Source organism: Dendrobates tinctorius, unplaced genomic scaffold (genome assembly GCF_039654945.1).
Source record: "Dendrobates tinctorius isolate UK_male_01 unplaced genomic scaffold, ASM3965494v1 ptg000028l, whole genome shotgun sequence".
Lineage (NCBI taxonomy): Eukaryota > Metazoa > Chordata > Amphibia > Anura > Dendrobatidae > Dendrobates > Dendrobates tinctorius.
The window spans coordinates 51,653,820-51,725,908 of record NW_027361696.1 but is presented as its reverse complement, the minus strand read 5'-3'; the positions used below and the strand labels follow the sequence as shown (position 1 = coordinate 51,725,908).

Sequence of the window (72,089 nt, the reverse complement as noted above, 5' to 3'; positions counted from 1 at the left end):
TGTACAGTGAGGCCTCTTTATACCCCTGTATAAGGATCTAGTGATGCAGTGTAGACTGTTATTCAGCATTGCTGTTTCCTCAGATTGTCAGCTCTTGTGATCAGGCCTCTGCTCCTCGTTCCGGTCTCTCCTGTACAGTGAGGCCTCATTATACCCCTGTATAAGGATCTAGTGACGCAGTGTAGACTGTTAATTCAGCATTGCTGTTTCCTCAGATTGTCAGCTCTTGTGATAAGGCTTCTGCTCCTCGCTCCGGTCTCTCCTGTACAGTGAGGCCTCATTATACCCCTGTATAAGGATCTAGTGACGCAGTGTAGACTTTTATTCAGCATTGCTGTTTTCTCAGATTGTCAGCTCTTGTGATCAGGCCCCGGCTCCTCAGTTGTAGCCTTACCATGTATTGTGGCATTTTTTGTTCATGTGCTTTGTGAATTAGTAAGTGCTGTGATATGTGTTGGTGCACATGATGCATCCTGATCCTGATGCAAACGCAGGTCCGTGCGTCCCTATGAGTATAGTGATGAAATCTGGATCAGGATGCATCAGGATTGCTACGCATCACAACGCACCGTACCACAACGCTAGTGTGAACGCAGCCCCACTCGTGCAGCCCCTAACCAGGTGCCCCCATGTTATATACATGCTACCAATACATTTTATTATCATTACCACACTATAACACAGGGCATAAGCCCTTCTAGTGAGGCAGGAAAGATCACTGTATGACAGAGCAGCATGCGGACATAGTCTATATTATGTCTGCATACTGGTCCCATACAGCACATCCCTCGCTTCCGAGCATGCTCAGTGCCGCAAAACGGATTCCTGCACACGGAAGCACATGGATTCATGTAGTCCTGGATCTGTGCTCCATAGAACTGCATTTTAATTCCAGATGTGTAGCCGCGGATCCGTGCGTCTCCCTGCGCCTGTGTGTTTTTCAGATGACACAAAACTGGAACAAGTTGCGTTTTTGTGCATCTGATAAAATATGCAGACATGCGGATCTGTGGGAAAACGGTGACAATTGGATGCACATGCAAGTCCCATCCGTCACCACTGAAAGTCAATGGAGATGAAAACGGATCCGTGTGCATCCAAAATATGCAAGTGTGAAACCAGCTTTACCCTATATAATGATTGGAGCTGGACCTGATCTCTCCACAGGTTTTGCCTAAAATCACTTTGTATTACTTACGCTTCCCTTAGGGCTCATACTCACTTGCGAGAGAGTCGCGTGATTCTCGTGTGAGTCTCTCGCATGGAAACCTGGCACTGCCGCCGGCACTCGGACCGGAGGGGGTGACTGCATAGAAGTACATGTAGCCGCATGCCTCAGTCCCAGTGCTGACGGCAGGGCCAGGTTTCCATGCGAGAGACTCAGACGAGAAACACGCGACTCTCGCTCGTGAGTATGAGCCCTTAGCAGCAACAACTGACGTCGTCTATCCTCCTCCCTGTAGTGTTGTCCTGAATCCTCCTGGCCCTGCGTTCAACGGGATCCGCTACATAGCAGCACTAACGCTATGTAGCAGATGCGTTAACGCACCCTTTGGCCGCAATGATACTAACGCATCCAAAATCGGCATGATGCGTTACTTCATGACGTACCCTTGAACGCGGTCTGCAGCATTTGGGGGTACGCCATGAAGTAACACATCATGCCGATTTTGGCATCCCTTTGGATGCGTTAGTAGCATCGCGGCCAATGGGTGCATTAACGCGTCCGTTACATAGCGTTAGTGCCGCTTGCTATGTAACGGATCCCGTTGAACGCAGGGCCATTAATGCAATGTGAACCTGGCCTAACACTATGAGAAGAGAAGATATACCAAACAATGTGCTGAGTCTCTCCTCCTACACATACCATTTACTGTATGTATACGCCATGGATGAGGGGGCAGGAAAGTAGATCTTTATTCGGGACTAAAGGTAATGCACAGGTCATTGCAGATGATGATGATGTCAATGTGCTGAGTCCCTCCATGCCATATATGCCATGGAGGAACTGACACTGTATATTTGGGACTGAAGGGTTAACTCCCCTGCATTTATTCACAGTCCTCTCCTGACTGCTCCTCCTCCAGATGAGTCACAGTCAGGCTTCACTAAGCTGGGTCTGATAAGCTGCTGAGGCCCCAGGAAAAAAAAAAAAAACGGCTCGTTCACTCTGCAGAGCCGGCTCATTTCGTTCACAGCAGGGAGCCGGCTCTTTGAATCGGATCGTTCATGAACGACACATTATTATTATTATTATTATTATTTATATAGCACCTTTGGTTCCATGGTGCTGTACATGAGAAGGGGTTACATACAAATTACAGATGTCACTTACAGTAAACAGACTAACAATCACAGACTGATAGAGGGGAGAGAGGACCCTGCCCTTTCGGGCTTACATTCTACAGGATGGTGGGGAAGGAGACAGTAGGTTGGTGGGTTGCAGCAGTTCCGGTGTTGGTTGAGGTGATATCACCGGTAGTGGTGAGAGAGAAGGAGGTAGCGGGGTCATTGCAGGCTGTACGCTTTCTTGAAGAGGTGGGTTTTCAGGTTCCGTCTGAAGTTTCCAAATGTGGTTGTTAGTCGGACTTGTTGGGGCAAAGAATTCCAGAGAATAGGGGCTATTCAGGAGAAGTCTTGGAGGCGGTTGGGTGAGGAGCGAATAAGTGTGGAGGAGAGAAGGACTTGAGGGAAGGTATCGGGAGATTAGTTCAGAGACATATGGGGGAGACAGGTTATAGATGGCCTTGTAGGTCAGAATTAGTCATTTGAACTGGATACGCTGAGGGAATAGGAGCCAGTGAAGAGATTTGCAGAGGGGAGAATCGGAGGAGTAGCAAGGAGACACATCACTAGTCTGAGAGGAGTCTGAGAGGAGAGAAAGGAAGCCACTCAGTGAGGAGTGGGGATCCCTGGAAGAAGGGATGGAGGAAGGAGTGCTGCAGCTGCCTCAGTGACCTGAGCCAGCTGGCACGGGAAAGGAAGGAGAGAGAGACGTAGAACTGTAACCTGCATTTCCATAAGAGAGAGAAGGAACAGCGCAGAACGAAGGAGAAGGAGAACAGAGAGGAGTTGTGGGTTGGAAGAGGAACCCTGCCTATAGGTTCTCAGCGCAAGGCCGGGGCCCGGTCCCCGAGGTTGTATGGACACTTATGGTTCTGCAGCAGACACCGGTGGAGTAGTTGGCTGTAAATGCACTACTCCATTCTAAGACTTGGGACACAACAGCAACACGGATAGAGAGCCGGGATCCAGGAGGTCCCCGATCAGGCTACAGTTGTCTGTCATACAAGTTGAGTTGTTAGGAACATCTGACAGGAGGAACTCCAGAGAACCACGGTACTGGAGCTCTTCACACTAAAAGGCGCAATAGAGGAGTCGTTCAGGAAAGGCACATGTTGGCGGAGTGTTGGAGAGGAGAACCCTGACTTGCCCTGGAGGTTGATTGAGTCTCTACCTCAGAGGACACGGCATGGAGGCAGGCACCAGTGGGTACCTCGAACTGTGAGTAAAGCTTTGAAACTGCAAGCCCTGGTGTCCTCCATTCATTCGCCGCTAACACCTTCAGCACCGCTACATCTGGGTATCAACATCCACCCCATTCTGTGCCTCTCCTCATCCATTGCACCTACACTGCCCTGGGACTACAGCTCCACCTGTGGGGAGCTACACCATCTTTGCTGCACCACACCACCAGTCCCAGTGGATCTGCAAGCAGCGTTGGCTTACCATCTTACTTGCCAAACACCACGGGTGGCGTCACAAACTATTCATATAAACGACATCACAAACATCACCGCCATTGATATTGGGCACCCAGGGCCACGGACCGGGTCACCGCTGCTGTGACACGCATATCCCCCTGACACCGGCCCGGCACCGAGTACCCCGCTGCCCAGGGTGAGCGCGGGCGACCCAATTACACCTCAATGTAACAGGCTGAAATTGGATGGTGTATGACAAGGTGGAGGGTGTATATAGTATTGGTGAGAATTTGAAATTGCATTTTTTCTAGGCTGTATTGTGCATAAATATGTGACTTCAGATTTTGTATTAGTCTAGCCTGATGAAGAGACCTGAGTAGTCTCGAAAGCTTGCAATGTGTTACCATCTTTTCAGTTAGCCATTAAAAGGTATCAACTACTGAGGACTCTCAATCCTGAATATTTTTGAATCTCACTAGAGATTTAAGGACACTGAACTGTTGTCTCAGGCCCAGTAGAGATTACACCTCAATGTAACAGGCTGAAATTGGATGGTGTATGACAAGGTGGAGGGTGTATATAGTATTGGTGAGAATTTGGATCTCCCTAGAGATTTTAGAAGGCTGACATTGATGCTCTCAGTCCAAGTATGGCAGCAGGCAGCCTAATAAGCAGGACTGCTGCACACAAAAGTGTGGAAAAATGAACGCTTGGTAACTGTGCAGAAAAGAGGAAGAAAAGTATTCTTGCTTTTAAAAAAGCAGTTTGCACAGCAGTGTGCAAACAGCAATGCAGCTGTCAGGGAGCCTTATAAAGCAGCCTAATAACCAACAGAGCTGATGCACAAAAATAGAGCCTCCCCTGTCACTGCACACAAACAGTTGTCTTGTAAGTGGAAATCGCTAACAGTAGAAGCAGTTTTTTGGTTCTTCTTCCCTGCCTAACACTCTCCCTTATCCTGAAGCAGCAGCAACCTCTCCCTAATGCTAAGATCGGCAGAAGTAAGATGGCGGTCGGCGTGCACGCCCTTTTATAGCCCCTGTGACGCACACAAAGTCATCGCGTTGCCCACAGTGTGCGTACTCCATCATTGGCTGAAAAAGGGCGCTGGAAGCATAATTTGAAACGTGACTTTGGCGTTCTGGTCGCTGACCTCATGGCCGACCTCACGCTATGGTTGGGTTTCGTTTCATGAAACCCGACTTCAGCGAAAGTCGCCAACTTTTGAATTTGACCGAACCGTTTCGCTCAACTCTACTGGCCAGATCTAGGGTAGAGAAGTATCTCACTTGGGGAAAAGAATCAGTGTGTCACCTCTCAAATTTACACATCTCACAGGCACCTTCCCATCTCGTACATTAGCCAATGTTCAGGTAATTAGGAGTCCGGGTGGTAGGTTCTCTATACCAGCTGGTTCTAGTTGTACTTCCACTCCTTCCAGAGGTGTGTAGGCCCGGATAGGGACAGAGAACATGGTCTGCCCCGGAGGTATTTCAAGACAGTTCGCAGCCGGAATGACCACTCTGCCCAGCACTTTTCCATCGCAGGAGACTTCTTGTGCCTGAGCCGTCCGAATCAACTGTTGAAATATTTTCCTTTATGGTGTTCGGGGGCTCCATTGTCTCAGAAACAGGTCTGGGGACTCTTGATAAGCAAACTTCCGTACTCCTTAGGCACGTTCATCCCCAGGTTAACAGTATATCCAGACTTAGTGTCACCCGAAGTTAGTACCACACCTCTGCGGCCCAAGTCTTTGCCGCAGACTTTAATTTGCATCCATGCCACCCCTGCGACCGGGATGGGGAGCTGATTGGCGGACGTCACCTTTATTACCTGTCCCCACTCAGGTCTCATCGCTTCAGGGAAATGGTTTCTGAAATACTTCTCGGGCATCGTGGTTACTTGGGAGCCGGTATCTACCAAACAGCGTACGGCCCGTCCATCTATTTTGGCCCAGACTAATGGACACATTGAAACTAAATTGGTGGGACTTCTGATTCTTCTTACTGGCTGTTCTGGCTCCGGGCGGCGCTAAAGAGGCCGCTCCCATTGTGGGCACATCCGGGCCATGTGCCCCAGCTCTCCACAGAGGAAGCAGGTAGGAAATTTCTCCCGTCTAGACACTCTTCCGCCCCATTGTGGTTCTGAGAAAGCTCTGCTCCCAGACGAGCTCAGCGAAGTCACCTTCTTTTTAGTTTCTGTCAAGTCTTCCCTCATCTTTTGGATTTCTCTCTGCAAATCTTCCACCCATCCGGGCACAGCCACTGCATTCACGGCCACCTCTCCGCTCCGGACCTTCACCACCGCAATTGTCATCCCCTGTACTTGCTCACACGCACGCGCCTCACTGCTCACTGGGGGAACATAGCGCCCAATTTGTATTCATGCCTAGAAAGGAGAAACGTTCCATTTCATAATCATTTCATAGTTGTTTTTTAGGTCACTTTTTTTATATTTTTCTCTCTTTACTGTTATTTTAGGTTGCTTTTGACTAGAGTTTTTGTGTTTTTTTTTTACATTCTATTTGTAGTGTTCATTTTTCTTACTAACTGGATCCACCTGTAAGGTACACACGATCTGCAATAGAAGGCAAAGGGGTTTGGTTGTCCGTGCAAATAAATCGTATTGATATAAGTAGATTTGTGGGATAAAGAAAAGAATATCTAAGCTGGGGATTTGCAAAGCCCTAATCTGATCATTCCTGAGATAAAAAAACAAACAAAAAAAGAAACAGGTATGAAAGATCTATACATATACAGTACAGTATTTGTCATTTATGCTACAAAAACTGCTGAAGTCTGTCTTTCTGAAGACAAGAAATTCTACCAGCTCAGTGAGAGATCAGATTACAGCTGGGGTGTAAAGTTCACAGTGACAGAGGTTGAGGCTCGCTGAGACGCCATTGCAAACTTCAACTGGATGTGGGTCCTCAGACATAAACATAAGATGGTGCTTTTGCTTTCTTGTAAGTGTTTTATCTCATTCCAAAGCTAGATTAAGTAGTGCTGTATCAATGTCCTCAATGCTGCTTCTGCACATCAGGTACATAGAGACAGGAGAGCAGGAATCCCGCATGTTGGTTTATGCTACATATGGGAGACATCATAGCAGGTAATCTCTAACCAGTAGTTCAGAGACAGCTCAAAATTAGATATAGAGCCTGTAGGAGTCATATCGTGTAATTCATCATGTATACACATAGGACAGCCAAACAATGTGGGACTCAATTTTTGTAAATCCCATAAAATGTTGCCATTTTACACATTGCAGAAGATTGCAACAGACAGAGAAGGGTCACGTGACCACAGGCGTAACATCACAGGCTTCTACATAATGGCTAGCATGTATGTCATCTCATGGTATAGCACAGGTAATCAAGAGGGACTATCATAGCCTGCATGAAAGCAAAATAGGAATGCAGCATCCATTTAATGGTGAACTTGGACAGTGAGAGGACGTCACAGCTCACAGCTTTGCAATGGAGTTAAGGAAAGAAAGCCATGAAATGCTGAAGAAACTGTAGAGATAGTGTGTGATGGCAAAACAGTGAAAATGCGCTTTTACCTATAGCCAGATATGTTGACGTCAATTGGATATTACTAAAGCAGTGCTTGTGGAGCGCTCACCAGGGCCATGGGGATACTCGATACTGGGCCGGTTCTTAAGGGGATGTGTCACGGCAGCAGTGTCTCGGTCCGTGGCCCTGGGCGTTCAATGAAAATGATAATAAGGGGATGATAAAGTTTACGAAAGATAGTTCGTGATGCCACCTGTGGTTTTCGGTAATTAGATGTTAGCTGATGCTGCTTGAAGAGACCGCTGAGGCTGATGATGATGCAGCAGAGTTGTTACAGCTCTCCACAGGTAGAGCTAAGCCACAGGGCTGTAATAGTGTAAAGTGATGGCGATGGTTATAGTGCAGGGCTGAGGTGCCACAGCAAATAAACAGGAAGAAACAGCGCGGTGCAGTCTTCACACTTTTACTCACTGTTTGAAGTGCAGACCAGGGCACTGAGTACAGATGGTAATGGAAATCCAGCCAGGAAGCAACTTAGGATCCCCTAAGCCAGATGGGTTGGAGGCCTCCTTACTGCGCTGTTCTCTGAGGTCCTTGCTGCCTGAAACTATGCTCAGTCCTCTGTTCCTTACTGTTCTTTAGTCATTGCCTGTATGGCAGGCAGCTTGAGCCTTTTAAAGATTTCACTACTTCGTAGTGGCTCCGACTCTGTCATGCTGCTGTGCCTTCAGGTGTGTGATGGGGCCAGGAGGCCTGCAGTCTCCTGCCCTGGAGATTTGGCTGCTGGAACTGTTGTACCCGTGCAGCCAAGGACTCCGGCGTCCGGTGTCAAGCGCTCTTCCCTGGGGTGATCTTGGTCAGAGCTCCAATCCCCAGGCTTTCCTAAACTTCCACTTTCCTCTCTTCACTCTGCTCTTGGGACGAGCTCCTCACAGCTCCTGTCCCTTGTACAGACTCTCACAGACTAACCCCGCCTCCAGGCCAGAACTAATAAGGAAGCTTTCCTGAAACCAGGTTTTGAGCTCCCATTCTGTTCTGGAGTCAGGAAAGGTGTTGTATGCTGGTGTTATCTAGCTAGGGAAACCCTCCTTCCTTCCAGGCATGACATCACCCCCTGTGAGGGAGGCAATACCACTGTGGCAATTGGACACCTGGGGTGCCACACTTGCATTACATAATTTGGGCTGGATACAGTACTAGAAGTCCTCAGAGTTTTACACTCATCTTTTTAGGGCAATGGAGATTTTGCAGCAATTTTGATTTTTGGGAAAAAAATGAATTTGAATTTAAATAGATTAACACATCTCTAATTACAATGCAATAACACTTTTTGCATCAATTGCGTAGTGCTGCTTTTTTTTCTTTAGGGCTTGTTCACACATTGTGTTTTTTATGTCTTTTTTCATGCGCACAATGAGCAAAATGAATGAAATTCATTCAAATAGATGGTTCAAATAGATGTCACCCGCAGTCTAAGCATAGGACCTGTTGAAGCGCATCGTGCGCGAAACGGCTGTTGTCCGTCTTTTATACATTGCTCCTGTGCCGATGCCTATGCCTCATTTTAAGAAATAAAGTAATTGCTATATGAGAACAGTGAGTGCAATCCGGCCTTTCTTTTTTTATTATGACATTTCATGTTTTTTCTACATGGGATTTAGCACCCGTTCTACAGGGAATTAAGGTGTTTCATTGACCACGGAGGTGAAGTCACAGGTGCTATTACCGAGGGTAATTTCTTTCACATAATGGTGCCGGATATTTTTCTTCTTTATTTATGAATTGTTTATTATCTTTTATCCTGGAGCACGTTTAGTGATTTACCCTAAAGCACAAATCCGTGTACTGAAGAGAAATCAAGAATTTTTTCAAAACTCCTCAAAATTATGGAGGCTAACACCTTCCCTTTATCAAATGGCATATTGGCAGGCCGGGAGAATGTGGACTCTTACTTTTTGGAATGTGAGAAGTCAGACAACATTTTATCTTATAGCACTAAAGCATTAGAATTCAAACTGCAGGAAGCGGCAGAACGAGAGATCAACCTTTTTTGGACAAACAATGCTTTACAATCATATATAGACTGTGACAGAGTACCCTGTGGGTTAAGGGTTTTTAAACCTATGGCTCAATTTCAGGATAATGTGAAATTTTCTGAGGAATGGAATAGAATCCTGTTAAAGTGTCCTAAACTTGGTTTTGCAACAGAATGTTCTTAATTATGAACAGGTGAAGATGGATCTGAATAAAACCAAAGAGGAATTAAAAACAAGACTCACGGAACAATGGTCAACTTTAAATAAAAAACTGGACAGCAAATTGGTGGTTTTACAAACTGAGATTAAACAAAGAAAAAGAGATAAATTTATCTGAGACAAACAGGATTTTGAAACTAATCAAATCTTTACATGGAACAAAAATAAATCTTCACAGCTTAATCCTCGTATTAAGAAAAGGAACTTTAAAAGAGATAATGTGAAATCTCGATATAACAAAAGAGATTATTTGACTACCGATTCAGATTCAAGTGCCAATGAGAAAACCACCCACTTTGCACGTCCAGGTGATATGAAGAACAACTCTGAGTCCACATCATTCCCTTTAGACATAGAATACGCAGAGGAAAGAGGAGGTCCAAGCGGCAATTTACGAACAAGGAAACAAGTATCCTGGAAAACTTAGAGGAGATCGATTCCATGCATGAGACGGTTATTAATCTAACAGATCATGTTTTAGAGGAGAGACATTTTGCAGTGTTATCCAAGGGTTTGAATTACTGTGTACCTCAGGACTTTGATATGGTCGAATTCCAAATAGATCTTTTCAAACCCCTGAGGAAAATTCATTTGCACAAATCTTTTGTATCCAATAATGTTTCTTCTGAAACCAGTATTTGTTCTGGGGAGATTCCTTGCACTATTGGCCCTTTGGGTTTTATGGCGGGTTGTGGGTCCCTGGCAGATATCAGAGATGACGCCTTAATTTTGATGGATATTAATTCAGAAAATAAATCTAGCGCAGTAACCGCAAATAATTATGGTCCTTTTTTAGGAGGGTGTAGTTCCACATACAGTGGGGAAAAAAGTATTTAGTCAGTCAGCAATAGTGCAAGTTCCACCACTTAAAAAGATGAGAGGCGCCTGTAATTTACATCATAGGTAGACCTCAACTATGGGAGACAATCTGAGAAAAAAAAATCCAGAAAATCACATTGTCTGTTTTTTTTTCATTTTATTTGCATATTATGGTGGAAAATAAGTATTTGGTCAGAAACAAAATTTCATCTCAATACTTTGTGATATATCCTTTGTTGGCAATGACAGAGGTCAAACGTTTTCTGTAAGTCTTCACAAGGTTGCCACACACTGTTGTTGGTATGTTGGCCCATTCCTCCATGCAGATCTCCTCTAGAGCAGTGATGTTTTTGGCTTTTCGCTTGGCAACACGGACTTTCAACTCCCTCCAAAGGTTTTCTATAGGGTTGAGATCTGGAGACTGGCTAGGCCACTCCAGGACCTTGAAATGCTTCTTACGAAGCCACTCCTTCGTTGCCCTGGCGGTGTGCTTTGGATCATTGTCATGTTGAAAGACCCAGCCACGTTTCATCTTCAATGCCCTTGCTGATGGAAGGAGGTTTGCACTCAAAATCTCACGATACATGGCCCCATTCATTCTTTCATGTACCCGGATCAGTCGTCCTGGCCCCTTTGCAGAGAAACAGCCCCAAAGCATGATGTTTCCACCACCATGCTTTACAGTAGGTATGGTGTTTGATGGATGCAACTCAGTATTCTTTTTCCTCCAAACACGACAAGTTGTGTTTCTACCAAACAGTTCCAGTTTGGTTTCATCAGACCATAGGACATTCTCCCAAAACTCCTCTGGATCATCCAAATGCTCTCTAGCAAACTTCAGACGGGCCCGGACATGTACAGGCTTAAGCAGTGGGACACGTCTGGCACTGCAGGATCTGAGTCCATGGTAGCGTAGTGTGTTACTTATGGTAGGCCTTGTTACATTGGTCCCAGCTCTCTGCAGTTCATACACTAGGTCCCCCCGCGTGGTTCTGGGATTTTTGCTCACCGTTCTTGTGATCATTCTGACCCACGGGGTGGGATTTTGCGTGGAGCACCAGATTGAGGGAGATTATCAGTGGTCTTGTATGTCTTCCATTTTCTAATTATTGCTCCCACAGTTGATTTCTTCACTCCAAGCTGGTTGGCTATTGCAGATTCAGTCTTCCCAGCCTGGTGCAGGGCTACAATTTTGTTTCTGGTGTCCTTTGACAGCTCTTTGGTCTTCACCATAGTGGAGTTTGGAGTCAGACTGTTTGAGGGTGTGCACAGGTGTCTTTTTATACTGATAACAAGTTTAAACAGGTGCCATTACTACAGGTAATGAGTGGAGGAAAGAGGAGACTCTTAAAGAAGAAGTTACAGGTCTGTGAGAGCCAGAAATCTTGATTGCTTGTTTCTGACCAAATACTTATTTTCCACCATAATATGCAAATAAAATGAAAAAAAAAACAGACAATGTGATTTTCTGGATTTTGTTTTCTCAGTTTGTCTCCCATAGTTGAGGTCTACCTATGATGTAAATTACAGACGCCTCTCATCTTTTTAAGTGGTGGAACTTGCACTATTGTTGACTGACTAAATACTTTTTTTCCCCACTGTACACTCACTGGCCACTTTATTAGGTACACCATGCTAGTAACGGGTTGGACCCCCTTTTGCCTTCAGAACTGCCTCAATTCTTCGTGGCAGAGATTCAACAAGGTGCTGGAAGCATTCCTCAGAGATTTTGGACCATATTGACATGATGGCATCACACAGTTGGCGCAGATTTGTCGGCTGCACATCCCTGATGCGAATCTCCCGTTCCACCACATCCCAAAGATGCTCTATTGGATTGAGATCTGGTGACTGAGGAGGCCATTTGAGTACAGTGAACTCATTGTCATGTTCAAGAAACCAATCTGAGATGATTCGAGCTTTATGACATGGCGCATTATCCTGCTGAAAGTAGCCATCAGATGTGGGGTACATTGTGGTCATAAAGGGATGGACATGGTCAGCAACAATACTCAGGTAGGCTGTGGCGTTGCAACGATGCTCAATTGGTACCAAGGGGCCCAAAGAGTGCCAAGAAAAAATTCCCCACACCATGACACCACCACCACCAGCCTGAACCGTTGATACAAGGCAGGATGGATCCATGCTTTCATGTTGTTTACGCCAAATTCTGACCCTACCATCCGAATGTCGCAGCAGAAATCGAGACTCATCAGACCAGGCAACGTTTTTCCAATCTTCTACTGTCCAATTTCGATGAGCTTGTGCAAATTGTAGCCTCAGTTTCCTGTTCTTAGCTGAGAGGAGTGGTACCCGGTGTGGTCTTCTGCTGCTGTAGCCCATCTGCCTCAAAGTTCGACGCACTGTGCGTTCAGAGATGCTCTTCTGCCTACCTTGGTTGTAACGGGTGGCAATTTGAGTCACTGTTGCCTTTCTATCAGCTCGAACCAGTCTGCCCATTCTCCTCTGACCTCTGGCATCAACAAGGCATTTCCGGCCACAGAACTGCCGCTCACTGGATTTTTTTTCTTTTTCGGACCATTCTCTGTAAACCCTAGAGATGGTTGTGCGTGAAAATCCCAGTAGATCAGCAGTTTCTGAAATACTCAGACCAGCCCTTCTGGCACCAACAATCATGCCACGTTCAAAGGCACTCAAATCACCTTTCTTCCCCATACTGATGCTCGGTTTGAACTGCAGGAGATTGTCTTGACCATGTCTACATGCCTAAATGCACTGAGTTGCCGCCATGTGATTGGCAGATTAGAAATTAAGTCTTAACACACAGTTGGACAGGTGTACCTAATAAAGTGGCCAGTGAGTGTATATGCCCCCTATCTCCCCAGGGAATGTTATAGATTTGTTTGGGACTAAGGTAGTTAAAGATTTAGAAGCATTAATATATCCAAAACAGACCGCAAATTTGACAATAGATGAAAGATGGGCTATTAAAGAAATTCAGGGTTGGTCAGATGTGATCTTACGATCAGCAGACAAAGGGGGCAATGTGGTCCTATTAAATAAGGACAGTTATGTCATAGAAGCGAATAGACAATTATCTATTTCCTCAACCTATTGTGCCCTAAAAGATGATCCCACTAGCAAACAAAGAATAATTACGGTCTTTTTTTAAAAAACAGGTGGAAAATAATGTACTTTCTAAACGAAAAGCAGAAAAATTATTCCCTGAATTCCCACGAAAAGGCCATTGGTATCATATACTGAAAATACATAAATTGAGTTCCAACCCCCCAGGTCGACCCATAGTGTCTGGGATAGGGTCACTCACTGAGTTGATGTTAGACTACGACGATTGGTTAATGGAGTTTTACATACAGAAATCTTTCGCAAACCTTCAGCTACAAATTCCCTTCTACATTATAATAGTGCGCACCCCCAGTATGTAAAAGATTCTTTACCCTTCAGCCAATTTCTCAGACTCAAAAAATTTAATAGCCATGATGAGGGTTTCCAAAGACAAGCGAATGAATTACGTGGTAGATTTAGGCAAAGAGGCTATCCTGAGGCTGTTGTGGATACTGCTGTCCAAAGGGTATATCATAAATTGGTTACTAATAAACAAAATAACAAACAACAAGAAAAACGGTGTGTTTTTAGTTTTACGTATAATTCCATGGATAGACATATCAGAACAGTAATTAGACAAAACTGGCACCCTCTGGAAGATGACAGATACCTTGCAGATGTAGTTAATAGGGGTCCTTTGTTTGCCAGTAAACGAAGCACTAATCTTCGAGATTTATTGGTTAAGACTAGATACCAGAGTAAACGAAATAATTGGTTGGAACGCAGTACCCCAAAAGGGAACTATACGTGTAATAGTTGTCCCTGGTGCCCTTTTAAATTAAGTGGGAAAATTGTGAAAATTGGATCTATACTTCACGAAGTTACTGAATTTATTTCATGTAAAACTGCCTTTGTAGTCTATTCTCTGTTTTGTCCGTGCGGCTTTTTTTACATCGGAAAAACGATTCGGCCCCTTTATGTTAGATTCAGGGAACACTTTAATTCCATCACCACAGGAAAAGGCGTCCCTAGACTCAGAACATATGAGAAAATTTCATGGGGGGAATGCAGAGGCATTGCGGTTTACTGGTATTGAACGGGTTTTTGCACCGCAGCATGTAGGGAATCATAGCAAATGTCTCCTACAAGTAGAAGCCAAATGGATCCGACTGTTGTGACTCAGGGTTAAAATCCCAATAGCGTTTCCTCTACCCCACCGCACCAATAATAAATCAAACTCGGAAACCAATTGATGGGTGAAGGTCGGTCACAGCTTTATTGAATGTTTCTCAAACAACCATTTTAAAGGCACTTAGCTTCTCTTAACACGCGCTCGCCGCCAAATGCCCTGCTCTGTATTCGCAGGCAAGTCGGCCAGCAAGCCGTAGCTTTGTGCCATTCCTTCTTTCACCACTGTGACTTGAAACTACAATAAACAGAACAGAATGAACATTAGTAAACAATCATAACAAAAATAGGAGGGGGGGTGGGACAAGCACTTCCAGAATCAGCTGCCATGAGGAAAGAGGGAGGGCGGCCTCGGATCTGGTGCTATATAACTACAGGAAGGGGCTGTGCTAACCCCTTCCTGATCCCCATTGGCCCTATAATATTAACCCCTTAGCGACAGAGCCAGTTTGCAGCTTAATGACCCGGCCAATTTTTACAATTCTGACCACTGTCCCTTTATGAGGTTATAACTCTGGAACGCTTTAATGGATCCCGCTGATTCTGAAGCTGTTTTTTCATGACATATTGTACTTCATGTTAGTGGTAAAATTTCATCGATAAGTCTTCTGTTTATTTATGAAAAAAATGGAAATATGGTGAAAATTTTGAAAATTTTGCAATTTTAAAACTTTAACTTTTTATGCCCTTAAATCAGAGAGATGTGTCACACAAATTTCTTAATAAATAACATTTCCCACATGTCTACTTTACATCAGCACAATTCCGGAAGCAAAATTTTTTTTGGTTAGGAAGTTATGAGGGTTAAAAGTTGACTAGCGATTTCTCATTTTTACAACAAAATTTACAAAACCATTTTTTTTTTAGGGACCACATCATATTTAAAGTCATTTTGAGGGGTGTACATGACAGAAAATACCCAAAAGTGGCACCATTCTAAAAAGTAGACCCCTGAAGGTGCTCAAAACCACATTCAAGAAGTTTATGAACCCTTTAAGTGCTTCACAGGAACTAAAGCAATGTGGAAGGAAAAAATTAACATTTAACTTTTTTTTGAAAAAAATTTAATTCAGAACCAATTTTTTTTTATTTTCACAAGTGTTAAAAGAGAAAATCAACCACAAAATTTGTTGTACAATTTCTCCTGAATATGCCAATACCCCATATGTGGGGGTAAACCACTTTTTCAGCACACGGCAGAGCTTGCAAGGGATGGAGCGCCGTTTGACTTTTTCAACGCAGAATTGGCTGGAATTGAGATCGGATGCCATGTTGCGTTCGGAGAGCCCTTATTGTGCCTAAACAGTGGAAAACTCCAACAAGTGACCCCATTTTGGAAACTAGACCCATTAAGGAACTTATCTAGATGTGTGGTGAGCAGTGCACTTTGAACCTTCAAGTGCTTCACAGAAGTTTATAACGTAGAGCCGTGAAAATAAAAAATGCATTTTTGTTCCACAAAAATGATCTTTTCGCCCCCAAATTTTTACTTTTACAAGGGTAACAGGAGAAATCATACCCCCACAGTTATTGTGCGATTTGTCCTGAGTACACTGATACCCCATATGTGGGGGGAACCACTGTTTGGGCGCATGGGAGAGCTTGGAAGGGAAGGAGTGCCATTTTGGAATGCAGACTTTGATTGAATGGTCTGCAGGCATCATGTTGCGTTTGCAGAGCCCCTGATGGGCCTAAACAGTGGAAACCCCCCACAAGTGACCCCATTTTGGAAATTAGACCCCCTAAGGAACTTATTTCGATGTGTGGTGAGCACTTTGAACCCCCAAGCGCTTCACAGAAGTTTTTAAACGCAGAGCCGTGAAAATAAAAAGTCTTTTTTATTTCCACAAAATTGATTTTTTTTAGACCCCAATTTTTAGACCCCCAAAGTTGGTAAATAGTGGAAACCCCTCAATTCTTGCTCCAACCCCAATCCCAACCCTAATCCTAATCCCAACCCTAATCACTAATCCTAATTCTAACCCTAATCCTAGTTCGCCCTAACCCTAATTCTAACCCTAGCCCTAACCCTAACCCTAACCCTAGCCCAAACCTAAAGCTAACCCTAACCCAACCCTAGCCCAACCCTAACCCTCGCCCAACCCTAACCCTAGCCCTAGCCCTAGCCCTAACCCTCACCCTAGCGGAAAACTGAAAAAAAAATATTTTCTTTATTTCATTATGTTTGCCTATATAAGGGGGTGATAAACGGGGGGGGGGGTTATGTACTATTTTTTTCTATTTTGATCATTATGATCGTTTATGCGCACGCCATTTTCAAGATGGCGGCGCCCATCGGAGGACGCCGGTGGGACGCGGGACCACCGGGAGGGGACGGAGGACCACAGAGAGGTACCGGGGGGGGGAATCTGGGACCCTATTTCTCTCTTCTCTGATGTGAAAAACATCAGGGGAAAGAGAAATTAAATGCATAATCGCGGCTTTTTTTTGCGGTCGCCGTTATAGGGTTAATAACGGCGATCGCAAAAGCGGGGTTCTCTGGGGTCTCGGCTACCCCTGGCAGCTGAGACCCCGGAGAAAATCCGACACTGGGGGGGAGAAATGAACTTTCTTCACAGCGCCGTGAATTAACGGCGCTGTGGTTTTAGTACCCTTAATTACCGCCGTTAAAAGGCATATCGGCGGTCGATAAGGGGTTAAATACCCGCCCCAAACAACCACGTGGGTGGGCCAGCTCTATTAACCCTAAGGGAAGGGGAGGGGAGGAAAGGCACCCCAGTCAGGGACACTTTCCTTATGCAGTACAGTGCCCACCAGACTGTTGTGACTCAGGGTTAAAACCCCAATAGGGTTTCCTCTACCCCACCGAACCAATAATAAATCAAACTCGGAAACCAATTGATGGGTGAAGGTCGGTCACAGCTTTACTGAATGTTTCTCAAACAACCATTTTAAAGGCACTTAGCTTCTCTTAACACGCGCTTGCCGCCAAATGCCCTGCTCTGTATTCGCAGGCAAGTCGGCCAGCAAGCCGTAGCTTTGTGCCATTCCTTCTTTCACGGCCATGGAGGATCCTGTTTTCTAAACAGGACTCCGACCCCCACCCATCAAAAGCAAAGCTTGCTCTACTCCATCTTGCAGACCGGATAAGAAGATATCGAGCCCGATATCGTTCAAATGCACCCCGTCAGGCCTTAGCAGAGCACTGTTATTTCCTTCCAGTTGTCTGTGTCGAACAACCACACCAAACCTCTCACGCACAAACCTAGAGATACGGGCATTGATAGACCTCCTCGTGCGTTCAACTGCCATACCATCACGAGCCCCTTGCCACACCGCTCTCGGGACAATCTCTGACCAAACTAGCACCAGTTCCTGGAAAAAACTATGAAAGCGTTCCATATCAGCCCGCATCATAGTTAGAAGCTCCGCCACCTTGTACGAGCACAGATCGTTTCCCCCCCGCATGTAACACCAAAATGCTCGGCCCCCGAGCTCCTCTTGCAATCGAAACAACCTCCGGTAAAACTTGCGGCCACTGCAGGCCTCTAATGCCTCTCCACATGAAAGCCACGTCCCGAAATCCAAGGTGCTGTCCACCTGGGCGATACTCGGCTCGTTGCGCAGCCCAGAAAATGTAGGAATGTCCCAGCAACCATACAGTCGGTCTGACGGAATCTGCAGGAAAAGAAATTCTTAATATAACAAATCCGGACGAATGTAACGAGCAAAGCATGCTGATTTCCACCTCCCTATCCTCTGAACTTCGACATCAGGAAGACCCTCCTTAGCCGCCTCCGTAGCTGCCCCAATGCGGAAAGAATGGGTGCCATACTCACCAGCTGGAACTCCTAACCCCTTCAAACATTTATTAAACACAGCCTGAAATTGATACCTTGGTAAAGGTAAATGATCTGCATGCGCAAAGAAAAAACTACCTCCTGTCCTCATAGACACACATGTCTTAAGCAAAGCGACCGGGCACAACTGGAATTTGGCAGCACGTAGCAAAACTCAGGAACCCCTACCCAAAGGATCAGTCTTCGATTTACGCATTCTCACGCAAACCACATCCGCAAACAACACCCCAAATCAATCTTCGAACGCGGAACCAACTCCCCAACCCTTAAGGCCCCAAAGAATGCCAATCCAAAAGCGGTGGACACAAGGGCTGCTTCAAACGCAGAATTGCACACTTTATCTGCAATACCTATGAGTTGAATAAGAAGGTCAAGGGACACCAGACGCCACACTCATTATTAGGCTGGACCCTCCTCCAACCCTTCATAGCCTGCCTGATAATGAAACGTTTCGTAACATCAGACCAACCCAATAACTGAAAGTGAAAAGCAACGCCGGACAAGCGCATAGACCCTTACTATGCAACTGACACAAGTACTCAACCGTAACTTGCAATGCAATCTTGAAGTCTCACACGCCTGAACAGGTCTGTGACCCACCAACTGACACCATTCCATCCATGCCTTACCATATGCTTGCCAAGTCGACTGGGACACAGAGAAACGGACAAGGGACATCAACTGTTCCCAACCACGTCCCACAGAATCCGCGGGCAACTGAAAACTTCCGGAAGGGCATTGGGACCAGGATCCGTGGAAACCTGCAAGTCAGAAAAATCAGAAAACTTAAGCAACAAACCATCGGGGCCTTGTACCAGTTGAGCCCGAAGCCAAATGTTGAATTTCAAACAGAGCAAAGCCAGTCTACGAAGAAGGCCCAAAACCGGCGGAAACCTAGACGACATATGATTGAGACAGCGAGACACCCCTGGATTAACCATCCTCCAATGAAACTCCTGATTGCACAGCAAATCACCCCACAACTCAATCAAAACAACGACTGGAAAAATCACACACAGGGTCCTGTCACGACCAAAACCCAACCTGACCCAAAACTCCGGCCAATTCTCCTGACACAAACGATTCCCAAATCCTGACGTGAAACCAATGATACCATCCTCTGACGTAAACAAATTCAAATCCTGTGCCGTCCGGCACGGTAACATAAAGCAAGTGTGACCATTGAAGGTTTGCAAAAAGGAAAGCCACACCTCCAAATCTGCCTTCATGGCCCTCGTAACTCGCACCCTGTGGTGTGGACTAGAGACCCCTTTCGTAGCCAACAGCCGTAGTGAAAACGCCCTATCCACCGGCATGACTCTACTCGCAAAGACCAACAACCCCAACAGTGATTGCATCTGCAAAAGGGTAACCTTCCGAACTGACATGAAACTCTCAATCAACGAGACCAATTTCTGAATCTTGTCGCCCGGCAATCGATACTCCATTGCTACCGTATCAATTTCGATGCCTAAAAACGACAATGTGTGAACCGGACCGATGGTCTTTTCTGGCGACAAAGGCACACCAATCGTCCGCACGATTGACGTAAATGTTGAAAGCAAATTGCTACATACCTCTGAGTCATTTGGGCCGACAAAAAGGAAATCGTCCATGTAATGAGTGACGGACCTACTTCCAGATTCCCATCTCACTACCCACTCCAAAAATGTACTAAAAAGTTCAAAATAATAGCACGAAATAGAACATCCCATGGGAAGACACATATCAAAATAAAACTCCCCTTCTACCTGACAACCCAACAAATGAAAACAATCCGGATGCACCGGCAACAAACGAAACGCCGAATCGATATCAGACTTCGCCAACCAGGCTCCTTCCCCCACGGTCCTAATCAAAGCCACAGCCCTGTCGAAGGATGCATAAGATACTGACGCATCATTCACCGAAGACTCTTTTGGGTGTGACAAATGGTGAATCAAACGAAAGGAACCCGGGTCTTTCTTCGGCACCACTCCCAGAGGCGATACTCTAAAATCCTGAAAAGGCGGGGATACAAACGGACCGGCCATTCTACCCAAAGCTACCTCCTTCTGCACTTTCGCCACCAGAACATCCGGGTGTTCGCGAGCAGACTTCAAATTTGCCGCAAAACCGGGGGACCTATGCAATTTAAACGGGATGAAAAAACCTTCCGATAAACCAAAACGCAGCATACCTGCAGCCTCCTTGTTAGGATAACGGTCTAACCATGGTTCCATCGCGACTATGTTCACCAGCGTCTTTCCTCTCAGTTTGCTGCGGCTTGACTGGCAGCTTTCCCGCAGGACGGGAACACCTAGACGCCGGGTGGGAACCTCCACATGCCGAACATTCATGACGGAATTTGCAGAGGCCATAAAAACGACAGTGTCCCTCATTAAACAACCAACAGGTACCGGGTCTCCGCACGACCACTGAACTGGAACCTGTTGATCCTTGTCCAGCAGCCGCTAATGGAAAGGGATACTGCTTCTGAGTCATCATAAGGTGCAACCAAACCTCAGTCGCCTTCACCCCCCAACCAATATCCGGGTGAAGGGCTAACCGCCTCCTGAATTCCTCATCATACCTCCACCAAGCTGACCCCCCATGAGCCTTATATGAGTTGTAGAACATATCCTGGTAGATAAACAGCTCGGAGCAGCGGTTCAGGTGCTTCTGCCAAATAATGCAACCCAGTACAGCGAAAGCTTGCAACCAATTATTCATAGTTTTAGCCACCTTTGGACGCACTCTCTCCGAAAACCTCTCAACCGGCCTCCTTTTTGTCCACAGTGTGCTGGTCCACCGAAACCAACGAACAAATATCTATATAATCGTTACTCCAAATCTTCTTTTTAGTATCATCATCAATGTGCGACCCAAGTGCACTAACCCCTACAAAACATGGTATCCTTATACACCCCCGCCAACGGGGCATCCACCTTGTGACACTCCTTTGCCGTACTAGCTTTGGGGGACAATTGCCCGATCAACGCTCGCAAAGCAGATAACATAGCTGCATTATCCACATTTGGAGAACCCAACAGGGAACACTCACCCGGATTCACCGTTGGAGGAGGGACTCCCATAGATGGAGGAACTCCGGCTCCCGGATGACTCACCGGAATGATGATCCGCGACTTGTAGCCTCGGGAGTTGCGCTTGCCTTGACCAGGCTGTAAGTCCTTGATCGAGCCCTCGACACCCGGCGCTCGGAAGGAGGACCACGGACCTTCTCGGGACTCAGACGCGCTGGACACCTCTGACACCGAAGATGGAGAGCCACGTCTCGAGGACCAGGGACGGTGACGACCACGAGAGGAACCCCTGCGGCCTGAGTACCTCGATCTCTTATGGCGTCGCTGCGATGCGTGGCGCCCGTGCCGGCGCGACTGTGGGGATGATAAGAGGAAGAGGAGGATCCCCGGCGTCTATGCCTGCCTCGCCTCCTCCTCGTGGGGTAATCAGCCACTGCAGCAGCAACTGAAGCCTCCCTGTTACCACCAGCTACAGCAGAAGCGGGGGCCTGGCTCAGACAACCAACCCACTGGACACCACCAGTCTGCGATGCCTGAGCAGGCACTATAGTGCCCGGCATAACCAACTCTGCAGGGGGAGAGGATGCCTGGACCACCCCCGCAACAGGAGCCTGTGACACACTGCCACAGTGTGGCAGTCCTCTGGCAGTCCTGTGGCAGTGTGGCAGTGTGGCAGTCCTCTGTTCCTCCACCCTGGGCTGCTCAGTACCCTGTTCCTCTGCTGACACAGAGGAGGTTGCACTATGCCTCCCACCCATAATAGCACCCGTTATCCCACTCGGGTTAATCCCCCCTGCCGCCTGGCCCAGATCTCTCCCAATCACCACCGCTATGCTAGGCGCTTGTCCGGGACCCTCAGACTCCCCGCCCCCTTGCGACAGTGTAGCGCTGAATCGGCGCCCCCTTCTCCCACGTGCCGGCACCGCTGCACGCTCGGCGTCTCTGGACCGGAAGTCTGGGGGCGGCGACTTCTGCCTAGCCGCGCGCCACCGGGAAACCCCGGCCAACGCCGGCGAGGCATCGCGCAACCGTAATGGAGGGCGGGATCATCGCACGGACCGCCTGCCTGCCTCCCACCGCTGCTGGCTGTTCCTGTAACACCGCGGCAGTGGCCAGACCTGACCGCGATGAAGCCGCCCAGGACCGGGCACCTCCAGAGAAGCTGCAGCCCGTGGGGACGCCAGGTGAGCGTCAATCCCCGCTAGGAAGCTATGTAGCCAGGACTCTCCCTCCTGCATTACCTTTAAGCGCAGGGCCTCCATAAGAGGGTCTGCCATAATACTGCCGGACAGTGCTCGACAAGCACATCCAAGGTCAGCTGCCATGAGGAAAGAGGGAGGGCGGCCTCGGATCTGGTGCTATATAACTACAGGAAGGGGCTGTGCTAACCCCTTCCTGATCCCCATTGGCCCTATAATATTAAATACCCGCCCCAAACAACGACGTGGGTGGGCCAGCTCTACTAACCCTAAGGGAAGGGGAGGGGAGGAAAGGCACCCCAGTCAGGGGCACTTTCCTTATGCAGTACAGTGCCCACCATTCGTACAAAAGCCACAGGTCTGTTAGGTCTAAATGAAAAGATAGACATGTCTGTTTTCCTTTAAGCAGTTATAATCATATGGTTTTAATTATGATGCGGTGTTTGCAGTGCATGGATATTTGTTAATATTTTTTACTTATTATTTTTTGTTTTATTTTTCTGGGATAGAAGGGTTATAAGACACGCTCAGGTGAAGGGGTGGAGTTTTTACCTACACATGTGGTTTAAATAGATGTCTCCCGCAGTCTGAGCATAGGACCTGTTGAAACGCATCGTGCGCGAAATGGCTGTTGTCCGTCTTTTATACATTGCTCCTGTGGTTGATGCCTATGCCTCATTTTAAGAAATAAAGTAATTGCTATATGAGAACGGTGAGTGCGATCCGACTTTCTTCTTTCCTTTTTTTATTATGAAATGAATGAGATTGTTGAGCTTTTTTTAAATTTATTCTTTCAATGTTTTTATTGCAGTGTTTCCCCAATTGAGATCAAAATGAATTAGCAACATATAAAAAAGCATTAAAAAAACAAATTTTTTGGGCAATAGTCTGTTGTCAATACAAAAAAAATATCCTTACACTCAAAAATAACAGAAAAAAAAAAGAAAAACATTTGCAATGGTAGTTTCAAAAATCTGCCACAAGGTGGCAAAAGTAAAGGTTTCTTAAAAGATTATTAACACTGGAACTCGAGAGTCAATAAAATAGACAATATCATAGAACTATATGGAATTAATAGAGCTATGTCCCAGGTAAGATTATCAAGTGTAAAAAATAAATAAATGCGAGAAGACAACTGCCGCAACCAAAGCGGAAGCCCAAACCTTACAGCTGGAAGGTAGTGATGAGCGAGCATGCTTGCCACTACTCGGTACTCACCCGAGCATCTCACTGCTCGAGATGCTTGGAGCCTACCAAGTATTTCCAGGGTTGCTCGGCAAGAGCTTGGGTCCCTGCACTGCATGTTTGGCACTCTTTAGAGAGCCAATGAACATGCAGGGATTGTCTGTCACACACTGTAATGCCGCAACCATGTTGGTTGTGGCATTACAGTGATTGGCTGGCTGCACAGCATCATCAAGTTTATATCAGACCTGGCGCTGCCATGCTCGTCACAGTATACTATGCAATCATTTAGTGTAGGGAGAGGTGCTGCTGAGCTAGGGAGAGATTTGCTTGTTTCTTAGTTAGTGTAGGTATTCCACAATATATTATACACATATCCATCTCAACTAACAGTCCTTCTGAGGACTAATCCAGCTGCATAGATATCAGTGCTAGGCAGGCAGGCAGTGTATGTGGCAGACTGAGGTGTATATAGCAAGAGGGTCCATTCCAGTTCTGTCTGCTGCTGCTTTTACAGATATTTCTAGACATAGCCTCAGGTATCAGGGACCAGGAATAATTTTTTTGGGATCTTAATCCTGATTATTTGCTTAAAAAAGCAATCCAGAGAGCACCGTTTTTCTGCTCCATTTTCTTGTTGGCACTGCAGAATACAGCCAGATCATTTCCATATTACAGCGCTAAAAGTCCATTTATTTAAAACTGGTTTGTCCATCACATGGATCACATATAAGTGCGCTCAAAATTCAGCCATTTCTGGCCTCCATTTAAATTTTGTTGCAGTGTGTTAGCAAAGTTATTGACACCAGTTTGCTGTTTAAAATAGTTACCTACAGATCAGCTATTCAAAATTGTGCTTTTCCATCACATAGATCACATATTAGCTTGCTCCAAATTCAGCCATTTGTAGTGAACGTGGAAAATATTGCACTCCATTTAAAATGGGCAAGGCGCATGGCAAGGGACAGGGAACTGAACGTGATGGTGCATGCAGAGGCCAAGGCTGTAGGCAAGCTGAAATTGTGCCACATCAAACACCCACATTTTCTCACCCAACCTTCCTGTCCCAATTACTAGGTGTCCGCAACACACCACTATTGAACCCAGAGCATTGTCAAAAGGTTGTTGGTTAGATAGCAGATAATGCTTCCAATCACTTTGCCAGCACCACCACCCTGTCTTCCACATGGTCAAGTCTCAGTAGCCTTGAGTCAGGACTGCATATTCCTCACCCTAATCCTCCTTCCTCCCACCATGCCGAGTGCCTGGAGACAACTGATCCCAAACTTGGACACTCCGAAGAGCTGTTCACTTATCCATTTATAGATTCGGGTCTCTCGACCCGGTCCACTTGAAGCGGGGTAAGAGGAGATCGCATGTAGCGATGCCCAAATATTTGAGCAGCCATGGTCACACGAAGGCGACGGTGGGAAAGTGTCACAAGAGGTGGACGATGATGAGACAATTGCCAGAAAGTCAGGAGGAGGACCAGGGTGCGGAAGTGGAAGACGAGTTGGTGGATGATATAGTAACTGACCCAAGCTGGCAGGAGGACATGCAGAGTGAGGACAGCAGCACACAGGGGGAGGGAGGCATAGTACCCCAACAGGCAGGAAGAAGCAGTGTGGTGGCCGCAGACAGAAGGCGATCAACCGCTTCCCGTAACACCAACACGACGGAAGTTGCCAGTCCAACTGTTAGGTCTTCCCGAGTCTGGTTGTTTTTTAAAGACTCTAGCGATAACCCACAAAAGACCATTTGCACCACCTGCCAGGCCAGCATCAGCAGGGGTAGCAAAACTACTGGACTGATCAACACCAACATGATCAGACACATGGCAGCAAAGCACCCGACTTTCTGGGCCGAACCCCAGGGTCCAAGAACAGTATCTGCGGGTGACACCACTGCTTCTACCACTGTTGTGCGTGCCAGCCAATGCCTCCTGCCCTACACCTGTCATTGCAGTTACACACACTCAACTGCCACCATCAGCAAGCACGTCCACGTCCATATCCCAGTCCTTGGAACACAAGTGCAAATACGCACCCAATGCCCCGCAGGCCACACTACTAAGGTTAGTTTCACACTTGCGCCTTTTTGCGCAGTGTATCGAGCGCACATGAAACGCATGTAAAAAGCGCATGCAAACACTTGTAAACGCTGCGTTTTTTTGTAGCATTATTGTGTGCATAACGACAAAAAATTGCAGCGTTTTTATGCGTTTGCATTTTTTATGCACAATAAAACAGGAGAAAAAATCCTTGAAAAATTCTTGCAACACACTCCACCAATGGGACACCAGTGGGCGTGTCTTATGGAAATTCTTTATATAGCCCCTGTTTACAGCTGAATTCTTCACATTTGCTTGCATTTGACTTGAGAAACATGGATCTGCGCTGGAAGAGTTTTGACTTTGACTTGGATCTGGACATGAGGACGGCTCAGGCTTATGCAGTTGCTTGCCATGAACAGAGGGAGAGAGAGAGGCATCGAAGACGGCAGCAGCAGCGTTTGTGGATACATCCCATTATTGAACTCCGGGAGAGCCGTGGAGTGTACCACACCCTCTACAGCGAGCTCCAGGCAAACCCGGAGAAATTTACGGATTATACCCGGATGACCCAAGAAGTCATCCGGATACAGGACACACAGCTACAGCGTGCGATTACTCCTGAGGAATGGCTCCTGGTCACATTAAGGTACGTAGTTTTGCTAAACCAATGCCTGGTGATTTTTCTTGGTTGTGACATGTACTCTTCCAAATCTGGCAGAATTATAGTTCTGCCATGTAGTTAAATAAAGGCTGCGGTAATTTTTTGATGGCATGTATTGAACCAAAGGCTGCAGATATCTAATTGTTTTTTTGTTTTTTAATTTAACGTGTGTAAAAAAAACCCTATACACAAATATTAATTTTTGTTTTTTTCTTTGTGTCACAGATTCCTGGCTACTGGAGAGACACTCTCGTCACTGCACTTCCAGTACCGGATTGGAATCTCCACGTTGTCTGGAATTGTAGCGGACACTTGCCGGGCTTTGTGGAACGTTCTTTGTCCCGAATTCATGCCCCTGCCAACTGCAGAAAAGTGGTTGGAAATTGCCGAAACATTCTGGACTGTCTGCAATTTCCCTAATTGTTTGGGAGCGGTGGATGGGAAACAAATCCGGATTATCAAGCCCAAAAGAACAGGCTCCGAGTACTACAACTACAAAAAGTACTTTTCTACTGTACTGATGGCCATTGCGGATGCAGAATGTCAGTTTATTGCAGTGGACATTGGGGCATTTGGCCGTGGGAATGACTCCCAGGCTTTTAAGAACTCAGACATGGGCAGGAGGTTGTATGGCAACAACTTCAATTTCCCCATGCCATGGCCTCTTCCCAACACCGAAGCTTCGCCACAGCCATTTGTAATGGTTGGTGATGAAGCATTCCAAATGTGCCAAAACCTGCTCAAACCCTACTCCAGCCGTGACTTGGTCCTCAACAAAAGAATTTTTAATTACAGGCTCACCAGGGCCAGGAGAACAGTAGAGTGTGCATTTGGTATACTTGTTTCTAGATGGTGCATTCTTGGCACAGCTATTAATCTGAAACTGGAAACAGTGGATGAGGTGGTCAAGGCCTGTCTTGTTCTACATAATTTTGTAATTTTTCGAGAGCACCCGAACTTAGATCTTGATGATGTTGCTTCAAACCCATTGCCTGAATTCACTCAGCACCCTCTCAGTTCGTCCGTTGTAGTTGGCCAAATGAGGGACCAATTTGCGGCCTACTTCAACTCAGATGTAGGATGGGTGGAATGGCAAGAGCAAATGGTGTAAAAAAATTTTCTTGGTGGTATGTTAATAAAAAAAACAACCTTTTTGATACCTGTTGTTGGTATGTTAATAAAAAAAGCCTTTTTGATACCTGTTGTTGGTATGTTAATAAAAAAAACAAAACTGTTTTGATACCTGTACTGAGCGCATTCTCTGTTTTTACACTCCCAAAACCATTAGCAAGTATCCAGGTATATCAGAGAATTTATGATGCTGTGTTTTGTGCATCATGAATTCACTAATACTCCTGAGTAGGTAGCTCTCTACATTTGTGTAATATTGCACAGAGTGGATCCAGCAGGGTTCCCCAACTTCAGTCCTCAAGACCCACCAACAGAGCATGTTGTAATGAAATCCATAGCAAGAGCCAAAAAAAAAAAAAAAAGGATTCCATACAACATGATCTGTTGGTGGCCCTTGAGGACTGGAGTTGGGGAACCCTGCTGGATCCACTCTGTGCAATATTACAAGAGAATGTAGATACTGCTGTGGAAAAGACAAATCATGTAGATTGGTTTGTTTTTTTGGAAATATTTTGCTGTGTTCCGGGGCTTAGTTAACCGGCGCATGCGCAGTCCGGCTTTTCCCGCAGTTGGGCAAAGCATACTGTGCGTGCGCTAGCTATGAATGCTTAGCGCACGCGCAAAAAATGGCGTACACCTACTCCAATTCAGCAATAACCTGCGGACCGCGGGCAAGGATGGGGAGGCGGCACACATCGGGAACACCGCCCATCGGACCGACCTCGTTTTCATCGCCCGCCAAAGGGTAGGTGACAGATTCCTTTTAATGCAAGAATATATCTTGCAAAAAAGACACCAGCACCATCAGGACCAGAAACCAATGCAGCAGTTGAATACAAAAATCAATCACTGTTTTCCACAAGGCATTGGTGTGTTTAATGCAAGAATATATCTTGACACAAACACACTAGCACCATCTGGACCAAAAATCAATGCAGTATCACAGAGCATCTTTATACTTACTGAACGCCCTTTTTGAACTTGGAGAGGCGCTGTCCCAGCCATCCATCATCGCTGCGGCCACCTCATTCCAGAGCTGCCGGGTCACCACTGTGTCTTTGTACTGCTGGTCACGGCTGTCCCACAATGGGATACGCTCCTCAACAAGGCGGATCAGGTGCTCGTTGTCTATGTACACTACTTCTTCGTCATCCCATTGTGGAACCTAGGAAAAAAAATATTATAATGTTTGGAATTTTGGAGAATGAAAAAGATACAAAAAGAAACAGAAGAAGCTAGATAAAGATGAAAATAAAGACAGAAAAAAAAAACAAAAAAAAAAAAAAAACACATTATATACTAACATTGCGTCTCCTCGCCACGACTTGACTACACTGCTCCCGCTCAGAATCCTCCCGCTCAGACTGCTCCCGCTCAAACCACTCCCGCACTTCATCTTCACTGCCCATGTCCGATGTCTGTAAAGAAAAAAAAAAGTTAAAACATTTCTAGAGGCAGCTATACTTACCCAAAGGCAGCAACATCCTCACCTCACGCGATCCAGAAGAAGACATGCTGAAATTTAAACAAAAAATACATTTAGTACATTATAAAATTGTACAGGACACACAGACATTAAATTATGTTGAAGAATACTCACATTTTGGCTCCTGAAGCTTGAATCCATAGTTGGAAGGCTCTTGTTGGTGCTTGTCTGGTCTCTGCAAGGCTGTCTGTAGAGTAAATGTCTGACCCTGAAGATACCTTCTTTTATCCACACTCCTCCCAAACAATGTTGCTTGTTTAGGGGGAGGTTAAGACAAGTGTCTAGACATTGTTTACTCAAATCACATGCGCGCACAAGGCGCTGACATGCGCGCAGCCAAGCGCACGTCAGCGACCACATAGACTAATGCTATTTTTGGGAACACACCGTGCGCGCGAGATTTTTTTAACGATGTAGGCGGAACAAAAAATGCAACATGTAGCGTACGGCGCGTCTGGGCGCACACCTGTAAAATGCGCAGCGCACACTAAACGCTGATGAGCGCGTACAATCGCAAGACCCTGCGACCACCATGTTAAAGATAGGGGAACATTGCGTGTGCGCCCGATAGCGCACGATGCGCTGAGCGATAAAACGCTAATGCGAAACCAGCCTTAATTCCCACATTTCGCGACTACTTGCGCTTGAAATGTTGCCTCTTAGGCTCGTGGATACAGAAGCTTTCCACAACCTGATGGCGGCGGCCATCCATTGGTACTCTGTCCCCAGCCGCCAGTTTTCCTGCCGGTGTGCCGATCCCGCATTACACAAGCACGTGTCCCACAACATTGGCTGTGCCCTCAATAATGCAGTTACTGGGAAAGTCCACCTAACCATGGACATGTGGACAAGTGCTTGTGGGCAGGGACAATACATCTTGCTGACAGCACACTGGGTTAACATAGTGGAAGCCCGGACGCAGGAAACCTTTGCGTCCTCCCGACGCTGAGGATTGTGGGCCTTAGGTTAATCAGGGTTGCCCTCACAGCTCCTGCACCTCCTCCTCTTCAGCCTCCATTTCTGAAATAACCACATCAGTCACAAGCTGGAAGCACTGCAGCACTGCCTCAGCCAAGTGACAACAGGCTGTGCTGAAGCTAATATGCTTAGGTGAGAAACTGCACAATACTGAAGAGTTGTGGAAAGCTCTGAAAGAGCAGACAGATCTGAGACTGACACCGCTGAACCTACAGTCAGGCATGGCTGTGTGTGACAATGTCCGGAACCTGGTAGAGGCTCTGAAGCAAGGTGAGCTGCCAGATCTGCTTGTCAATGAATGCAGCCTTTGTGCCCATTTCAGAAAGACAGCTCCAGCTTCCGCCGCCCTTGCCGTGTTTCTGCAGCATTTGCAGCTTCTGGCTCACCGACTGGTGAGTGATGTCCCCATGCATTGGAACTCTACACTGCAGATGTTGGGAAGAATTTGTGAGCAGAAGAGGGCAGTTGTTGACTACCAGCATCAACAAGACCATCGGTATTCAGTTCAGGCTTCATACATAAGACCTCAGGAGTGGACATGGATGTCAGACATATGTATCATCCTCCAAAACTTTGAGTGCTCCACCAAGATGGTGAGCAGCAATGACGCCATAATTAGAGTCACCATCCCACTTCTCTGTGTTCTGAAATGTTCTCTGCTCACAATCAAATAGGATGCATTGCAGGTGGAGCACGATGAGATGGAGCAAGGAACCATACAGGATGATTACACACAGCCCAGCGTCATCTCATCCCAACGTGGATTGGGTGACAATGAGGAAGAGGAGGAGGAGGAGGAAGAACAGGAGCTAGTTTCATGCACTATAGATGGCTACTACCTGCACAACTATAATACCATCTGTTCAGTGTGGATGGCCTTAGGACAGGGAGGAGGAGAGCATGGTTAGTCATCCTCTTGGTGAGGACACGGAAGTCTTGCCTGTTAGCAGTCTGGCCCAGATGACTGAGTTTATGTTACACTGCCTTTCCTGTGACCCTTGTGTTCTCAAACTTTTGGGTAACAGTCATTACTGGTTGGTGACACTTCTAGACCCACACTACAAGGAGAACTTTCTATCTCTTATTTCCCTGACGGACAGGTCTACTAAAATGGGGCAGTACCAGAAGGCCCTTGTTGCGGAATTATTAAAATTCCCATTTGAAGATGCTGTCTGCAGAGGTCACAGTTCGCTGGACAACCAAGGAGTACAGGTGAGAGAGACAACTCCAATTCAGCAGAAGCAGGGAAACACTGTCAAAGTTATGGGAGAGTTTTCTCAGACCCTCCCATCACACATGCCCTGAGGCGCAGGATACTCTCACAAGGAGTGCAAAGTTTGGGAAGATGCTGAAGGAGTACCTTGCTGACCGTACCAACATCCTCCGTAATTACTCTATGCCTTATAACTATTGGGTATCCCAGCTGGATATGTGGCATGAACTGTCTCTCTACACCTTGGAGGTCCTGGCCTGCCCTCCCGCTAGCGTTTTGTTAGAGCGGGTTTTTAGTGCTGCTGGTGGAATTATAACTGATAAGCGCTTCCTCCTGTCAACTGAAAATACTGACAGGCTGACTCTAAATGAACAAGTGCTAGATTGGGCTAGACTTCTCAACATCACCGAATGATATCAGCGTAACATAAACTCAAATCCAGTGTCTTTTTTGGGAGGTCTATTCCAATGCATCGCTGCACAGCCACACATGGGTATATGCTTCCTGATTTTGGCTATTTGATGTTGCCCTTCTTCACATCCTCATCCTCCACCACCATATCACCAGGGTGACAGTGGTCCATGATGCAACACCCACATAACTTTTTTAAAGGGTGTTTATGATGCCCGCTCCTTTCTAATGAGAACATTTTTTATGACGCCCTCCTCCACGTCTCTTCCAAGGGGCATTGGAGTGCCTCCAAATTTTTGGCAGCCCTTGCATTCACTGCATGGGCAAATACTATGGGAGACCCACTTCCTAATAATGGGAACATTTTTTTCATTAGGCCCTCCTCTAAGTCTCTTCAAAGGGGCATTGGAGCGCCTCCAAATTTTTGGCAGCCCTTGCAATCACTGCATGGGCAAACAGTATGGGAGACCCACTTCCTAATAATGGGATCAATGTTTTCAGGAGGCCCTCCTGTACGTCTCTTCAAAGGGGTATTGGGGTGCATCCAAATTTTGGGCAGCCCTGCCACTCACTGCATACACAACAGTATAAGATGGCAGATGGCTCTCTAAGAATAGTGAGGGTCGACTGCTGACCCTTTAAGAATAGTAAAGGCCGCCTGATGGCCCTATAATAAAAGGCTTTATGACTTTCAAAATCCCTCCTTCATAAATTAAACAGGATGTGTCTGATGATGTGTCACACACCACATGGCCAGATAAAGTTGTAAAATGTTAAAATAACATTTCCCAGTGAATGCATTTGTCTTGGTTGAAAGCAATGCTAAAGTTCAAACACGCATCAAAAACACTAAGTGTGAACATAGCCCAATTTGTGGAGGAGCGGTTTTGGTTTATATTGTATATATAACAAAGCCTCCTCCATCCCCCCATTGTATAAAACAGCCACCTCCATTCCCCCCATTGTATATAACACAGCCTCCTCCATCCTCCCCCCATTGTATATAACACAGCCTCCTCCATCTTCCCCCCCATTGTATATAACACAGCCTCCTCCATCCCCCCCATAGCGACACAGTCTAGTACTCACAGCTATATTAAAAAATGCACTATCCTCACCTCTCCTCGTGCCCCTCGCTGCTCCCGACTCCGGTCTCAGCAGCTGCAGTCTGCCTGGCACACAGTAGGAGCGCAATGATATGATGTCATCGCGCACCCGCAGTGTCAGAGGCAGAGGGGAATGATAGAAGAGGGAGCATCATCTGACGTGTTCTCCTCCATCATTGCTTTGAACTGTACAGGTGTCTGACGCCGGTATAGTTCAATGCGGCGGAGGCAAGGGAGTTGGCGCTGGCGGCCCCCCCTGCCTCACGGGCCCAATAGGGGCTGCGTGATGTGCCGCTAGCTGAGGGACCCCTGGGGGAGCGGGGGTCCTAGGCAGCTGCCTGCCGCTAACGCCGACCCTGTCCTTAAGGCCTGTTTCACACATCAGTTTTTTGGCATCAGTCAAAATCCGCCATTTTTTTTGTTGACCGTCTGCTATTTTCAACTGCGCAGGTCCAGCAGCTTTTCTCTGGGAACATTTTTAACCCTGAATGCCGTTCCGGGTCTCTCTCTCTCCCCCCAACCCCCCCCCCCCCTTTTTTCCCCAGGCAGCTGTTCCTTTAAATTTCATCCTTCGCCGGATCCGTCAAAACATTGGTCCGGTGGCACACGATGTGAGAGTGGAGACGGATCCGCTTTCCGCCATTTTCACGGATTGCAACTGACATCAAATATGTATGTGTGAAACAGGCCTTACATATTTCACAGGAAAATCCATTTTGGTTTCGTTTTTGTATGTTTTATTGTGGGTCTGTAAAAGTGGTGTAAGACTGGCAACATTGTTCACAGCAGAGACCGGGGAGTCAGAAATGCTTCCAGGGGTCTTCCCCATGCTGTTCCCATGTCAGTTGAGCACTGTTCCCATCGATTTCCACAATTTGCAGTCCCTCTGCAGACCGCAGGTGGAGCCGCCGCAAAAATGCTCAAGTTTCTCAAAGACTTGTACATTGGGAGCATTTTAGTGCTCACTGGGAAGCCATCCAGAGCAAACACCATAAACAAAGAGATTATTTGTCTTATAGCACTTATGGGTGGATCAAGAAACACCTTGTAAGTAACTGCAATAATCGTAAAAATATGGCAGGAAAAACCTTATATTTACACCCGAACTAGAAATATGTTCAGCTTTTGATGATCGGGCAATTTTCCGTTTTTTTTTCTTTTTTTGGCGTTTGTTTTTTACTACTGTTCTTGCAAGAAGCCTAACTTTTTCTTTACGTGGTGTATGAGGACCTATGTGTTGTAGCTTTGAATGATGTAATTCATTTTACATGGAAAAACTAAGAAAAAAATCCAAGTTCGGTAAAATAGGGGAAAAAAACTCCATAATTCTACCAATTTTGGGGAAAATTCGTTATAATGTCGCAGTAAAAAGTAAACTGGCAATATGATAGTTCAGGTCAGTATGATTCCAGGGGTATGAAAACTTGTATACTTTTTTTTAATTCTGAACTTTGTAACTATAAAGATTTGCTTTGTGTCACCATATTCCAAGACCGCCTAAGTTTTTTTTTCTCTAACGTGAAATCAGTGACGTGACATTAGTAGTACATGTCAACAGGTGAAACTTTGTAATGTCTCTTAACAGTAATATCTGCTTCTTTGTCCTCCTGGACTGATCTTTCATTCTCAAAATTTTCAATTTTCCCAGCTCCAAGATAACAGATAATTGGCGCTCAAAGTTTTATGTAGAAGTGTTAACTATTATTTTAGGGGCACTTACAGCAGAATGTCTGTGTCTGCCTCTAGCTCCTCCCCCTCCCCCTCTACAGAGATAAATGTAAATGTTGATTTAGGAAAACTCACAGCAGAATGTCTCTGCATGCCTTTAGCTCTTTCCCCTCCCCCTCCATAGAGAAAACTGTAACTGTCAATTCAGGAGAACTTGCGGCAGAATGTTTGTGTCAGCCTCTATCCCTTCCCCCTCCCTCTCCATAGAGATAACTGTAAATGTAGATTCAGGAGAACTTAAAGGAAAATGTCTGTGTCTCCCTCTAGCTCTTACCCCTGCCCCTCCATAGAAATAACTAACTGTCGATTCAGGAGAACTTGCTGCAGATTGTCTGTGCTTGCTTTCAGCTCTTTGCCATCCTTCTCTTTAGAGATGGCTGCAACTGTCGATTTAGGAGAACTTGCAGGAGAATGTCTCTGCGTGCCTTTAGCTATTCCTCCTCACCCCTCCGTAGAGAAAACGGTAACTGTCAATTTTGGATGGAAGACTTGTAGCAGAATGGCTGTGTCTTCCTCTAGCTCCTTTCCCTTTCTACCTCCTCTTCCCCCTCTACAAAAATTATTGTAATTGTCATTTAAGGAGAACTTGAAGCAGAATGTATGTATCTGCCTCTAGCTCTTCCCCCTCCCCTTCTATAGAGATAACTATAAGTGTCTATTGGGGAGAACTTGCAGCAGAATGTCTGTATCTGCCTCTAGCTCCTCCCTTCTCTATAGAATTTTAAAAGCACCAACTGTCATCTATCACAGTAATGGGAAAATCTGTCTTCACTGACTACAGATTTTACCCATGATTTGAGAGTAAAAGATCAGTCCAGAAAAAGAAAGAAGCAAATTTATACTTATAAGTAGAGATGAGCGACTTTGCCTTTTTTCGGGTCGAGTTTCAAGAAATCCGACTTTCTAAAAAGTCGGATCGAACGAAATCGGATGACTATAGGGAAAAGTCGGTGTCCAACTGAAACACGAAACCCAATGCAAGTCAAAAGGGGAAGCAAAGTCGGCAGGGAGTGGAGGACAGTAAACATATTTCTCCATACAGAATGATTGGTCCCATATAATGTTCCATACAGTATATGATGAGCTCCACATAATGCTACAGTATATGCTGGTCCCCATGGATGATGCTCCACTGTCTTATGAGCCCAAATAATGCTCCATATATAATGGGCCCCATTTCTAATGCTCCAGTGTATAATGGGCCCCGTAATTGCTGCTCCAGTGTCTGATGTCCCCTATTTGGAATGCTCCAGTATACGGTGGTCCCCATGGACGATGCTCCAGTGTGTTATGGGTCCAAATTATGCTCCATATATAATGGGCCCCATTTCTAATCATCCAGTGTATAATGGGCCCCGTAAATGCTGCTCCAGTGTCTGTCGTCCCCCATTTGGAATGCTCCAGTATATGATGGGCCAAATGGATGCTGCTCCAGTGTATGATGGGCCTCATATATCATTCTCCACTGTATATTGCTCCCCAAAAAATGCTCCCAACATTTAAAAAAATTAAATACCTCTCCTCGCTGGTTACTGCTGTACTCTGGACTCCTCAGCATTGACATTTTAAAGCTCTCTGCTCTTGTACTGTTTCGGTAGAGGGCATACAGACGTGATGTCATCGCGCTCTGTAACCTGAATGTCACTGTCAGGAAAGGTGGAAGACGTCACGGCGGTGCCGCAGGGAGAAGTAAGTATTGCAAGTGCTGTGGCCCTGAGCAAGCATGGGGGGCCCACTTGTGGGTGACGGCACTGGCACAGGGCCCCACATATTACGACGGTATGTCTGACGGCGAGTGGGCCCTCCCACCGGCAGAGACACTTTTGCGTGCTATGATGGGTCCTGTGCCACTGCCATTGCCCACAAGTAGGACCCCCCCCACCTGCTTAGGGAACCGGCACTTTTATCTGCACCTTCCTCTGTGTCACCGTGTAAGGTGGTATAGTATGCGGGAAGGGGCACCTGAGTTTCATCAGTGTCACATTTTGGCTCTGTAGAGTGCGAGAGGAATGTAGTCCTCTGGGTGAATGTACCAGCAGAATCATCTAGCAGTGGCTGTGCATCAGTGTGTGGTGCCCCCAGGAGTATGGTCGCCACAGTGGCATTGCCTTCCTCCAGGGAGGGTGATATCAGGCTTGGAGGCAATGAAGGGTCTCTCTAACAGTTAACCATGTCATGCAACACAGTTCCCACTCCAGGCCAGCAGAGGGAGCTCTGAACCAGAATTGGGGGAGGAGTGCTCTCTGAGGGCCAGGAAGGGAAATGAGAAGTTAGTGTGAGGAGGGCAACGAGTGTAGACGTGTGGAGAGAAGCTGGAGGTTGAGCCGAGGAAAGCGACCTCCCTCCCAGTGATAGCGCATGATCTGGAGCCTGGTCTCCACGGTTGTATGGATACTGAAGGTCCTGCAACAGAAACCAGAGGAGTAGGAAGCTGTAAATGCTCTATTCCCAACTATGACTCGGAGGCACAACAGTGGCGGGTGAGCCAAGAGAGATAGAGGGCTACAGCTGTCTGCCATACGAGGTAGTTCAAAGAGAAGATAAAAAGGAGGAACTTCAGCGTAACACAGTACTGGATGTACCTCAAGCCAGCGCTAGGAAGGAGACTACACAACCCATCTGATAGAGAGATCCCCGAGTTGCTTCCAGGCTAGCCTGCTCCTGTGCCATCTGTAACCAGGACCCTGGACTGCGTTTGCCAAGTAAAGGTAAAGAAACAGCACCCTGTTGTGTCCTTGTCTCCTTCCTGCAACATCCTCAGCTCTGCTACATCTCTGTGCCAAACACTACACCCTCTTCCTAAACATTCCACTACACTGCCCTGGGACCAACAGCCCTACCTGTAGAGGGCTACAACATCATTGCTGCACTACACCATCTGTCCCTAAGGATCTGCTCGCAGCGTCGGCTTAACACCTCCCTTGCCGAACACCACAGGTGGTGTGAAGAATCACTTATAAACTTTATTCCCAACTCAACCCCTTTTACATGGGCGCCCAGGGCCATGGACCAGGTCACCGCTGCTGTGAAAATCCCCTCTGAGAGACTGACCCGGTACCTAGTACACCACAGCCCTAGGAGGGCGACCCATTTTGGCGTCACGAACAGGATTACGGAACCCGGTGTCCCCGGGTCCTGTGTGCCAGAGACTGTGTTTGGTGCTATAGACTGTGTGCGAAATTGGCGCCATTGCCACCATTATCCCGCTGATTGGCGCGCGCGGGAAGAAAAGGGGGCAGACCTTTGTGGGCAGAGCCAGCCTAGAAGCGCGAAAGGAGAAGAGCGCGTGGGAAGTGAGAAGCTGAGGCCTGCAGTTCCGGCGTCCCCTGATCGAGCCGAGGGGCGGCCTCCGGTAAGCCAGCCCAATCCCGCGGCCCGGCTCACGTTAACTAGGGGGAGAGAAAATGTCTGAGGACAACGCCAATGCAGCTGCAGGCGCTCTCGCAATCCCCTCAGCACAGTAAGAAGTAGCGCCCTCCGCAGCGGTCCCCATAATGCCGCTGTCCATGCCCTACATATCGGGAGCGGCCTGGCTACCGCAGTGCTCGGGTGAGTCACATACCCTGAGTGAATTTAAAGAGAGACTGTGCAGTTTGTTTGAGGTGTATCCTCTATCTGAAAGCCAGAAGGTGAACATCCTTATTGGACAGCTAACAGGTGCAGCACAGAGAGAAGTAAAAGCCTGGCAGGACACTGATAAAGAGACTGTTAAAAAGATTTTGGCCAAGCTAAAAAGCACCTTTGACACCCGCACTGCAGCTGAAATCAAGATGAGGTTCTTTGGATGTAAACAGAAAGCGCAGGACAATATAAGAGACTATGCTCTTAACCTGCAGGAGGCGCTGCGAGCCGTCAAGCAAATTGATCCTGACAGAGTGAAAGAGGAAGACAAACTGTTAAAGGAGCAGTTCATTGAAGGACTCATATCCAGTACCCACAGAGCACAGCTGCGTATCATAACCCTACAAAACCCTGACCTGGACTTTGCTGATTTCAAGGACAGGGCTATTCGGGTACTGCAGGAACCAACTGTCAACCGTCCAGCGCCCCCTAGGCGCCCAGCGATCACCTACCACCAGGAAGCAACATCTTTCCCTTCCATCACTGTGGAGACTGATGCACAGACTCTAGATAAAGATCCAACTGAAGAACTGTGTCTTCAGGTCCAGGAGTTGACCAAAGGTATGGCTGCACTTACTAAAACCGTGCAGTTCCTGCAGGTGTCCTCCAAGGAGAAGATCCAGCTTGCTTCCAGTCCAGAGGATGTCCCGTGGCTCCAGAAGAGGAGAACCCCACCACTCCGAGGGAGGAACAACGACCGCTATGATCAGGACGGACGTCCCATCTGTCGTCGCTGCCACAAGGCAGGTCATCTTGAAGATTCTGTCCTTTAACGAGTAACCCCTGGGTCAGAGGGCCAACCCCCAGGAGTAGGACCACAAGGCCCAAGGAACTGGCGAGCCAAGTATGTTGGAGGGAGACCGACCCTTCCTGTGGGGATTGATCCCATGAACGCTTTGCTGGACACTGGCTCCCAGGTGACCACTATGCCCTATATCCTCTACAAGCGGTATTGGGCTAACTCTGAACTCACTCGTGGCCCAAGTGATGAACTAACAGTAGTTGCCAGCAATGGTCAGTCTTTACCACAAGTAGGATGTAAAGAAATTACTGTTAAAGTGGGGAAGGTGGAGTTAAAATCTCAAGGTCTGATAGTTGTGGATATTGATCGACGAGAATGTAATCCCATGATGACTCTTGGTACAAATGTAATTGAAAATTGTCTTTGAGGTTATTGTCTTGTTGCAACAGGTGGCTGAGACTGCTGGTTCTGTGGCGCCCCTGAGGCTTCAGTCGCCACAGAGGTACTGCACCTTCTCCTAAGGTGTAGTGCCCCACCATCCAGGTAAGGTGGGAACTCCTGACCACGCTCCACACCTGCATTCCACAAACAGGATAGTTCATTGGGAACACCTAACAGCTTCAGGCTGGGGGTTAGCAGACCACCCCTCGTGGAACCCTGCTTCGTAACACGAGATGTGCTGGGAGGCGGGTGGAGGGAGATGATATAAAAGAGTGGGAAGAGTGAGAGTTGGTTGGTTAGTTGGAGAGAGAAGAGAGAAGATGGGTGTCTGAAGGACGTGCTACAGCAGGTACCAGTGATCTGGGCTGCTGGCACGAGAAAGACCAGAGAAAGAAACTGATAAGATTGATAACCTAACCTTCCATAAGAGAGATAGAACAGATCGGAACGAAGGAGAATAGAAGGACGGTGGGAAGCTGGTTGAAGAAAGATAGAGAACCCTTCCAGTCCAGAGAGCGCAAAGGCCGGTGCCAGGTCCCCGAGGTTGATTGGATCTTTATGTCCGGCAACAGACACCGGAGGAGTAGTGAGCCGCTAACGCCTTGCTCCCATCATAGACTTGGGACACAACAGCAACTGAATACAGAGCTGGGACACAGTGAGGAGTCCCCGAAGCAGGCTACAGCTGTCTGTCATACAAGTAAAGACTAGAAACACCTAGAGAGAGGCATTCCAGGGTAACTAAGTACTTGAGTGCTTCGCACCTAAAGGCGCATTGGAGGAGTCGTTCAGTAAGGTACATGTTGGCGGAGTGTGGAAGGGAGAATCCTATCCTGCCTGGAGGTTGGCTGGAGCCCTGACCTGGAGAACACGGTACGGAGGCAGGCAGTTGAGTGAACTGCAAACAGTGAGTAAAGCTTTGGAATCGCATACTCGGGTGTCCTCCAGTTATTCCCGCACCACTACACCTGGGTACCAGCCTCCATACCATTCTGCACCTCTCCTCATCCATTGCACCTACACTGCCCTGGGACTACAGCTCCACCTGTGGGGAGCTACACCATCTTTGCTGCACCACACCATCAGTCCCAGCGGATCTGCATGCAGCGTTGGCTCAACATCTTACTTGCCAAACACCACGGGTGGCGTCACAAACTATTCTACCATTAACTACATCACCGCCATTGATATTGGGCGCCCAGGGCCACGGACCGGGTCACCGCTGCCATGACACATTCCCACCTTGACACTGGCCCGGTACAGAGTACCCTGCTGCCCTGGGTGTGCGAGGGCGACCCAATTTTGGCGCCACGAACAGGATGACGAGACCCGATGCCATCGGGTTCTGTGTGCCTTGGATTTACAACTTTTGAAAATGTGCAGAAGACCAAATTTAATAGACTGTAAAATGGACATTAGAAATGGCCGCTGGCGCAGAGAAGGGCGTGAAGAGATGGGAGGTCCTAAGAAAAGACCGAAGAGTCTTGGGCCGTCCCTGCCTGAATTACTATGTGACCGATGCATGGCCCACCCCCCGAGGGGTTCGTATACTGGCTTGGTATGGAGGTGCTGGAAGAAGACGCCGCCCCCGGAAGGAGGGGCAGAGGAAGCCAGTGGCGAGCAGAAGGGCGGAGCAAGGAGAAGAATGCCAGAACGCCATCTTGGAGAGCAAGGGAAGGAGGCCTGCGGAGCGCAGGGAACTGAATCTCCCCGGCGCCATGGTTGACGGCTCCAACCCTGATTCCGGAATGAACTGCCGGCAATTAGCTGAGGAAATTATGGAACTGACCACCCGTCTGCAGCAGAAGGAAGATTTGAAGAAGCTGAGACGGCAGCGCGCCCCGGCGGGGCCTACACCAGCGGTACCACCCTCTCCATCGGTACGCGCTGCTACCGCATTGGACTGTCCCCGGGTGGCGCTGACCTACACATCTACTTTGACAGTGCGGTTGAGCACCACTGGCCCGGAGAGGTTACCGGAGGACCCAGGCGTGGAAGCAGAGCTCCCGTCTCGACCTGGCATGGCTGCGCCGGTCCCCACAGAGACCCATGTGGATCCAGAACCCGCGACTGCTCCATCATCCACACTGGAGCCGAGGCCGCACCGCCGGGAGACCTCAGGTATGTCCGGTGCCCCTTCACCTGAGAAGACCCGGGCTTGCCCCACCGTTGCAACGGCCGGCCAGGTTGTGTTAGACCTGGTCTGGGACCGGGAAGCCAGTCCCCGGGGGAAGATACCGGAACCCTCAACGGTGGCACCGCAGGCCCCAGTAGGCCAAAGCAGGTCCCCAGAGGAGCAGAATGAGGCCTATTGCAGAGCCACCATTAAAAAGCTAGCAGATGAGTATCGGGAGAGGGAGCAGAGGAGAATGGCTGTACTGGGCCCGGATTTGAGCAGGAAAGAGAGGGCCTGTGCTGGGTATTACGGTTCCCAGGATGCCACAGGATGGGGGCAGGTCCTTAATGTCAATCAGGAACGGGGGTTTGGATTTATTGCATACCCCGAGAGGATAAGTGACTTGTTCTTTAATTGGAGGGACGTTTAATCCCACTTGCCTAAAGGACACCCTAAAAGAGACCTGCTGCCTGGGGAGTATGTGACCTTTACCCGGCATTAGGGACTCAGGGGATGGTACGCCTTGAATGTATGACGTATCCCTGCAGAGTTCATCGAGAGGTACCTGCCATCAAGATCAGTCAATGCGCCATCCACCGGTACCACACAGACTGCTCAGGTACCTGTTTCCAAGAACCAGGCTGCTATTGCATCACCTCCAGTTTGGCAGCTCAAACCAAAGATCTCTGGCTTGACACCGTGGGAAGAGGAGCACCTGCGGATTGCTAATGACTACTTGGAATCTGGTAGCCGTTGAAGTAATTTACTAAATCTTGTTACCCAGGAGGGTTTGTTGCACCAGTTGTGCCTTTGTCTTTTTGTTCATCATGTTGCCCAGTTTTTGATTGGCAGCGTTGTTTTTGAAATGGAACTGTGGAGATCATAGACGCTGATTGATCCAAAAACTTTTATTGTAAATAGTTGCACCTCTTTAGGTGCCCTTTCTTGGTTTCACATATAAAGACACTTTGCGAAGATAATGTTTTTGCATGGACACTTTTCGAAGAATGATGTCTGCCTCAAGGGACACTGCAAGAAAGCCCGGCTGGGAGCAGTGTTCAGCAATTTGCAAGAATCTTTGTATGTTTTATGATAACGTATTTGATAATGTTGTGTCTTGTGAAAAGTAAATGTCTTTTATAGAATATTTGATACAGGGAATTAGAAAAGTTTTGAGATAGAATGTGAGAATTGAATAAAGACTGAAGAATTGAAAGTGACAGGTGACAGGCCAAGAGTAGATGGTCAGTGTCTTGCGTCCAGTAGAAAGAGAGAGAAAGAATAATTGCACTTTGAACTAGGAATTGCACTCAAGTAAATTTTTGATACTAAGATAGGAAGTTAACCTGTTTTGTAACGTTTAAGAAATGTGCCTCCTACATTAGGAAGTTTAGATAAGTATTGTTAAACATCATTTAAAAATTTGTGTGTGTTCCTGTATTGTACTTTTGTTGTCTTGCAGCCCGCGGACGTGCTGTTTAACAGGGGGGTATGTGGCGCCCCTGAGGCTTCAGTCGCCACAGAGGTACTGCACCTTCTCCTAAGGTGTAGTGCCCCACCATCCAGGTAAGGTGGGAACTCCTGACCACGCTCCACACCTGCATTCCACAAACAGGATAGTTCAGTGGGGCCACCTAACAGCTTCAGGCTGGGGGCTAGCAGAGCACCCTTCATGGAACCCTGCTTCTTAACACGAGATGTGCTGGGAGGCGGGTGGAGGGTGATGATATAATAGAGTGGGAAGAGTGAGAGTTGGTTGGTTAGTTGGAGAGAGAAGAGAGAAGATGCGTGTCTGAAGGACATGCTGCAGCAGGTACCAGTGATCTGGGCTGCTGGCACGAGAAAGACCAGAGAAAGAGACTGATAAGATTGATAACCTAACCTTCCATAAGAGAGATAGAACAGATCGGAACGAAGGAGAATAGAAGGACGGTGGGAAGCTGGTTGAAGAAAGATAGAGAACCCTTCCAGTCCAGAGAGCGCAAAGGCCGGTGCCAGGTCCCCGAGGTTGATTGGATCTTTATGTCCGGCAACAGACACCGGAGGAGTAGTGAGCCGCTAACGCCTTGCTCCCATCATAGACTTGGGACACAACAGCAACTGAATGGAGAGCTGGGACGCAGTGAGGAGTCCCCGAAGCAGGCTACAGCTGTCTGTCATACAAGTAAAGACTAGGAACACCTAGAGAGAAGCATTGCAGGGTAACTAAGTACTGGAGTGCTTCGCACATAAAGGCGCATTGGAGGAGTCATTCAGTAAGGTACATGTTGGCGGAGTGTGGAAGGGAGAATCCTATCCTGCCTGGAGGTTGGCTGGAGCCCTGACCTGGAGAACATTATACGGAGGCAAGCAGTTGAGTGAACTGCAAACAGTGAGTAAAGCTTTGGAACCGCATACTCGGGTGTCCTCCAGTTATTCCCGCACCACTACACCTGGGTACCAACCTCCATACCTTTCTGCGCCTCTCCTCATCCATTGCACCTACACTGCCCTGGGACTACAGCTCCACCTGTGGGGAGCTGCACCACACCATCAGTCCCAGCGGATCTGCATGCAGCGTTGGCTCAACATCTTACTTGCCAAACACCACGGGTGGCGTCACAAACTATTCTAATAAACTTTAACACCATTAACATCACCGCCATTGATATTGGGCACCCAGGGCCACGGACCGGGTCACCGCTCCTGTGACACATTCCCACCTTGACACCGGCCCGGTACCAAGTACCCCGCTGCCCTGGGTGTGCGAGGGCGACCCAGTTCCAGTGAACAACGAGTCCTGCAGAAGGAGATTAAGGCCCTGATGCAAAGACAGTAGGTAGAACTCTCATGCGGAGAAATTGGCAGTGTCAGAGTGAGTGATGCTTTCCCCATTGCAATACCCCCAGATGTATAATGTTGATTTGGTGTCGGGCAGCCATAGGCCTCAGAGGGAAAGATTACCAGGCATTGGCAGAGCCAGTATACTCTGATAGCAGACCTACTGTCCTGACAGCCAGAGGGGTACTTGATGTACGAAAAGGGAGAGTACCTGTACGCCTTTTGAATTGTGGGGAGGAGGAGGCCACAATACCTCGGTATGCCACAGTTGCTAAGCTGCTCACTGTCAGTAACAAAGCAATGCAGGCAGCAGAGCCCTTGGTCTCATCTGACCAGGTGGAGAACAATGGCTCTGTAAAGCAGCTGGAGGAGTGGTGCCAGCAACTGCAGGTGGGAACTGACTCCACACCTTCATACCAGAAAAATGGTGTTTACAGAGTGACCTAGGAGTATGAGCGGGTATTCAGTAAACACCCCCTAGATTTTGGGAAGGCAAAAGGGGTTCAACACCATATCCCCACTGGAGATCATCCACCCATTAAAGAAAGGTACCTGCCTATACCCCCAACACAATACCAATGTGCTAAAGGTATGTTGAGAGAGATGACGGAAGCTGGGTGATCATCCCTTGATGACTGCAAGAAGATCTAAGAATTTAAGGGATCTTTTGGTTAAGAGCCATTATGTCCCTAATACAATCAATCCGTTTGGCACTAGGGGCCCTGTGGCTGGTTCGGTCCCGTGCGGTCACTGCCTGGCCTGCCGCAATGTCTCACGGTGCTCAATATTCCATAATTCGAACAGGTCGAAAGAATTTCAAATTACAGAACGGATATCATGCGGCAGTGATAATGTGGTGTATTATGCCGTTTGCGGGTGTTCTCTTATATATGTGGGTTTAACCTCGAGAGAACTCCGGGTGAGGATCCGGGAGCACGTTCGTGACATTCTGGGGGCTAAGCTAGTTTCACACTTGCTTTTTTTTGCAGCGCGTTTTTCCCGCAAAAAAACGCATTAAAAAAACGCATACAAATGCATACAAACGCTGCGTTTTTTTCAAGCATTTTTATGCGCATGCAGGAAAAAAACGCAGCGTTTTTGCGCGTTTGTATGCGTTTTTTGTGCGTTTGCGTTTTTTTATAGATTTTGGAAAAACCCCACAAAAATGAAAAAACAACCATTCAACAACACACAAGACCAATGGGACTTCATTGTGGGTGTGGTATGTTAATATATAGACCCTGTCTACAGTATTCTTCACATTTGCTTGATTCTTCTCGTGACCATGGATCTGCGCTGGAAGAGTTTTCACTTCAACTTGGATTTGGACATCGCGATGGCTCAGGCGTATGCAGTTGCTTGCCATGAACAAAGGAAGAGAGAGAGGCAGCGAAGACGGCGGCGTATGTGGATACATCCGATTGTTGAACTCCGGGAGAGCCGTGGGGCATACCACACCCTCTACAGCGAGCTACAGGCAAACCCGGAGAAATTTACAGATTATATCAGGATGTCCCACGAAAGTTTCATGGATTTGCTTGCTCGTGTCCAACAATCCATCCGGAGACAGGACACACAGCTCCGTCGTGCGATTCCTCCTGAGGAACGGCTACTGGAGACATTACGGTATGTTTTAAAAACCAAGGGGTGCGGTCTGATGTTTTTTTTTTAAATTTAGTATTCAAAACCTTGGGTAATTAGTTTTCGTGAATGTACTAATATTTTATTTTATAGTTTTTTAAAATAATATACATAAATATTAATTTTACTTCTTTGTCTGTTCACAGATTCCTGGCGACTGGAGAAACCCTATCTTCACTACACTTCCAGTACCGTATTGGAATCTCTACCTTGTCTGGAATTGTTGCTGACACCTGCCGGGCTCTCTGGAATGTTCTTTGCCCAGAATTTATGCCCCTGCCCACCGCTGAAAAGTGGATGGAAATTGCTGACAAATTCTGGACAGTATGCAATTTTCCCAACTGTTTGGGAGCTGTTGATGGTAAACACATACGGATCATCAAACCCCAAAGAACGGGATCTGAGTACTATAATTACAAAAAGTACTTTTCAATAGTACTCATTGCGATTGCGGATGCCGGATGTATGTTTGTAGCAGTGGACATTGGAGCATTTGGCCGTGGTAATGACTCACAGGCTTTTAAAAACTCAGACATGGGCCGGAGGTTGTATGGCAACCAATTTAATTTCCCTATGCCACAGCCTCTTCCTCACACCGAAGCTCCGCCACTGCCCTTTGTAATGGTTGGCGATGAGGCTTTTCAAATGTGCGGAAACTTACTGAAACCCTACTCCAGCAGGGACTTGGACCACACCAAAAAAATATTTAATTACAGGCTGACCAGGGCCAGAAGAACTGTCGAGTGTGCTTTTGGGATTCTTGTTTCCAGATGGCGAATTCTGGGCACGGCCATTAATCTTAAACTTGAAACAGTCGATGAGGTGGTGAAGGCCTGTGTGGTTCTACATAACTTTGTGATGGCTAAAGAGCACCCGACCTTTGAACTGGACGATGATGCTCCTAACACATTGCCTGAATTCACTCAGCACACTCTCAGGTCATCCGTTGAAGTTGGCCAAATGAGGGACCAATTTGCGGCCTACTTTATTTCTGATGTAGGACGGGTGCACTGGCAAGATGAAATGGTGTAATGTTTTTGTTTGTTTATGGTAATAAAAAACCTTATTTGATACCATTACTGAGTGCACTATATTTTTTAAACTCCAATTTAATAAAAAACTTCCCATGTATAACTGAATTTTTTGATGTTCACACACCTGGGCAGGTAAATACACATATGAGTTAAAATGCAGCATTGCTAGTCTGCGTGAAATATATTGGAACGAGCAAAGCTGCAGGCCATGAATCAGGAAACCATTTTTTTTCAAGAGAAAATTGTGCAACTAGTTGAAAACAAAGTATGTGATTTTCTCAAAACACAACCCTCAAAACCCAACCCCAATGAAAGTCCATGGGGAATACAAGTCAGCATTGAGTGGATGAATGTAATCTGCTCCATTCCAACTTACAAGTTATTACACTAGGCCTTGGAATGACTATACTAGGCCGTGGTATTTCAAATATGAGTATAGTATGCCTTGGGCCTACTAGTATAGTCATATGTGAAATACCACGGCCTAGTATAGTCATAACAAGGCATACTCAATTTTTGCCAACTAGGATCTTGTTTCACGAAAAACAAACGGGTGAAACTTGAAACCAACAGTTTGCTTTTCATGAAACCAGATTCTAGTTGGTAAAAATAGAGTTATTACACTAGGCCTTGTAATGACTACACTAGGCCGTGGTATTTCAAATATGAGTATAGTAGGCCTTGGGCCTACTAGTATAGTCATATGTGAAATACCACGGCCTAGTATAGTCATACCAAGGCCTACTGTAATAACTCGATTTTTAACAACTAGCATCTTGTTTCACAAAAAACAAACTGGTGAAACTAGAAAGAAACTTATTTTTAAGACAAGTTTCAACAGTTTGTTTTTCATGAAACCAGATCCAAGTTGGTAAAACTCGAGTTATTACACTAGGCCTTGGTATGACTATACTAGTCCGTGTTATTTCACATATGACTATACTAGGCCTTGGGTTGGTTTTTAACATGTATTTACCCATCAGTGTGTGTGAGCGGCGCAAACAACATTAATGAAACTTAGTAATGGTGAACCACAAATGTAAATTTATTTTTTATCACAAAAATAAACCAAAAAATTATTTTTTCCGGCGTTTGGGGGCAGATGGTTTCAATTTGGGGGTGTGCAGGGAATATGCAACACTTGCTGTTGAAGACGGTGTTTGAGGGGAAGGGGCAACAAAACTTGTGGGGGAAGGTAGTCCAGTTAAGGGAATTAAACTAGGAACACTTGGAGGAGAGGAAATCTGTTCAGGTACATTAGTTGTAATGGCATGTCGCCGTAGGCTTGTGTGCCTGGACCGACTTTGGCCCAATGCCCGCCTTGATAGATTTCGCCTTGAACTAGGGGCAAATATTGAGTGTAGGTCCCCCGTCTGCAGGTGTGCGCCACCACCTCAGCTGCTGCTGAGGTGGTGGCGGCGGCTGCTGCTGAGGTGGCGGCGGCGGCTGCTGAGGTGGCGGCTGCTGCTGCTGAGGTGGCGGCTGCTGCTGCTGAGGTGGTTGCTGCTGCTGCTGAGGTGGTTGCTGCTGCTGCTGCTGAGGTGGCTGCTGCTGCTGAGGTGGCTGCTGCTGCTGCTGCTGCTGCTGCTGAGGTGGCTGCTGCTGCTGCTGCTGCTGCTGAGGTGGCTGCTGCTGCTGCTGAGGTGGCTGCTGCTGCTGAGGTGGCTGCTGCTGCTGAGGTGGCTGCTGCTGCTGAGGTGGCTGCTGCTGCTGCTCTTCGTTGTCAGTGCTCGTCCTTGCAGGAGGACTGGTGGCGGCAGTGATGGTCCAGGTTTGCAGAGTGGTGGTGGCAGGGCTACTACATGTTGTTGTAGCGGAAGGGCTGTTCCATGTTTGCCTAGTGGTGGCTGAGCTCCACGCATGCATGGGAGTGGCGGTGGTGCTCCAGACAGGAGGACTACACTAGGCCGTGGTATTTCAAATATGAGTATAGTAGGCCTTGGGGCTAGTAGTATAGTAATATGTGAAATACCACGGCCTAGTATAGTCATACCAAGGCCTACTGTAATAACTCGATTTTTAACAACTAGCATCTTGTTTCACAAAAAACAAACTGGTGAAACTAGAAAGAAACTTATTTTTAAGACAAGTTTCAACAGTTTGTTTTTCATGAAACCAGATCCAAGTTGGTAAAACTCGAGTTATTACACTAGGCCTTGGTATGACTATACTAGTCCGTGTTATTTCACATATGACTATACTAGGCCTTGGGTTGGTTTTTAACATGTATTTACCCATCAGTGTGTGTGAGCGGCACAAACAACATTAATGAAACTTAGTAATGGTGAACCACAAATGTAAATTTATTTTTTATCACAAAAATAAACCAAAAAATTATTTTTTCCGGCGTTTGGGGGCAGATGGTTTCAATTTGGGGGTGTGCAGGGAATATGCAACACTTGCTGTTGAAGACGGTGTTTGAGGGGAAGGGGCAACAAAACTTGTGGGGGAAGGTAGTCCAGTTAAGGGAATTAAACTAGGAACACTTGGAGGAGAGGAAATCTGTTCAGGTACATTAGTTGTAATGGCATGTCGCCGTAGGCTTGTGTGCCTGGACCGACTTTGGCCCAATGCCCGCCTTGATAGATTTCGCCTTGAACTAGGGGCAAATATTGAGTGTAGGTCCCCCGTCTGCAGGTGTGGCTGCTGCTGCTGCTGAGGTGGCGGCTGCTGCTGCTGAGGTGGTGGCGGCTGCTGCTGCTGAGGTGGTGGCGGCTGCTGCTGCTGAGGTGGTGGCGGCTGCTGCTGCTGAGGTGGTGGCGGCGGCTGCTGCTGAGGTGGTGGCGGCGGCTGCTGCTGAGGTGGTGGCGGCGGCTGCTGCTGAGGTGGTGGCGGCGGCTGCTGCTGAGGTGGTGGCGGCGGCTGCTGCTGAGGTGGTGGCGGCGGCTGCTGCTGAGGTGGTGGCGGCGGCTGCTGCTGAGGTGGTGGCGGCGGCTGCTGCTGAGGTGGTGGCGGCTGCTGCTGCTGAGGTGGCGGCTGCTGCTGCTGAGGTGGCGGCTGCTGCTGCTGAGGTGGCTGCTGCTGCTGAGGTGGCTGCTGCTGCTGAGGTGGCTGCTGCTGCTGAGGTGGCTGCTGCTGCTGCTGCTGAGGTGGCTGCTGCTGCTGCTGCTGAGGTGGCTGCTGCTGCTGCTGCTGAGGTGGCTGCTGCTGCTGAGGTGGCTGCTGCTGCTGAGGTGGCTGCTGCTGCTGCTCTTCGTTGTCAGTGCTCGTCCTTGCAGGAGGACTGGTGGCGGCAGTGATGGTCCAGGTTTGCAGAGTGGTGGTGGCAGGGCTACTACATGTTGTTGTAGCGGAAGGGCTGTTCCATGTTTGCCTAGTGGTGGCTGAGCTCCACGCATGCATGGGAGTGGCGGTGGTGCTCCAGACAGGAGCAGCGCTTGCCATGGTGGTGTCGGTGAAGTGACCAGCTGCACTCAGACTTGTGGTGGTGTAACGGTGGGTGTCCTGGCTTTGAATAGAGGTGTCCGTGCAGTGGTATGCAGCACAAGTCGGTAGTGAGGTGAAGCGAGTCAATGGTGGCACAGGTGGAAAGGACACCACTGACTGCTGACCGTACCGATTATGCTGCATAGCCTGCAAGAAAGCATTGTTGCAGGCCTGCAGCACATTCAGCTGTTGATCAGGACTAAGGTGTTCCGCCATGCCCTTTTCAATCTTACTAAAAAAATGGTGTGCTGGTCTGTTGAGGTCGGCCTCCAGACGGTCAAGGCGCTGTTCTACAGAATTGAAGCGGTGTTCAAAGTGGTTAAAACCACGTTCCATGAGTGCAAAACCGCTTTCAACTCTGTCGGACAGTGACTTGAGGCTGGAATTAAATGTCTCGCTCAAATGCATAAACTCGGGCAAGACATTCCTGTCCAAGGCCCTCTGCCGCTGGCGGGTAGTGCCCGCATAACCAGTGGCAGAGACCTGGGACAGGGGAACACCTGATGGCCCAGCTTCCTGGTCACCAGCTGTGTGTGTGGTTGACCTGCAAGGTGCTTCCTGGCTGTCGGATGGCTGGGACGGGTCAGAGGACGTCCGAGGAAGGACCGCTCCAGGGCCAGGTTGCAGGGTGCTGCTCCAGGTGCTGTTGAAGAAAGGAAAATCATTACTACCATGCCTTTACAAGAAGCATCAGCTGTGGATTAGAAAAACACAGATTAATAAAAATAAAAACCCAAAATTTATAATACTTACGATCTCGTGGCAAGGACCGGTCTTAGGAACTGCAACGCGTGATAGTGACGGTATCTAGTTCTGGTCCTTGACGCAGATCCACTGCGAACCTGGCCCTCAGCACGAACATCACTGTTGAAGCGGTCCTTGATCGAACGCCAACGTGTTCGGACTTTGTCCACTGTTGATAAAAAAAAAAACAGTGCCGTCAAGGACAACAGTCACTGCGGCACAATGTAGCAATACAATACTCAAAGCAGTCACTGTAGACCCCGATGACACTGTTGGGTTTCCTGCTAGAATACACCTAGCACGAAACCCAACAGTGCCGTCAAGGACAACAGTCACTGCGGCACAATGTAGCAATACAATACTCAAAGCAGTCACTGTAGACCCCGATGACACTGTTGGGTTTCCTGCTAGAATACACCTAGCACGAAACCCAACAGTGCCGTCAAGGACAACAGTCACTGCGGCACAATGTAGCAATACAATACTCAAAGCAGTCACTGTAGACCCCGATGACACTGTTGGGTTTCCTGCTAGAATACACCTAGCACGAAACCCAACAGTGCCGTCAAGGACAACAGTCACTGCGGCACAATGTAGCAATACAATACTCAAAGCAGTCACTGTAGACCCCGATGACACTGTTGGGTTTCCTGCTAGAATACACCTAGCACGAAACCCAACAGTGCCGTCAAGGACAACAGTCACTGCGGCACAATGTAGCAATACAATACTCAAAGCAGTCACTGTAGACCCCGATGACACTGTTGGGTTTCCTGCTAGAATACACCTAGCACGAAACCCAACAGTGCCGTCAAGGACAACAGTCACTGCGGCACAATGTAGCAATACAATACTCAAAGCAGTCACTGTAGACCCCGATGACACTGTTGGGTTTCCTGCTAGAATACACCTAGCACGAAACCCAACAGTGCCGTCAAGGACAACAGTCACTGCGGCACAATGTAGCAATACAATACTCAAAGAAGTCACTGTAGACCCCGATGACACTGTTGGGTTTCCTGCTAGAATACACCTAGCACGAAACCCAACAGTGCCGTCAAGGACAACAGTCACTGCGGCACAATGTAGCAATACAATACTCAAAGCAGTCACTGTAGACCCCGATTACACTGTTGGGTTTCCTGCTAGAATATGCCTAGCACGAAACCCAACAGTGCCATCAAGGACAACAGTCACTGCGGCACAATACAGAGCAGGGAAATACTCACTAAACGCCTTTTTGGAGGATGCTGTGGCGCTGTCCCAGCCATCCATCAACGCTGCGGCCACCTCATTCCATAGCCGCACGGGTCACCACAATGTCCTTGTGCAGCCGGTCACGGCTGTCCCACAACAGCGAACGCTCCTGGACCAGGCTGATGAGCTGCTCATTATCCAGGTAGACGTCTTCATCCCGTTGTGGAACCTAGACAAAACACATTCATTAGAATAATCAAATTTAAATTGAATAAAAAGTTACAAAAAAAGAAACATAAAAAAGAGTAAAAATAGAAGATAAAAAATAAATAACATTACAAATCATTTGATACTTACATTCCGTATCATCACCGGGACTTGGCTTCGCTGCTCCTGCTCTTCGCCCTCACTAGTCCCGTCCGCAGAAGATGATGATGACGATGTCTTAAAAAAGTTGAAAAAAACGTAAGAGATTTGGAGAAGCAGCAGATATACTTACCAGATGCACGAAAATAATCACCTCACGGTCTGCTTGCGCCAATTCCTGCCGCGATGGGGAATACTCTGATTCTGAAGACATACTGCATGTAAAAATAATAAAAATCATTAGTACATACATAATTTAAAAGGACAGGCATATAATGTAATATACTCACATTCTTCGCTGATATAATGGGTTCTTGGTTGACTGTCTGCTCTTCAATCTGTCAGTGTAGTAGTGGCAGAGTTTTGGCAGGCACCTCCTTTATATAGACTTTTTTTTTTGACTTTAGAAGATTATAACTAGGACAACAAGTGGACACCACCAAAAAAACGCAGCGCTAAAAAAACGCATACCTGCGCATGCCAGTGCGCACGTATGCGCATCCATAGGCTATAATGGCCATTTTTAGCGCAAAACGTGCGCATACGTGCGCATGCGCTTTTTTCAAGGGCCAAAAAATGCAACATGCTGCGTCTGGAAAATACCAACGCACACCCCAAAAAAACGCAGCGCATGAAAATCGCATACATGCGCTTACCAGCGCGCAGGTATGCGCACCCATGTTAAATATAGGGGAAAAAACGCATGCGCACGTATGCGTTTTTTTCCAGCGCAAAAAAACGCAAATGTGAAACCAGCCTAAGACAGTGACCGATCTTTCTGTTTTAAAGACGATCCCTCGTCACTTCAAATTGGTGCACAACTGTGACCCACAGACATTTATGGTGAGGGGGATTGATAGGGTTCATCTAGGGATAAGAGCCGGTAACTATAAGAAAGTTTTGGCGCAAAGAGAATCTAAGTGGATTGTTATGCTGGATACGATTACCCCGAAAGGTCTTAATGAGTCTCTGAGCTTTGCCTCTTTCCTGTAAAATAAGTTACCCTTTTGGGTTGTCCATGTCCACCACTGCCCATTATTTTCCCCGTTTGTATTCTTATTGTTCTTAATTTTTAATTGTTTCTTATCTTTTATCTCTTAGTTTTATTGTTCCTGTCGCTGTTATGGTATACATGGACCCACCGTTTTCTTCTTCACCGGCTCCAGCCATTCAGTTGCCATCGATTGGATACTGTATTTGAATCTCCCCCTGCTCTATGTATTGAATACTTTTTTACCTTGGTTATATCTGTTAATGGAGCTGGGGATGTAAAGATCTATCCTATATATATTTTTGATTTTTATGGCATTCTGTGTGGGGTGGGACTGCGTTGTGTAACTGCTACCTGACCTGTGTGTCCTTCCTGTGACGTCTCTATGTTTGTATGTACTTTTATTAATAGCTGTCACGTCTGTTCCGTGACCTTGCGGTTGTGCGCATGCGTTGTGTGCCCTCCCGTGCTCCTCCCCATGGGGGCGGTGCCCTTTATACTTGTGACGTGAGCGCTGTTTTTGAGCGCACGTCCAACGATGGGCGCCTGTCTTTATGTGAGAGGACTGGTTGGTGCCGCGGCGCATGCGCCACTATAACCGCTTTTGATTGGCTCATTCACATCACGTGGTCAGACATGTGACGGTCGTTATGGCTACAAAAGGTCCTGTGCCAGTACTAGCGGCATCTCCTTGAGAAAGCGCTAGTGGCAAGCGCGAAACGCGCGTTGGAGATTCCTCTACAACCGGGGGCTAGTGGGCACCATCTGGTAAGCGTTCGCACTATAATTTCTTTACCTTTTTGATACAATTATGTATGGCTGAACTCTTACCTTTGTTTTCATTTCTATATTGCCAGCCCGCTTTGGGAGCTCTCTGCTATCCTAGACATATTATGGTTACGATAGGATCTTTACATAGGCAGTAGTTTGCTAATTATATCCCATAAGGGCTATTATATCTTAGGCATTTTTTGTGGTCTGGTGCCTTCTGTCATTGTTGTGTATCTCCTCTTCTGGTGTATGGTGTCATATTTTATGTGTAACTATATTATGATTATTGTGCCTTTCTATACTTACTGATAATAAAATTTTCATATTTTTATAGTAAAAAACTGTTGGATCCAGTCACTCCTTTTTCTCCTTGTGTATGTATCAGAGACAGTTGTAGCCCCTGGGCAGCTCCAATAGTTTTTGTAAAGAAAAAGGATGGTACTATGAGAATGTGTGTTGATTACAGAAAAATTAACAGCATTACACATAAAGATGCCTATTGCCTACCCATTACCTAGAATTGAGGAGTCCTTAGCTGCACTTCAAACTGCTAACTACTTTTCCACCTTGGATCTCACTAGTGGGTATTGGCAGGTTCCCGTGGCAGAGGCAGACAAGGAGAAAACAGCATTTACCACCCCAATGGATCTCTGTGATTTCAACTATATGCCATTCGGGCTCTGCACCGCCCCAACGGCTGATGGAGTGCTGTCTGGGACACAAGAACTTTGAGACAGTCCTGTTGTACCTGGATGATGTCAATGTTTTCTCCAAAACTTATGAGCACCATCTGAAGCACCTGGCTGAGGTGTTCGAAGCCCTGTCCAACTTTGGCCTGAAGGTGAAGCCTACCAAATGCCACCTCCTGAAGCCCAAGGTACAGTACCTCGGTCATGTAGTGAGTGTAGAAGGTGTGGCACCAGATCCTTACAAAGTACAGTCATCCGGGACTGGCCGAAGCCCAGCAACCTCCATGAAGTACGCCAATTTCTTGGGTTGGTAGGCTACCGAAGGTTCATCAAAGGCTTCACTGAAATAGCCACCCCTATGCAAAATCTTCTGGTGGGGCAGTCCAAGAAAGCTAAACAGAAAAGTTCCACATTTGAATGAAGTGAGGAGTTGGAGAGGTCCTTCACCCGACTGAAGATGGCTCTCACAGGAGATTAAGTTTTGGCCTACCCAGATTATGACCAGCCCTTTATGTTGTATACTGATGCCAGCAATGTGGGACTGGGAGCAGTACTGTCACAGGTACAGAATGGCAAAGAAAGAGTGATCTCCTACGCCAGCAGGAAGCTTCGTCCCACTGAAAGGAAATCTGTCAATTACAGTTCCTTCAAGCTGGAGTTCCTTGCTATAGTCTGGGCTGTGACTGAAAGATTCAAGCATTACCTAGCTTCCGCCAAGTTTACCATCTTCACGGACAACAACCCGTTGACTCACTTGGAAACTGCAAAACTAGGTACACTGGAGCAGCGATGGATGGCTCGGCTGTCTAACTATGAATTTACCATCAAATACCGAGCAGGGCACAAGAATGCCAATGCTGATCTGCTGTCCAGAATGCCTAATCTGCCAGATGCGGAAGAAGACCCTGAGGCTCTTGAAGAGATAGAGTTACCTCCCTTCCACCTGCCAATTGTGGCCCAACGTGCTCAAGGAGTGAGAAACAGGCGGTCTGGCTAGAAAGAGGTCACCCTAAATCCATTGCCCCATCACCATTGGGCAGAAACGCAGGATAGTGACCCCGCAGTCCGCATGGTGAAGGAGCTACTGTCACAAGCTGACTCACGCCCAGAGTCGGATGCTCCTGAAGAAACCCAGCAGTTGTGGAAGGAGAGAGGCCGGCTGTTCATTTATGAAGGAAAGCTGTGTCGGAGGAGTATCAATGCCCGCACTCATGAGCTGGTCTGGCAGGTGGTAGTCCCAAAAGAGAGGCATCAATGGTCTTGGAAGCATACCACAATGGAGCTGGCCACTTCGGATGGAAGAAGTTGGAAGCATTGCTCCGGGAGAGATTCTACTGGGCTGGTATGAGGAAAGCCATTGAAAGGTGGTGCCGGGAGTGTGGACAATGTAACCTGCACAGAAAGGATCGAAACAGCCAGAGAGCTCCTCTGCAGCCAATAGTAACCAAATAGCCACTCGAGTTGGTAGCCCTGGACCATGTGAAGCTGGTCCCAAGCCGGTCAGGTTACATCTATGCTCTTACCATCGTGGACCACTACTCAAGATTCCTGGTAGTTGTGCCTGTCAAAGATCAAACAGCCTGGACAGCAGCCTGAGCCTTTCAACAGCACTTCTGTAGACCACATGGATTTCCTGAGCGAGTGCTTACAGATCAAGGTCCAGCTTTTGAGGCAGAAGTGTTTCAGGAATTCTGTAACTTGTATGGTTGTAAGAAGAGGTTGTTTCAGCAATGTAAGCCAAAACCTGTTCCTGATGCTCCAGCTTTAAAAGCAGATTACCTACTCCCAGAAAAGAGAGCCTTAAAGGCCTTCTTGTGCCAGCTGATGACTCAGGCTCAACACCTCCTTCCTTAGCTGCTATTGTGCTTTTGGCAATACCAGCAAATGCACCACCACCACCACCACCATCAGTACAAGCTGGCCCCCCCACACCCACGTCCGTGGCCTCTTCCACCATACGTAATAATTTTTGTGAAAATGGACTAAAAATACCAGCAGATATATGGTACTGTTTCAGAAGCAGACAGCTCTATACTGTCTATGGATAATTGCAAATCTCCGTATATATTTCATGAGTCAGACACAGATGGTCACAGGCTCAGTATGGATTAGACAACAATATCGAAAGTTGAGAAAGGGTACTATGGTGCCCCTGAGGGTACGGTCGCCACAGAGGTACTGCATCTCATCCAAAGGTGTGGTATCCCACCCTCAGGTAAGGAGGGATCACCACTCAGGACTCCTAACCCTGCACTCAACACACACACACACACTAGTTAGTCAGTGCTTTCTGGGTGTACCCGGCGGGAGGATGGCCTCTTCCCAGACTGACTAGGAAAGGGTGTTGGGGGTTAGTGTGGATGGTAGGTACAGTGGGAGGAGCTTAGGTAGTGGAGTGATTGTGGGCATCCAATCAGAGAGAGCAAGCTGACAGTTGATGGGTGGAGTTAGTCTGAGGTAAATGGATCTTTCTAGAGAGTTGTCAGTCGGTGACAGGACACAGTAAGTGCAGGATTGCTGTGAGAGGGCTGAGGGTCAGAGAAGAGAGAAAAATCTTGTCTAAGATCATAGACTGGAAGGAAGGGGTCCTTGGGGCACGTGAAGTGCAATAAGCCACCTGTGAAGCCCGTGTCTGGAGAAGGAAGGACCAGGCCTCGTTGGGAAAGATGGCTCCTGAAGATAGTGGAGAAATACAGGGCTCAGCTAGAAAGACGGAGGCTGAGGTAACTTTAAGTGCCTCAGTCGCAGCCGTATTCAATACTCTAAAAGGCAGCAGTTGGAATAAAGGACCCCGGAGCCTGACCCACGTTGTCGTTGCCCAGTGTGATCCGTGGCTGCCGGCTTGGGACACTGTTTGCGAAGGCGCACAGCAGGAAGGAAGGGAGAGATCAACACAGACACATGGCCTAGAAAGGATACACAAGGAGGAGTCTTGAACAGGTGTTCCTGATCTACCTTGTAGTTTGCCGGACCCCTCCCTCGGATAAAAAACACAGGCCGCGGAGACACCATCACATGTTTCTCAACGCAAGCAATGACTAGCCAGGTCTTTCCCCGGGAAGGAACAGCCACGGGAAGGGCAGTCTCCAATGAAGGAAATCACCTATGCCAAAACATGGTATCCATCCACAGACAGCTGTTTCGGGGCATTGCCCCTCATCAGTGTGGAGTAGGAAACTGGCTAGTAGGAGCAATGCCTAGCAAAAGACTGAAAAATGAGGATGGGGGGCATTTCTCTAGAATCACTGCATTGAGAAACATGTGATGGTGTCTCCGCAGTGTTGGATGTTGATCTCCATGAGTTCATTCATCCTCATTTTTCACCCTCCCTCGGATGACACAGTACCAATCGGGTCATCTTGTGCACAAAACTTTAGAGGAAAAACTCAGAAACTGCACTCAACTGTGTCCCTGGTGGCTTTTACAACCCGCCTGCTACACACGCTACACTCACCATCACCGTCAATGGCTCACAAACACCATCTCAACTGCCCTGGGAAACAGCTCTGCCCGTGGAGAGCTTCATCATCTTGGCTGCTTTAACACCAGCCCAGAGGACCTGCATTGCAGCGTCGGCTTCCCTAGCCGAGTACCACAGGTGGCGTCATAATCCCCCTTTTCCAAATTAATTATCATACTGTACCATCTTCCCCCCTCATCTGAACTGTCATCTTCTTTATTGGACACCCAGGGCCACGGAACAGGTCCCAATCACCACCGTGACATACTTCCCCCCTTAAAAGAGCCTGAAAGGCCCGGTACTGAGTAATCCCCGGCCCTGCATGGCGTTTCATTTTAACAGCAGATAACAGTGATATAGAAGAGTTAATGGTTTGCTTTATATCCCTTTAATTACCTTTAAGACTTCAATTGCCTTTTGCCTATTATTGCTATGTGTTATTCTTATGTAGACTATTAGTCTCTGTCTTCAAGGAAACTATACTTGTTATCATATCTGTTCTCAACAACATGTTCTGGGTACATTGTAAACAAGGTACGACCCTGTGGTGATGGTGGTGGCCAAATGAGCTCCATAGAGTCACATATTGTTGTAAATGGTATAAAAGTTTCCTTGTATTTCATTACGTCAGATAAAGTGATTTGACCACGGCTTGTGTGTTGAGTCTCTTTGTCTTCAAGCGCTTGCAACAGAAGGGCGAAAAACCTCACAATCCGGACTCACTGGTGATCTGGCATAGCTGACGCTTGGTCAGAACAAAAAGCAGCTATGACAGTTTTTGACGCCCAACGGGGACCATGGAAACCAGCCTATTCGGAATCCGTACGTGGGAGCTTCCTGGGAGGTTGAATATGCGGAATCCAGGCTGCAGCAGGTGAGAACATTTATTCTTACATTGATTCTGCATCTGCAACCTTTCTAAGGATGTCTATATATCTCTGGGTAAGACTGTACAACACAGTTCAAAAGAACCCACATCACCAGTGAGTGGTGAGTATGCCTGTATGAGAATTGAATAATAGAGTAATAAGATAATTGTCATCCGTATTATCTGTTAATCTGTTCTGGTAAAATACTAATATACTAACTGATTGTGTACTGGTGTACTGTGTAGCATAAATCCTGGGATAGACTCTGTGCAGTGGTTATTTTGGATTGGCAGTAAATCATGTGAGGCTGTATTTTGTATAGGGCTGTGGTTTTTGGTTGGTTTGGACCTTCTGACATTGGTTTGGTTTTCATTGATTCTTGTTGTTTAAAAAGTTGGCTTTGGTGTTCTCAGAGTGTCAGTGGACACTGCTGTAGGTTATGGTGTCAAATCCAAAGCGCAAGATAGGCAGGCTGTGTGAATCCTTGTATGTATGTCTATGAGAACCGCTGATTGAGTTGAGAGATGAGTAATTGAGTATAAATAAATTCCTGATTGATGAGGGGTTCCGTTAGAAGTAGTCCTCTGTATGTGACAGAGGACATTATTCAACTCACTTTGAGCTGAATTAGGCGGAGTAGAGTTGAGCGACTTTTGGTTTTTTAGGGTCGCGTTTCGTTTCGTGAAACCCGACTTTTCCAAAAGTCGGGTCGAGCAAGATCGTCCGATTATAGGGAAAAGTCGGGGTCGTCCCGAAACACGAAACCCAATGTAAGTCAATGGGGAATAAAAGTCGGCAGTGAGAGGAGGACAGGAAACACACCTACAGTGCCCATTTGAATGCCAAAAGCATCAATTCTTCTTACTTAAGCTTGTCAACCTTAATTAACTTCATAATATAAGTTACGCACTGAAAAATGGGGGTTATTTGGCTAAAGTTGTGGGGGGGGAGGGCTGGCTGCAGGTTTTCATGTGCCCTGGGCGAAAGAGCGCCCCTTTAACACATACCACAACTCATCATGCTCCGATACGGCAGAGAAATAGCGGTATAGTACAATGAAAAATACCTCACTTTTTACATCTCATGACGAGGCCCATCTATTTCTCCATACAGAATCATTGGTCCCATATAATGTTTGAAACAGTATATGATGAGCTCCACATAATGCTACAGTATATGTTGGTCCCCATGGATGAAGCTCCACTGTCTTATGGGCCCAAATAATGCTCCAAACATAATGGGCCCCATTTCTAATGCTCTAGTGTATAATGGGCCCTGTAAATGCTGCTCCAGTGTCTGATGTCCACCTTTGGAATGTTCCAGTGTATGGTGGGCCCCATCTATCATTCTCCAGAGTATAGTGCTCCCCAAAAATTGCTGTCCCAACATTGAAAACAATCAAATAAGTCTCCTCGCTAGGGAATCCCTGTACTTGTCTGGACAGGTGCTGTAGCTTGCTTAACAGCTCGCCAGCCGTTCTCACGCCCAGTATGGATTGCACGTGATTGCACAAAGGTTAGAAAGGGTACCGTATCCCCGGATAACATGTATGGATAGCGTACACATTCAAAATATATGTCTCAGGAGGCAGGCTCAGACGGTGTTAGGCCCAGTATGGATTGCACAAAGGTTAGAAAGGGTACCGTATCCCCGGATAACATGTTTGGATAGCGTACACATTCAAAATATATGTCTCAGGAGGCAGGCTCAGACGGTGTTAGGCCCAGTATGGATTGCACAAAAGGTTAGAAAGGGTACCGTATCCCCGGATAACATGTATGGATAGCGTACACATTCAAAATATATGTCTCAGGAGGCAGGCTCAGACGGTGTCAGGCACAGTATGGATTTGACGGCCCAGATTACACAGCGGAGGAGCAGGGAGAGGTAAAGATTGCAAATGCTGGGGCCCTGCCCAAGCAAGGGGGGCCCACTCGTGGGCGTCGGTACTGGCACTGGGCCCCTCATAGTACAGCGGTGTGTCTGACGGCGGGTGTGCACCACCACCGTCAGACACTTGATTGCACTATGAGGGACCCTGTGCCAGTGCCCGCGCCCAAGAGTCGGCCTACCCACCTGTCCAGGGCAACGGCACTCGCACGGTGTCGTGCGCTAGGTGGTGACCCCGGCCATGGGGGGGGAGTCAGCACAGTTAGGGAGTTTTAGAAAGTGGCATATGTTGATGTTGGACATTCAGCTGATGCAAAAGGCGAAATAGGTGAAGTACCAGGAAGAGGTGGACCAAAGCAAGCCATTTTTCTGTCACCCTATGTGTCATCAGGGGAAGGTGGGACAAAATCCTTGGAAACCCATGCGTGGTTCATTTTAATGAAGGTTAGATCATCCACATTTTGGGTTGACAGATGGGTCCTTTTTTCTGTCAGGATTGATCCAGCTGCACTGAAGACTCTTTCCGATAGCACACTTGCAGCTGGGCAAGCGAGCTCCTGTAAGGCATATTGGGCCAATTCAGGCCAGGTGTCCAGTTTAGCGGCCCAATAGTCAAAGGGGAATGACCTGTGTGGGAGAACATCGATATGGGAGGAAAAGTAGTTTGTAACCATAGTTGACAACTGCTGTCTCCTGTCACTTTCCATCGATGCAGTATTACCAGTTGTGTGAGCGGTATTTGAAAAATCAGTCCACAACATTGTCATGAAACCCCTGTCTCCAACGCCACTTCTGCTGTGTGCACCACGAACACCTCTGCCAAGCTGCCCCCGGCCCGTACGGCTCGTGTGAGAACCATCACCGCTGCTGTGTGCTGGGAATGCCTCAAGCAACCGATTTACCAGAGTTGCTTGTTTAGTAGCCAATATTAGGTCAAGGTTCTCCTGTGGCATGATGTTTTGTAATTTGCCTTTATAGCGTGGATCCAGGATGCTGGCCAACCAGTAGTCGTCATCGTTCATCATTTTGGCAATGCGGGGGTCCCTTTTTAGGATCCGCAAGGCATAATCTGACATGTGGGCCAATCTTCCCGGTGTCAATGATGCACTGCGAGTGCTGGGTGGAGGAGCACTTTCTGGCAAATCCACATCCCTCCAGTCACGCACAAACCCTGTACCAGACCTTGCCACGCCAACATTTTCACTTGCCCCACGAGATGCATCCTCCTCCCCTAAGTAATCATCCCCATCATCCTCCTCCTCCTCCTCTTCTTCCTCCACCTCGTCCAGGAGAGGTCCCTGAGCAGACAATGGCTGAATGTCATCAAGGATTCCCTCCTCCTCTTCCTCCTCATCAACATTGGCTGCAGACGCCTGCTCCTTAAGGTGCGTCAAAGTTTGCATGAGCAGACGCATAAGTGGGATGCTCATGCTTAGGATGGCGTCGTCTGCGCTTACCAGCCGTGTGCATTCCTCAAAACACTGAAGGACTTTACAAAGGTCTTTCAGCTTCGACCACTGCACGCCTGTCAACTCCATGTCTGCTCTCAAAGTGCCTGGCCGTGTATCCTCCCACAAATGCATTATGGCCTGCCTCTGCTCGCACAGCCGCTCCACCATGTGCAGGGTGGAGTTCCACCTTGTTGCAATGTCGATAATGAGGCGGTGGTTGGGAAGGTGGAGCAATCGCTGCAGCTTCTGCATACGAACGGAGTGTACAGGCGACCGGCGGATGTGCGCGCAGTCTTCGCACCTTCTGGAGCAGGGCTGTTAACTCCGGATAATTTTTGAGGAAGCACTGCACCACCAGGTTCAAGGTGTGAGCCAAGCAAGGTATGTGGCTGAGTTTTGAAAGGGCTATGGCTGCCACAAAATTACGCCCGTTATCACTAACTACCTTGCCTGCCTCAAGATGTACACTGCCCAGCCATGACTCAGTTTGTCGCTTCAAGTACTCGGCCAGCACCTCGGCGGTGTGTCTGTCGCCCAAACACATCATCTGCAACACAGCCTGCTGACGCTTTCCACTAGCTGCTCGATAGGGGGACACATCGTGTGCAACAGTGGCAGCTGCAGATGGAGTGCTCGTACGACTGCGCTCTGTGGACGAGCTTTCGCTTCTGGAGGAGGAGGAGGGTCGAACGCCTACAGCCAACTGTTTCCTATACCGTGGGCTAGGCAGCACTGTCCCACCACCGCTGTCCCCGTGGACCCTGCATCCACCACATTAACCCAGTGCGCAGTGATGGACACGTAACGGCCCTGGCCATGCCGACTGGACCATGCATCAGTTGTGAGGTGCACCTTTCCGCTCACTGACTGCTTGAGTGCATGGACAATGCGGTCTTTCACATGATGGTGGAGGGCTGGGATGGCTTTGCGAGAGAAGTGGCGACTGGGTAGGTCATAGTGTGGTACTGCATAGGCCATGAGTTCGCGGAAAGCTGTGCTTTCCACCAACCGAAAGGGCATCATCTCAAACGAGATTAGTTTGGCAATGTGGGCGTTCAAACCCAGTGTACGCGGATGAGAGACTGAGTACTTTCTTGACCTACTCATAGTGTCTGGGAGGGTGAGCTGGACTTGAGAGCTGCATATGGTGGAAGTAGCGGTGGACAGGGCGGACTGAGAGAGGGTTGATGATGGTGATGGAGTTGGTGTTCTTTCTGATGGCCTAGAATCAGTCTTTCGTTGATATAACAGTGGGATTCCCTGACTGCTGTGGCCTTGCAACGACACCTCAACATTTGCTGCTGTGCTAACCGGTGGGCTTACAGTGGGGGAAACAATGTAGCGTTGCTGACTACCTTCGTTGTGATCAGTTGCACATGTGGCACTTGAGGTTTGGTGTTGTGTCCACGCTTGCAAGTGCATGCTGGTTAAATGTCTAAGCATGAAACTGGTATTCAAATTTTTCAGATTTTTCCCTCGGCTAAAGGTCTTTGCGCACTTCTTACAGATAACCTTGGCCTGATCATGAGGATTTTGTTCAAAAAAGTGCCACACTGCACTCTTCCTACTTTGGCAGACATTTTGCGGCCTAGCACGCTGTGATCTTTTGACCCTCTGGACAAGCTGTCCAGCAACTCTTTTGATGTTTGGAACCTGTCTTTGGAGTGCTCCGGGCCTGCCAGATAACAGCTGTTGCGATGTCGATGTCTGCTGTGGATGCTCCTCATCTGAGCTATTGGAAGCAGCACCCTCTTCCCCCAATGGATGCCAATCTGGGTCAACAACTGGGTCATCCATCACCTGCTCTTCTATGTCATGTGCACCTTTCTCTGTGTCACCGTGTATGGTGGTATAGTGTGCGGGAAGGGGCACCTGAGTCTCATCAGGGTCAAAATCTGGCTCTGTACACTGCGATGACAATGTAGTGCTCTGAGTGAATGTACCAGCAGAATCATCCATCAGCGGCTGTGCATCAGTGCACTCCATGTCAGATTCATCTTGGCCTGGGTAATTCACCATTTGACTTGATAATCCAGGCATGGTATGTGAAAACAGCTCCATGGAGTAATCAGTAGTATGGCCTGCGTCATCCTTCAATCTTGGTTGGGGTGAAGGACACAAGGAAAGGTGTGGTTCATGAACATGAGCCTCCAATGACGACTCAGTGCTTTTACTTTTTACAACTGAAGAAGAGGAGGCGATAGAGCTGGAGGCTGAGTCAGCAATGTAAGACAAAACTTTTTCCTGATGCTCTGCCTTTAAAAGCGGTTTGCCAACTCCTAGAAAACTAAGCGTTCGAGGCCTTATGTATGACGATGACGCAGGGTCAGCACCTCCTGCATTCGGTCCTATTTTGCTCTTGCCACTACCATCAGATCCACCACCAACACCATCATTACCAGCTGCCAACCCCCGCCCAATTCCACGGCCTCTTCCACCAGCCTTCCTCATTTTTGGTAGAAATGTAGACAAAATCCAACAAACTATATAGTAATGTAAAACAAGGTACAAGGTGTCTATAGGACAGGGGAGATTTAGAATTTCTGCACACACTTGTGGACAGTGGACACTTTTGGATTGTGTGAGGCCCACTGATATCTGAGCGCTATGTGACACGCTCGATGGCACAGCTGCCTGTGACCAAAGTGACGAGAGGATAATGGAGATTTTGAATCTCTGCGCACACTTTTGGACACTGGACACTTGTGGATTGTGTGAGGCCCACTGATATCTGAGCGCTATGTGACACGCTCGATGGCACAGCTGCCTGTGACCAAAGTGACGAGAGGATAATGGAGATTTTGAATCTCTGCGCACACTTTTGGACACTGGACACTTGTGGATTGTGTGAGGCCCACTGATATCTGAGCGCTATGTGACACGCTCGATGGCACAGCTGTGACAAAAGTGACTAGAGGATAAGGGAGATTGGATTGCTTTTAAAAAAGCAGTTTGCGGAGCAGTGGGTAAACAGCAATGCCAGCGTGTCAGGAAGCCTTAAAAGGCAGCCCAACAACCAACACCACTGATACACCACTATATAGCCTCCCCTTGCACTGCACACACAGTGACATGTGTCTTCTACAGGCCAAATCGCTAGCAGCAGAAGCAGTTTTTTTGTCTTCTTCCCTGCCTAACGCTCTCCCTACAGAATCAGCAGCAACCTCTCCCTATACTAAGATCGGCAGAAGTAAGATGGCGGTCGGCGTGCTCGCCCTTTTATACCCCCTGTGACGCCCACCAAAGCAAGCCAATCACTTGCATGCCCTTCTGAAAGATGGTGGTGACCCGTGCCTAGGTCATCACGTTGCCCACAGTGTCCGTGGATCCTGATTGGCTGAAAAAGAGCGCAAAACAAACTTTTGAAACGCGACTTTGGCGCGTAAGTCGCCGACCTCGTGGCCGACCTCATCCTAGGGTCGGGTTTCGTTTCATGAAACCCGACTTTGCCAAAAGTCGGCGACTTTTGAATTTTTTCGACCCGTTTCGCTCAACTCTAAGGCGGAGTGATTGAGATAAGGGATTTTTGTTATCTTCTCTTTGTAAAATCAAATGACCGTTGAAAAGTGAAAGAAAAAAAAAAAAAAAAAAAAAAAATCACTGAATGAGCACGTATGAATGAATCACCACACATCATTTTTGTGTCAAGAGATTTGTTTCCTTTCTAGTTGTGAGGGAATCCCGGACAGATGCGTTATAGATATTTCAAATCTACATCTGAGACTGAATGAATTGAGTAATGATATAGCTCGTGTTATATGTGGCATTACATTGTAAAGTTTCCTGAATGCATTTGGCCAGAAAAATGGCAAGACTCAGTTAATCTCATTATACAGTTATCTGCTCTTACAGTGAAATCCCATGATTTTGAGTTTTCTTTGTAGAAATTGATTTTGATTACGTATAAAGAACTATGGAATTCTGTGAAGGACACTACATTCTGATGGGAGGGGGAAGGATGGCGCTGCACGGTTTCTTTTCTCCCCTTCTCTCGCTCCCCTCATCTTATCTCTGCTGAGTGTCTAATAAGAGGATTCACAGAGCTGCACTCAGATTCTCTGTGGTTCTGAAATGCTCGCAATAAGATTTGTGCATTTTAAAGCCACAGTACTTAATTGAAGTGGAATTAAATTTTGTAAGTTGAAGTTGAAAGTAAAATATGGTGCCTAATTTAGAAGGAAATTGTAAGTGATTGTTTGGTCATTAATGTGTTTTGAACCTGCTTCTAGTTGTGTGATTGATTTGTATGGCAAATTGTGGATCAACAAAGGAGGTAGCCGACTGTATTCCTGATAAAGTAGGTCAGAGGCCTATCACACCTGGGCCTTCTTACTTTAGTCAGCAGGTTTTTGTTATGGGTGAGAGGCGAGGGCAAGGAGCCCTCTGGATATACCTTGGCAGGCTCACTCTGACTTGTTATGTGTGGGCTGTAAGACAGAGGTCCAGACACACAGAAGGGCATTTCAGAAGCAAGATGAGCTGTCTAAGTTGAAGTAGCCTTCCCACAACAATCCATGGAGCTGGGCTGGAAGGAAAAAGGCCTATTCCTATTCTAGCCAGCTGATCTAACGGGTGAGAGGCAGAGAGCCTTCTCGTTACATCCTGTAGGTCTACCGGGTGAGAGGCAAGGAGCCTTCCCGCTACACCTTGGCAGGCTCACTCTGACTTGCTGCGTGTGGCCACCCGTAGATAAGGTTAGGCACACTAGAGGGGCATTTCAGAATAAAGGTGAGCTGTCGGTAGAAAAAGGTTGAAGCCATGGCAACTTTTTCTGTGTACAGTTGGTGCCCCCAATGGGATCCAAGACAGCTATGCAAATTGTAAAAGAGAGAGAAGAGAGGAAGCAGCGAAACAAGTGGGACAAATATTGAAAAAGGCAAAAATACCAGAGTGTGAATGTTTGGATGTACAAAAAGGCACAGACAAGGGAAGAAAATAGCAAGTGAATGAATGAAGCTTGAGAATGTGCAGCAGTATGGAAGGTGTATTATGAATGCTTTGATTAACAAAGTTTAACCAGAGACCCAGACAAAACAGATGGACTTGTAAACACTGTGGTCAGACTCAGACAAACCCAGACTGAATAGCTACTTGTGTGACCTGTGCCACTGACCTAAGTAAATTGCACTAAGTTCTATCCAGACAAGATCATATGTAGTGACATAATAGTGTGGATAGTGGGTAGTGGGGACATTGACCTTTGAGGAGTAAGCTGACAGTAGACATCAGACGACCAACCACATCAGGACCTAGAAGGGCGACTAGAATAAAAAAGATGCAGGTGTATTATCCCTGGAGCCCCTCTGACCAGCTAGCTTTGTTGAAGCAATTGCCTGACCCTGAGGACCAACCATTCCCGTTTTACAGACACATAAAGAAAATACAGCAGACATATAAGTGTACCTGGGCAGACCTAGAGAGGTTGGTGAGTTTAAAGGCAGGTGACGCACTAAGACATATAATTAAGACACACTCAGATGTGACAAAGAATCAGGCTTGGGGCATGGATGATAAATCTGCACGATCTGGGGAGACGTACTGTGAGTCACTAAAGGTACTGTCACACTTAGCGATGCACCACCGATCCCGACCAGCGATATGACGCTGTCAGGATCGCTGGTGCATCGCTAAGTGGTCGCTAGTGAGCTGCCACACAGGCAGATATCACCAGCGACATCGCTGGGGACGGGGGTCGCTACTTACCTGTCACACTAGGCGATCCTGACGTCCTCCCGCCCGGCTCAACGCTCGTCGCTCGTCTCTCCACAGGAAGCGCCGCAGGAAGCTGACGACGAGAAACAGTCCAGGACGTTCTCGCGCGATCAGCGATAACCAGCGGGGGAGCGGGTCGTAGGTAAGTATCACACACAGCGATATCGCTAGCAATATCGCTATAACGTCACAAGTTATAGCGATATTGCTAGCGATATCGCTAAGTGTGACAGTACCTTAAGACAATGGGCTACAGTGGAACAGAGCAGTCAGTACTCATGACTAATGTGACACAGCAAAAAGGAGAGAGAGTGTAGAGATGTACTTTGGACGGTTACAGCTGAAATGGGCAGACATGGGGTACCTTTGCATAAACCCACTTGATGTTACAATACTGGTGAATGCATTCATTGACCGTATGAACAAAGACTTACGAGACGCAGTACAGACAGCCAGACCTGAATGGAGATATGTAGATCCGAAAGACTTCCTTAAGGTAGCAAAAAAAGTTGAGCAAACAAGGACAATAAGACGACCTGTCATGTATGCTGGAGCACAAGGAAAACAGTGGAGACGTAATAAGGGACCTAGAAACAGTGAGGTGCGGGAATTGTGGTACTTACAAAACTTATTGTTAGTGACAATTCCCCAAGGACTCAAGGGTTTGCTGACACTTACAGAATGGTTCATGACTTAAGGGCCATTAATGATGATACAGTGAGTGTGACCTCAATCGTCCCTAACACACACACACACACACACACACAATACTGTCACAGATCCCAGTAATGTAAAAATGTTTCACAGTCATTGATTTAGCAGGTGCATTTTTCTCTGTACCCCTGCACCCTGACTGTCAGTATCTTTTTCCATTACTCATAAACGTAAACAATATTGTTGGACTGTCCTCCCACAAAGGGGAAAGAAATCCCCTGCCATCTATTAAGCAGCGATGGCAGGGATCCTTGAGTAGTGGCAATCACCTCATCCGCTGATTGTACTATTACAGTACGTGGATGGCCTTTTGCTGTTCTGCCTGGACCAGAGGTCCTGCAGGGAAGCTACAGTTTCCTTGCTATGTTTTTATTTAACAGGAAAGGGTTGCAGGGTCTCACGTGACAAATTACAGTATTACAAACAAAAGGTGACATTTGTTGGGACATTGTATTGCCGAAGGTACCAGACACCTGACAGGAAACAGGCAATTCAAAATCTCCCTCTACCCAGGTCACATCAGCATCTACGCACTGTCTTAGGTTTAGTGACCTACAGTAGGCCTTGGATAAGGTCTGCTTCACAAATGTTGCAACCACTTTATGACTGCTTGTCATCAGACCCTAGACCTCACACAAAATACAATTGATTCCTTCCATTCTCTCAAACTGCTCATTGTATCAGCCCTGGCCTTAGGCATTCCAAATTATGACCAGCCATTTTTCTTCTTTTGCACAGAGCAGGGAGAACATGCTGCCGCAGTACTGACACAACAACATGGAGGGAAACAGAGACCAATAGCTTACTACTCAGCACAATTAGACCCAGTGATCAGAGGGTCATCTACGTGTGTCCGTGCGGTAGGAGCAGCTGCATTACTACTAGGAAAGGCGCGTGAGATCACACTGACGTTTCCCTTGACAATTTATTCCCCACATGACATCCACGCCATACTCGTACAAGTTCAACCAAAACATCTGTCTATGGCCAGACAGCTCCAACTTGAGTATGCTCTACTAATTCCTGAGTATGTCACCCTCAATAGATGTAACGTTCTGAATCCAGCCACCCTCCTGCCTGTGGATTCAGAAAAGGTGGAATTGGTTACTGTATTAGCAAGTGAGAAAGAATACTTTGACATGACGCATGAACATGACTGCATAGAACTGATGAGTCAGGAGGCAGTGGGCTTTGCACAGGAAGAAAAAAAAAAAAAAAACACCCTGTTCCTAATGCAGATTTTGAGTTTTTTGTAGATGGCTCCAGATACCACCAGGATGGGCGATTCTATACTGGATATGCAGTAGTATCCTCACATGAGGTAATCCAAGCTGAACTACTCCCTCCTTAAATGTCGGCGCAGGAGGCAGAGTTGAAGGCACTCACTGAGGCGTGTAGAGCCGCTGCAGGTAAAGTCGCTAATATTTACACTGATTCGAATTATGCATGGGGAATAGCCCTATCTGGAGAAGCAGACCGTTCCTTACATCAGCCGGTAAGCCCATAAAAAAAATGCAGAGCTGGTGAAACAATTGATGGAGGCATTGATGTTACCAGTCCAGGTTGGCATTGTCAAGGTACTCTAAAAGCACACACAAAAGGTGACTCCGTGGAGGTAGAGGGCAACAGAAGGGCGGATGAGGCTGCTAAAGTAGCAGCAAGGCGGCCTAGAGAGAGCAGTGGACGGTGGCGGGGAGTCAGCGTATTCCAGCCACATTGGGTCTAGATGTCCTGAAATCCCTCCGGCAAAAGGCTGCCCAAACAGAGAAGGTACACCGGTGGAGACTGGGAGCTGAGCTGAACTCAAATGGAGTATGGGAGAATAAGAATAAATTGTGCCCACCAAAGTCCCTGTTCCCAATCATGGCGCAAGCAGCACATGGCCCTACTCACACCTCAAAAAGTCACATGTGTGCCATGGTAGATGCCTTCTGGATCGCTCCTGGTTTCAGTTACGCAGCGGCGAAACTTGTACAATCAAGCCTCATCTGTGTACAGCACAACCCAGGTAAAACAGTAAAAGTCCCTAAGAAAGCGATATCTAGGCCTCTCTACCCGTTTCAGAGACCGCAGATTGACAACATACAGCTACCAAGGTAGGAGTGTATGCAAATGTCCTAGTATGTGTAGATCTCTTCTCTGGTTGGCCGGAAGCCTATCCGGTAAAATATGCAAATGCTAAAACGACTGCAGACAAACTGATGAAAGAACTGATCTGCAGGTATGGTGTCCCAGAAACCATAGAGAGCGATAGGGGTACACACATCACAGGAGAAATAATGAGGGAAGTCATGCAGGCCCTGGGTGTACAGCAAGCATATCATACACCATATAGAACACGAAGTAGTGGGAAAGTGGAAAGACTAAATGTGACACTTAAACTGAAAATTCAAAAGGCCATGGCAGACACAGGAAAGAGCTGGGTAGAGTGCTTACCTCTTGCACTCTTTCCAGACACACTCCAAATAGAAAGACAGGCTTGTCTCCCTTTGAAGTCCTGTTTGGTAATGCACCAAAGACTGGTCTGTACTTCCCACAGGTGCTACAAATGCAACACGGTTCTATGACAGTCCATGTCTAGGCCTTACAGGAAAGACTTAATGTGGTGCATAAACATGTGTTCTCATACATTCCAGATCCTAATGCCAGTGCAGATGTGCATCAGCTGAATCCAGGTGATTGGGTGGTTATACGCAGACACGTGAGGAGCCTGGACACACGATTTGACGGCCCCTTCCAAGTCCAGCTGACCACATCCACCTCAGTAAAACTTGAGGGAAAGCCCACCTGGATCCACGCCAGTCACTGCAAGAGGGTCCTGTCAACAGCAGAATGACTGTTTTCCTCATCACCTTGCTGGCATTGACAGGGTTACTGCACTCTACAGAG

General features: G+C 47.4%; 1 protein-coding gene across 1 annotated transcript; it reads right to left on the bottom strand.

Moving 5' to 3' along the window:
• Positions 1 to 21,434: 21,434 nt before the first annotated feature.
• On the bottom strand, positions 21,435 to 52,573 carry LOC141085002 (uncharacterized). The gene is made up of 4 exons (XM_073569929.1): positions 52,320 to 52,573; positions 51,100 to 51,259; positions 49,958 to 50,989; positions 21,435 to 21,708 (listed from the first exon to the last, which is right to left on the bottom strand). Exons 1-4 carry the CDS (start codon positions 52,363 to 52,365, stop codon positions 21,435 to 21,437), a joined length of 1,512 nt encoding a protein of 503 aa, XP_073426030.1. The 5' UTR covers positions 52,366 to 52,573.
• Positions 52,574 to 72,089: the final 19,516 nt, after the last annotated feature.

Coding starts and splice junctions, on each gene's coding strand:
- LOC141085002 (XM_073569929.1), bottom strand. CDS start 52,365: ATGGATGGCTGGGACAGCGCCACAGCATCCTCCAAAAAGGCGTTTA. Junction 51,260..52,319: donor ATCCTCCAAAAAGGCGTTTA/GTGAGTATTTCC, acceptor TTTTATCAACAG/TGGACAAAGTCCGAACACGT. Junction 50,990..51,099: donor CCGGTCCTTGCCACGAGATC/GTAAGTATTATA, acceptor TTTCTTCAACAG/CACCTGGAGCAGCACCCTGC.